The sequence below is a fragment of the Phytophthora parasitica genome (genome assembly GCF_000247585.1).
Source record: "Phytophthora parasitica INRA-310 unplaced genomic scaffold supercont2.10, whole genome shotgun sequence".
In the NCBI taxonomy this organism is placed as follows: Eukaryota; Oomycota; class Peronosporomycetes; order Peronosporales; family Peronosporaceae; genus Phytophthora; species Phytophthora nicotianae.
Genome location: NW_008648996.1, coordinates 394,994 through 453,665, shown reverse-complemented (window position 1 = coordinate 453,665; position 58,672 = coordinate 394,994). Strand labels below are relative to the sequence as shown.

Below are 58,672 nucleotides of genomic sequence, written 5' to 3'. Positions count from 1 at the left end.
CATAGAGGGCTACCAAATCCTTTCGTCTTTTTGCACCATTTTTGAACAAGGTCCAACTTGATTCCCGAGCATGGAAGCACGTACTTGTGAAATTAAAACCATTGCTATTCTGGTTCATACAGAATACATTGTAGATAATAAAAAGGCTAAGAGCCACAGATGGACCTAAAACATGTAGTCAGTTGTTTGACCATCCTGTTAGAATTTATAAATTTCGAATTTACCTTCGTGGAATAACCAACGTCGAATAATTGATGCTAAATCGTGATTCTAAAAGGGTATATTTATAAAATATGGATGAGCTCAACTTAAGTAGCACATACATCAAATAGTTCCTGTGTCAGGCTGTCCGAAGTACTGACCGTGCACTACCACGATCGAGGAGATATACCTCCGCGATTTCTAAAGCTATGAAAAAATAGTGCTAGTAGTTTGATAAAAGAATGCTATTTACACACTGAGTCAGATAGTCAGCTCTTTCTGTACGAAGATTCTGCTTCGTATCAGCGGCACTTTTGTTAGCACCCAATCGAGCGACTATGTTTGGCAAGACCCTGCATTGAGATTTATGGAAGCTTTTCACGTTGATAGACACCGAAGCGATTCGCAATCGTATTGACCACCTCACCCGATATGCCACGTTCTTCAAAGTATTGTCGGACAGAAGCTGGAGACATATTGTCCTCTTTCCACGTCGGGAAGGCGTTCTTGTAGAGATACTCATCGCGTGTATACTTGCTGAACCACGTATCCAACTTAGCCTTTCGTTTCGCTGCGCTGTTAGCTTTCGCCGCTTCCCTCTGAGCCACTTTGAGTGTCTTTGCATTCTTGAAAGCACTTGTTCCCGGCAACATCTTCTTCAAGATGTTTAAATTAAGAGCCCTCTCTTCCTGCTTGTCGCTTTCCGCGTCTTTCAACCGCAAGAAACGGGTTTCCCCCGTTTTGCCTTCTCCAGCACATCGATTGGTGATTCCATTTATGAAGATTGCGCTGCCACTTGCTACGAGCGAGGCTACAGCAAGCACTAATAGAAGCACTGGTGATCGCATACTTGCTGTAGAGTATGGACGTCGTCGTTTGTTGATACAGGCTCGGTGAGTTTTCACTTGCGTATGGTGGGGCGAATTTCCGAATGCGTTACGGGAGCATTGTCGTTTCGTAAAGTGCAGGCAATGCTTTTTGGAAGGAAGTGTTGACCGGCATTTTTTATGCAATCACAAGCTGGATGGAATGCTCAAAACGATTCAACAACACATGAATTAGGAGAAGATGTCCAAAACGCATGAATCCGGTCGGTACAGTAATGCATCCCGTTTTCGCGTGGGTGGACCATATAGGATTTGCAGGTTTCAGCATAGAAATCCGAAGATATTTGGGCAAGTAGCATTATCTCCGGAAGTTTATCAAAGTCCTCCGCCGATTGGACCTATTAAATAACGCGCTTGTCAGTATTGTAGGGGAAGGATTCACAATCTTATGCTTAATTAATACTTCGAAGTATCAAATGTGCCTTTTTATGGATCTAATTCCGCCTGGATTAAAAACTCTACCCGGCAAACCAAGTGAAATGCACAATACTACTATAATATTTATACTATCCACATCTGAAGATATCGACACAGATGACGATTCGAGAATAATACAGTAATTAGTAGTACTGTATTACTGTTGCTGTAGTAATTCAAAACTTAAAGAGGATATTACTGCTACTACAAGTACTTCACGGCAAGGGCGCGAAAAGGGAGTACAGTACTGTATGTGCTGAATATGTAAAGTTCAGTCCGTCCGTTCCCCATTGAAAGTATATACCTACGAAGGTACATGTATTTGTGATGCGATTGATGTTGTGTGTTGAGGTGGCCAGCTTGGCAATGATGAAAATAATCTGAAGTGTAGTTCGACCATCGGGCCACCAGATTAACTATTAATACGCATCTTTTCACTGTGAGCTCTTCTGTTTTGGCAGTGGACCTCGGACTATCCAATCTTTTACTTTCCGTCATAAAAAAAGCTTGCTGTGCAGCTGTACCACTATTTAAGAACCGTGCATGAATGCCGCTGAGTGTGACGATGGCCTTCGCCTTACTTCTCGACTCGGGGAAACATCTACTACACTCCGCAGTCTGCGCAAGAATAACGAGGGTGGAGTATGGAATGCCCGGTCGTTCTGTAATGCTGCTGCATTGGTCATACAAATGCAGTGATAAAACCCAAGCACACACCAGGACAAGACAAACGTCACACCTTCACTGCCTGTCTCTCCCAGCCAATCTATCATTGCCAAAACACAGCAAGTTTGTGAATCTTGCCATTTCTGTATGCAATGTCACCAGCTATGGCTCTGCGTTTGTTGAGGACTCAATTGATAACCATTCCTAAATGCGTCGAAGAGTGGATCCTTAACGTTGGTCCTGTTGGTGGTCGACGAATGTTAAGTATGCTGCCATCTTTAAGAGCTAGTATTCTTCCGCAATACGCTGGGTACTACTTTACTTTAAATTATCAAGTACAATACAGCACAAGTTTTATACATTAATTTCACAGACTGTTTCTTAAGAACAACGCGCACTCGATGGTAACCGACAAACCATCGCCTTATGATGGTGGGGGCGTTAAAGTCGCACTGACGTGGATTTTCATGCTACGACTAGGATTATTATAACAAGACTGCATTAAATGCACGACCGCTCACGGGGCAAAGGCAATTAAAAGCCATACAAGCACATCGGTCTCTAGCCAGGTCACAACAGATAAGTTAAGCTTATCGTAGACGAACTCGCCCAATTTGCTTGTTATTTTTTGTGTCCTTAGGTGTATGCAGGAGATATTGTTAGTGATAGTACGGGGTAGGCTTAGCCAGTTGTTACATATGGCTCATTCAAGCAGAATACCTTTTTTTTTTACATTTCCCATGTGAAGCAGCACCATTATCCAATCAGTAGTGACGCACTTAATTGTAAAGTACATCGCGTGACTGCACTTACTGGACAGAAGTATAGTGGAGTATGTTCAAATTGCACCAATGCAGTATTATTATAATCTGCTTCACGGAAAGATACATGTAAACAGTAAATTGCTATTAACAGCAGTACTGCTGTATTGTGTTGTTGAATCAATACTCTTTTACGTAGACCAACAAACAACGAAAGTCAGCGATAGCTGTGTATTGATTTCACTGCTAGTATTGTAGGAAGGCTTAATAGCATTTCTGAGGAAACAACAAACTGTCCTTATTGATGTACGTACTTTTGTATAGTTTTTCTTTCCCTCGTATTTAATACTCTTTTTTTGAATATCACGTAGGAAGCTGTAATTCTGAAGATACAAATTGAAACGCGTACAGATGAACCTGTCTAAGATGAGCTCTTATATCGTGATATCCTGACGTACTAGATAGGATTTTGATCCCACGAACTGGTAGACTTGCTTTTTGTTAAGTCCCTTGATAACTTGAAACGTGATACAATGTGATGATAGACGAATCAAGACAAATGCAGTCAAACCACAGATTTTACCTACTGGTAGTAGGAATCAGTGATATGTGTCGGCATGGCATCAGGTGCTCGTCCGTTCTAAGCCGAGTTCACCGGAAACCAGCGTCTGAAAGGTCACAACAGAGACCTTGGGGTGTCTGGTGTATCGTCAGATATTTCCACAAGTTTATGGATTTGAAATATTTCATTATAATCCTACTAAATTTCAGGAATATAAACCACACCAACCGTCTAGACATGATCAATCTGCTATACTTGATCAAAAGTTGTTGCACGGGCTGTATAAGCCAAGGGAGGTCTGCATTAATGTTTCATTGCCGAGGACATGTATGTTGGGGCTCTTGATTGTTATCATCTTGTACCTAATCATCAAGAGTAATCGATCATACCCGAAAAGATAAGTAAACAACTGCATCATCTTGACAAACCTTGCCGAGACCATAATCACAGTGTAAACAGCGAGGGCCTCACATAGTCGTAAACAGAGTAAGCTACTGCGTTATACACGGAGGGGCTATTAATAGCGTCGGCACCCCTTCATTTTGAAAATAATTGGAGCCTGAATTCAAGATGAAAGTGAGTTTCGGGCGGAAATGTTGCAGGTATTCTTATTCTAGTGTTCCTAATGGGAGTGGCTTCCCTTTGTAATCGTGACCTCATAGCGAGCATGATTAACACGGCACTTTCTTGGTATTGCCGCCGCAGAAGCTAAACCGTGCTAAAGCAGTGTACCAAACAATGAGCGAGTGAAGTGGAGGAATTTTGAAGAAACTTCCTGGAGATGATCCCCTATAGTGTAGTAGTGCTTGGTTCGCGACATGAGCAGGCACCGCACTAAGGTGTGCGAAGGTGGACTCAAAGAACAAAGCAAACATTCAACAGCCAAAATCGTAATAGTACTATATGTGCCTTTTAATTATCCTGTCGCGATTATTATAGCCTAATTTTATTCCCTTCTCAGCCTTAATTATGCCCTATGGTCAGCTAATTCCATGTTTATTATGGGTTGCTTCATCTCCGCCGGTTTTAGGGTGGGGATGGTGAGCCTACTTTAAGACGGAATAAGCTAATTAAGCCCCAGCAAAGTGGGATATGAAGGCTTTTGGCGGCTTGCTGGCCACCATTCCGGCTGTAACCAGGCGTATCTCCGCCGATTGACCCTATTAAATAACACGCTTGTCAGTATTGTAGGGGAAGGATTCACAATCTTATGCTTAATTAATACTTCGAAGTATCAAATGTGCCTTTTTATGGACTTAATTCCGCCTGGATTAAAATTCTACCCGGCAAAACAAGTGAAATGCATAATACCATATAATATTTATACTATCCACATCTGAAGATATCGACACAGATGAAGATTCGAGAATAATACAGTAATTAATAGTACTGTATTACTGTTGCTGTAGTAATATATAACTTAACGAGGATATTACTGCTACTACAAGTACTTCACGGCGAGGCTCGTTACTGTCAGTAATCACTAAAAATCGCTACTTAAAGTATTACTGGCGATCGATGACCCAGCGTCACAGACATTTAAGAGTAATCATGTGGTACCCGCCGATTGCTGACAGTGAATCGGCGAAGTGGCAAAACTACCTAGCACTATTACATTTAGAGCTCACTCCACAAATTATACAAGCTTCGCACAACACAAGCGATAATCAGCTATGGGTGTTCGTCTTGTTATTTTGGCCGTTTTCGCCAGTATCATTGTGATTAAAGCTGAGGCCAAGTCGACCGAAGGTATCCAGAAGATGAAAACCGAGAAGCGCTACCTGAGAAATTACGGCATGGGCGATGCGGGCATGGTGGACAGCACTAGCGACGAAGAACGGGCGGCGATCATTGACTCGAAAACAATCCCGAGCCTCTTAAAAGTAGACCCAGAGGACATCGTGACTACTCTAAAGAGGTACAACTTGGATAACTTGTTCGAGCAGTTGGCGAAAGAAGAAAATAATGCGAAGGCCATTATCGCGAAGCTATCAGCGAACGGGAAAATTGTCCAGAACATGGAGATTATTGATAAACTCAACAATGCAAGAACAGCCGTACAATTCAACCAAAATCTGACTCCTTGGCTCGACACAAAGCTCTTGGATGATTTAGCATCAGCGATGGAAGTTTCCGGTACAAAACCAATGACGCGTCAATTCACGGAGTGGTATAAAAGCGGAAAAACTCCCGATGAGTTCAGTGCAGCGATTGCGACTATTTCGAATGTAGACAAAAGCAAGAGATATGCTGCGTTCGATGCCCTCTTCAGAAGTTTCGTCCAAAAGGAAGAGAAGAACGCCAAAAAGGCTGCCGAAGCTGCAGCAAAAAGGTGGCAGAAGCTGTTGCAACTGCATAGAGCTGTTCACAGTGCGAGTTAATGAAAAAAAATAGAATCTAACTAGCGAACAACAATAATTCTCTGTTCGGTTCTGGTCCGAAATTGCACTTGAGGCGATACTATGATCTGGGAGGACTTGGACCAGTAACAGTTGCGTGTCCGCTTAGAATTGTTCTATCCGGCGTAAAGAATAGTTTTGGTGAGGGTGACACTGTTATAATAAAACCGAGTCGTGTCGAAAAAATGTGAGATGAGGGGTTATCCTGTTGTCTCCGTTGCATGCATGGGAACTGAGTAACAAGTCATTCATATCTGCGCCCCTATACGTTACCGTTATGTAGTTATGTTGACATTTGTTGAAGGCTTCCAATGTGTTTTCTGTGAGAACACTTTCCAACAGTTCTACTTTACTTTCCCTGAAAGAAGTTGCAGGGGAGTGTTCATTCTTGCATAACCAACCTGAAGTTGTTCTCATCGTTTTCAATCTAATGGTGAGCCACCACTCATAAGTCATGACCAACCATTGACCTGGATATCTAACGTGATTGTTTTTGGTTATCGATGAGCTTACATGGAAGAAAAAATTGTACTGGTTGCATGATACTTCGCTTCGTCAGGCAACTTTGCATAGGCCATCAGTCACTAAATTTATAGTGTTGCGTCAGCTAAAATCAGTGAACTATGGGCTCAGGTGACATTTAATGAATAACAGTGAAACCCTGTTCGACATCTAGAGCTGTAGCTAGCAATAATGTGTTTCCACTGTCTTATACGAAAGAGTATGGAGTGCTGCAGTTAAACCATCACCCTAGCTGAACGCAAACTTGTTTAGTAACTCTAGTCCGCGCTCAGGTGATGGCTCGAAACGCAGCTGGTAGCAGTCTCCAGCGACTAGCGCGTACACAGCCATCCGACTACTCCCATACGCTATCACCTGCTTCCACACACTTGGCAATATCTTTGAGTTCTCCCGAAAGTGCTTCTTTAAGCGGTCGTGCATGACGCGAACTGATTTCTCAAACTAGAGCAACAGCAACACAAATCAGGTTATCAGTTTGTTTCTTACGGTTCGTTCTGAACCAGGACTTACCGCGCTTGATGTAGAGTCAAGAACGCGTCGAACTTCTTGGCGTGGCAAGTGATACTGGATTTCAGCCGCTGGGACCGTCACCATCAAGGATTCTATCGACGCGATCATGGGCTGGATCAGACGAAATATACGAAGCACACGTAAATTATTGGAAAGTTGACAGAGAAAAAAATTCTTTGAACGTACCACAAGTTGCTTGAATGCGTACTCCCAGACTGATGCCACATACCGTTGAAGATTTTCGGTGTATCGCTCTTGGGCTTCGGCCGCATATTGAGCTAGTGGCAAGTCTTTTGAGGCATTGATCGTTTTCAAATTGTCGCTGAGGAAAAGGTAGTTTTCTAAAGCGGAGAAACGACGTCAGCAAGGTGCTAGTAGAACAATATCAACTCGTTATAGCTGTGCTAAAACGTACCTAGGCGGGTGAGAGCTGCATACTTCGCTCTTGTGTCAGCCACTTTATCAATCCAATGCATTGTCGAGGGAATGATCATGTTGTAGATGGACACCAGTGTGCTGTCCGTGCTTTTTCCTGCTACGCTTTCTTCCATTCGGGCGATCATGTTCTGCGTGCATGAACATAATATTTTTAGCCTTCAATAATATAACCCCACGGCGTGCATATCTTGCCACAATTTTCTTCGTCGGACCCAGAACACCCGCCATTTTCGTGTCCACATTTTGAGCATTTATCCATGCCTCCTACTCAATAGAATAGTATAATAATCTCCATTAAAATAACGCTACAACATTATAACCCATTTCAAATAAATTAACGAACCTGGTCTTCAGTGAACTTGATCAACATTCGCTTCATCTGCAGTTGAAAACTCACCATAACGTTATACAGAAACGCGCTCTGCTGTCGAAATTCCTCGAGTTTCCCATTCACGAGAACAACGAGCGAAAGCGCATCCAGAATGTTGCGGCTTGCTGCTGCTTCGCCGAATTCGTTCATCCGTTTCAGCAATTTTTCAAAGACATTCTCCATCATCAACGTCAAATCTTCCAGTTCATGCTTGCCACCGGTGTAACTCGTCTTATCCGATGTAGCAGGAAAGAAAACCCTTGTTACCAGACGTTGTTCTCTCAGAATCAGAGGAGTTAGATGATCAAGTGCTTGCTGCATCAAAGGCGAAGCACACATCGTGTCACCGACGCTGAAGAACGAGGAGGAAAGGTAAATCCCCCGGGATTGTATCGAAGTAGGTTTGTGGAAATGGTGCTTTGATGTTCGAGGCAGTTTGTCCCTCAAGCAGCGGAAGAGCAAGTGGGCGTGGGCGTTGTATATACCAGCGAGTTGTTTGCTATACGTCTGTCTTAAGGCGACCAAAATGCGAGGGTCCAGTGAGTTTACATGTGAGAAAAGTGACTGGTAATCTACGAGGATGTTATGGAGAGGGTCGTTGGTGAAGCTCCAGTTCATCTCATCGCTGGAAGACGCTGAAGAGAGTTCACGTAGATCACGTCCTCGAACACCATCACCAGCTCGAGAGTGCGGCAGCTGCTTTATCTTCCGCTGGAGAAAAGTATCAAAGGAACCACACAGTTTTTCGCCAAAACCTGTAGCCAACTTAGATAATCCCTCTCCACGCGTTCGAAAAGCGACCATCTCGCTGGCTGGGAACTCTTTTGTAGACTTGACGGCTTGATCCATTGCTGCAATTGCGGCTATAGCATTTCTAATCCGCTCCGTCACACCAACGTCCCGATCTACGTCGACTCCTCTGTCTTTCGTGACACCAGCTGTGCTTCCTCCAACTTCACCAGGGAAAATATCCACTGGAGACGTAAAAATCCGCATGTGTTCTTTAGAAACTTCCACTTGGTTCATCATCTTTGTTAGTACTTTTTCTAAGGCCACGCTGTTCTTGAAATGCATCTCCAGCTGGTTATTTAGTGCCTCGAAATGTTTCATACTACTGGAAGTTTGTCCAAGATACTCGTCCGACTCGTTAGTCCATTCCTGAATCAGGGTAATTCGGTTTTGAACGGCGTCGATGGCCTCCAGGATCTTGTCCACTGACGTATTCGATGAGTTCTTACCAGATGGTGAGTCTCCATCCAGTGTGAGTAAGAACGTGATGTTTTCATCCTCCAACGTGCGTAATTTCTTACGTAAATCCTCTTCAACTGTAGACAACTGTACTTCACTCCAGTTGACATCATCCAGAATACTAAGAGCTTCATTGCTCTCAGGGGAAGCGAGTCGCAAGCCAGAAACATCGATCCCTGCGTTGTTATCGATTGCTTTCTTTCCATTGCCAGCCTCCTCACTTGGATCATTCAGCGATCCATTCTTTAATTTAGCCTTCACACAAGCACCAACGTAAAAAAAAAAAGAACCATCTAGATAAAAAAAAATCACAGATTTACCATAGAATGAACCAGGTCGACATCCAGATCATACACTTTCTGCAAGTTTAGTCGATTTGCAGTCTCATGCAGTTCCTCAACGTTAATCCGCACGAGTCTCGGGAGTGTGGTCTAAACCATACAAGAAGAAATGCAAGCACTACTGTTAAAATATCTACAAAATAACATCCCATCATAGCTTTTTTCTCACAGTATTCTGGACCACAAGAGCGCACACGCTCCAGAGAAACTCATGCATTGCTGTCACATTCTCTCTCGTCTCTACGAGCCACTGCCATGACACTTGTTCTCCACTAAAAAATAATGCAAAGGCTCCCTTCGGCTTCTCCGGTCCAATGCCGTTGTGTTCGATGGTGTCCAGTTTTCTCAAATTCCACGAATTCCGCACGTCCACTGACAAGTTGCTCAGGAGTTGCACGTAATGCAACTCCAGATGAGCTCCACCGCCTTTAGCTGCAGTACTTGAGTCCTGTACTGTAACACAGAGGACGAAGTATTTACCAGCGTTGGCTCCGTGACCAAACAGTCGCTTGGTCTCGGCTTCACTCTTGGGTTTCTGCACCTGAACAAAGGAGAAGACGCGCTTGCGAGTTGAGACGGGCGGAGATGCAGCACCGCTAGTGGAAGGGCGAGGAGCAGGCTTTGACGAGTGGAAATGCGTGTGTAGTGTGTGACGAACGTCATCGCGCGAGATGCTGCCAAGAGGCTTCACCTTCGTCGTCTCCATGCTGACAAGGATCTCACAACGGCGTCTTTTCGCGTCTACAGCAACTTTAAAGTGTTGTAATGTTGCACATATGCGCATTTTGTTCAAGAGATTATTCACACAAAAAGAAAATTCGTCCATGAGTCTAGGATGTAGAATTGGGAAGGGTTTTCGTGTGGACAGACTAGGATGCTTCGCTTGAGGCTGAGAGGACTGCGAAATGGCATTGTAGTATTATGCTTAGCTGCCTTATTCGCACACACTGGAGTTGTAGTGTTTTGTTCAGCTCACGCACTAAGGACAACACCATTCGCAATCCCACCCTAAAGCGAAGCACGTGCTTCATACAGGATAGATATCCTAAACTGTCCCAAATATCCTAAAAGTTTAAATTTTGAGTTTTATTCTTGGGAGTACAATGTAGCTCCATTATGGTTGGCCGTTTTCGTTGTCCCTGACTTTAATTGCGTGGCTCTGGCCAACCTATCACTTTTGTTATCCTTTCGCGGTGCGTCATTGACGCGGGTTACTGTAGGACGATTTCCTAAAGTGAGGACCTGGGACCTGCGACTGCGATTGGCTGTTAGCCAGTAACTCTGTTGACTACAATCTCAAACGACCATCTCGGATCTTTTTACCTAATTGGACGCAGGACATACGAGGTATCATGCCAAGCGCCTTTCAATGTTGTACGTATCCAGCACCGGTGGTATCAGTTGAGCAAATGAAGCGTTTGAAACGATCCGGCTTCGATCTCTAAACTTTTCGTAGTGTGCAAGTGAATACAAAGAACGAACAGAACTTAAAGTGGGACAGAACATGCAAAACACATGCATTTACTGTCCAAACACACAGCAAATCATTCGTCTTGGCTAAAGTATACTTTTGACATCCAATGCGTCGCAATAAGGCATAATTGAGTCTCACAAGTAGTCGCTACGCTCCACAGTGGCGCGGCGTTTGCACCGCCAACTTCGCTCGTGACGGGCAAGGATCCCGCGCGGATTAGATTGTAAATTCTTGTATCGGAACCTACTCTGGCCTACGCGCCGTTCCCTGACAGACCTCCGCTGCGCTCCGGTTGTCATGGCGCCTCTCTAAGGCCTCATAGCGCGGCTATGGTCATCAACGTCGCCCATCCTTCTGTGTGAAACAGCTAGTTTGTTTGTGTGTCAGTACTATTTCTCTCGTTTCGTGGTCGCTGTTTCCACACCGTCGGCTCTCTAGCAAAAACTATACAGTAGGCATACAGCTGTATCCTTAGTTTTGCCAACGACGATACAATGTTGACGGAAATCTAAGCCTACAGTAACAGATTGTTGCAGTTAATTACCGTCAACAATTGGCCTGGTTGTTAGCATTCATTTGTATAGTCATAACACTGGTGAAGGCTGCCTTCTTTTGTGGATAACGTTTGATCTGTAAGCACAGTTTCCTATTTGCTTCCAAGTGATCAAGAGTGCCTCGAAAGTAACAACTTTCTTATCAACAATCATGCGTAGCATTTACTCCGCATTGGTTGTCGGTGTTGTATTGCTGATACATAGAGATTGTATCTTCGCTGCTCAAACGATGCCCACGACAATGCAGTTAGCTGGTACTAATTACATCGATAAAACCGATCACATGGTTCAAAGAAACAGCGAAGACAAGGCCGGCGAATTATCAACTATCAACGAGGAGCGGCAGTGGTACGAAATATCGATGCGCCGCGTTAAAGAGAATATAAAATTCCGCTATTGGTTCAAGACAGGGAAGCGTCCACAAGATATTTACAGCATGTATTTCAATAGTTCGATGGACACAAGAACTGTAGCGACGGACCCCAACTTTGGGACATTCAGCCGCTACACGAAGTACTACGAAGACAACAAGGAATCAAAATCTTGGTTCTGGTCATGATTTTTTAGAAGCCGTTGGTAGCACCGTGCGAGCTTTAAAACTCGTTTCAAACGTAAGAGGATAGCAAGCAGGGCTGCAATAACAAGTTGAGTGGATGCCTTCAGGAGTGGCAATAAGTAATTGGGTTGTTTATTTTCCAGTAAGAAAGTTGATAAGGCTATCTAGAGAGTTTGGGAACATTAATTACCAATGTTGTGCCACTACGAAACCGATGTGTCCGCCATTCTCAAGTTAACTTATGTTTGGATTCATTGCGCCGAATTGGCCAATAATGTTGTACATACAGCCGGACACTTAGTCATAGTCTCTGACAACCATAACCACTATATATACGATTGTCAGAGGGAACACAAGTAGCGACTCCAAGAAGGCTTTATATTAACGTATGGGGCTTTTCACTGGGTAAGAGTAGGCCAGTTTTAGTGTCAATACTGCGAGCTAACATAACTACTCTGCCAGACAAAATGAAATCCAAGCTTGCCCATAATCTCCATAAAAAAGGAAAAGAAGCGTGTTGTTGTTCGCACATTTCTTTTTTTTCGCTTGGGGGTATCGACGATGCCTGGGCGCGGATTGCTACATCGTTTTTACAATTACATCACGGAGAAATGCTGGCGACGTAAAACACTAGTTCGTGAAGAAAGATACGAAATCGAAATTACACTGTAGAGCGGCAGTGCTTCTGCTCATAATTTGCTCATTCAGTTGTTGACGAGCAACTCAAGCCGACCAGTATGAATGAAAGCCCAAAAATTCTTATTTTTAACAACATTTATGCCGTCGTATCAATTCAAATACACGAGGTCTGCGAAGCAAGAACTGGCACTCCATGATCAACCAGCCATCACAAGGCTTCCCTAAGGATACATTTCACTCGCTGTGGGCTCACTCCTTGAGTAAAAAAAAAGGTGGAAACGGCTAAGTTCTGGAGCTTAAAACAAGCTTGATGTTGAGAGTATTATGAATGGAGCTCCAGCATTAAACCATGCCTACAAGGCAGCAATCAACACCAAGCCAGACTTCAGTCGAACTCGTGGTCTTCTGCTTTGCTTGACCACTCTTGCATTTGTTCCTGATCAGCAAATTTCTTTAGTAGATGGATTGCATCTGGCATCTTGAGGCGCTTCGATGGATCAGGTGCACATAATGCTTGCACAAACTGCCACTGTTCGTTGTCCACGAACGCTTTTGGTCTTGGAAACACCAGTCCACGCTTCATTTGGAAGACCACGGCAGGATCTGGACAATTTCCCCACGGATACTCGCCCGTCACCGCCTCGACCACACACATACCAAACGAGTACACGTCCGACTCCTTCGTAGGCACGTGGTTCGAGTTGTTTAAACACTCGGGCGCTTTCCAGCGAACTGCCCCGCCGGGAGGGGTCAGTGGACGCGAGTCAACAGACATGAAGCTTAGACCGAAGTCCGTCAGCATCGCGACACCCTCTGCACTCACTAATATCTGGTTGCACTTTAAATCGCAGTGAATAATTTGACGCTGGTGCAGGAAGTGGAGCCCTAAAGCAGCTTCGTACAGCTTACGCCACGCAAGTGATCGCCCCTTGTTCTTCTGGTGATACAGATAGTTTTTAAGGTTCCCATTAGCTGCTTCTTCACACACAAAGAACCACGGACTGCCTTGATCGCAAGCTCCGAAAAAAGTGATCACATGACGATGACGCGCTCGTTGCCAAATCCTGGCTTCGCGTCGAAAGGTGCGTTTATCTTCTTCTGTTTTCGGATCGACACACTTGACAACAACTTGAGATCCCAACCAAGTACCTTTGAAAACGTTTCCGAAAGAACCGTGTGCGAACGGCGTGGGATGACGTTGCACTTCGTATTCAGGCAAAAACCAATTGGGCACTTCAGGAACAGCCAGACCAGAAAAACGGACCAACTTCAGCTGGGCAGACTTAAAAATATTCATCATTGTCGTGTCATAGTAATTTCCGTGCTCTTCCGATTCGTACCTCAACAGTTTGAGGACATTCTCTTGTCGAGTGGTGCTGTTTAGTTCTCGTGGGACGCCTTCTGCGTCTTTTTCTAGAATTGCTACGATGTGTTTGTATGCATCTCCTTCATCTTTATCCCACTGTCCCTGCCAGTCTCGGTGTTGTAATGGAGAATGAAGCTCCAATCCGTGTTGATCCAGCAGCGCGTCGAGGTTCGAATGTAGTTGACGTACACCGTCAGCAACGATGCGAGCACTAACCAGACGCTCCAGCGCCAACTTCTTCGAGTGCTGCAGTAGCAGCGAGTGGAATGTTTTGATGATACTGTAGAAGCCCATACTGGAAGCCTGTGTGGTATCTTTCGTTTGCTGTAGTTGAATTCGGGCTGCTTGAAGCCTTATCAAAAGATGCTCACTCATCTGTCGTAACTCCATCATACTTCCACATAGCTCGGGGATGCTATTCATCAAATGTTCTATGTGCTCTTGTAAATGGTTTTGTAGGATAGCAAGGATCTCTTTGTCGCATCCAGCGAGGTCGAACATGTCCTGGTCAAAAACGCCCAGCGTAGCATTAGCATCGCTCTTGTCGAAAAGTAGGGTGACAGCTTCTGTTTGTCTGTTCTTGACAGCCCACATGAGCGCAGTGTACCCCGTCTCGTCGATCATGTTCACGTCGGCATTGTGGCTTAGCTCCTTCTCAATGCCTCGCAAGTCGCGGGTCCGAGCAGCTTTCAACAGCTCCATGGCAACTGCTTCAAGGCGAATTCCAGAATGATGCTATAAAATATGCCTGACTCATGGATGTACCTAGGTGACGACTCAAGTGTCGTGCGTGACTCTCTGAGGTTACCTAACATATTGCCAGTGTCAACTTGCCACTAAGTGGTCGGATACCTTAGATAATTTACATGGTAGCCATTGAATGCCCACCCAAATGAGTCACAATTTAGTGAACATGCAATGGTTAAGATCTAAATTATCTAATCAGGTATCCGACCACTTAGTGGCATTCTACGTTATGTTTTATAGCAACTACTATTATGAGGCTGCTTTGCAGTAGTAATGTGGCCTTTTATTTGATTTTGATGTTTTTCCTATAGAAGCGCAATGAGGCTTCTTTGGAAAACTTCGGTTCTGCCCTAAGTTCTGCTGTCTCGTTGACTTCTTACACCTAATATTATTAGGCTAATAATAAACGTTTTGACGCAAGTGTGTTGATACTGGCGATTAGTTAATGCACAACAGAAAAATAAGGACAAAAAAAGCAAAAGTTATAGTCTTTTCTGTGCGTTTTTTTTTTTCAAGTCCTTTACAACCTCTACTCATGGTTTGTCATATCATGATATACTATGTCCATCAGTGCAGTAACATTTTGCGAGCCTCTTTAGCCTTACTATGACGTAGAACATATATTTACATATATGTGGTTAAAACTTCGATTATTTAGGTAATTTTTCACCATGGTTGTACCCATACCCACCCGTTCGGATCGGTGGGCAGTTCGGGTAACCTCTGCTGCACAACGAATTCCATTTGTCTTTTCGGCTTATGGACACTAGGCTCAGATTGACTTGTTGATGGGGCATCTAATAGAAGCAGTGCGAGAAGGAAGCTCGGAGGCTGTTCAAATCGCTCTAACGGCCAGAGCGGACGTGAACCTAAGGGACGAAGAGGGTTGGACGGCGTTGACATTGGCGGCCGCAGACGGCAGCGTGGATCTTCTTGAACAGCTACTTGTAGAACCAAATGTAGACATTGACTACCCGAACCACTGGGGAGAAACAGCTCTAAGTCGTGCTGTGTTCATCGGCAACGAACGGATCGCAAAGTTGTTGCTGGACGAAGGAGCCAAAGTTGATTTAGCCGATGAAGACGGAGATACGCCACTTCACGTCTCGGTGATTTCTGGGCGATTAGATTTGGCGTATTTGCTGCTGGAGAATGGTGCTGATGTGATGGTGAAGAACAAGAGTGGGAATACGGTGCAGGACTTGGCTCATAAATATGGAAGGAAAGATTTTGTGGCGATACTGGGAGATTATCGTAGAGATAGTATGTGGACTACTGTTCTGGAAGCTGGGATCAGGGTATCATCGTACTTTGGTGGAATGATCAATGCAGGGATAATTGAAGGTAAGAAAGGCGTTGAATGCACCGTCCAAGTGTGTGTAGAACAAAACAACCAACATGATGAGGACAAGTCGAAACAGTCCGAACTGAGCTTTACGACTTTGCTACCTGAACTGCTGGTGCTGTGTGCTGGGATGGTGGAGACTCAGGATATGTGTGAAGACATTCTCGAACGCCTTCAGAGAGTGCAGAATTATTTTGCGGAGAACGAAGAAATTGCGGCTATTCCAGCTAAAGATTCCTTTCCACTTGTCACCGCTCGCTTTCACGCGTTTTTGGAGCAGCACAGCAACCACAGCGCGGTTGAGAGATTGGCTAGCACTCGTACGATCCTCGGTCTCTTACGAGGCTTTCATGATGATATTGATGGAATAGTTACCCAATCCGATCTTGCTGATTCTACCTCCATCGCTTTTAATTGGAAGGAAAAGTGGGAGAAGGATGTGTTAGCAGTGGAGAATCGCCTGATAAATTCGTGGAAAGCGAACTCGTCCGAATTATCCCGTGAGCTTCCTGATGCAGCCTCGCAAACTGGGGCGCTCCTGCTACTTAATAGTGAAGCTATGCGTCACAAAAACGGATACAGTGCTCGCTCACAACACTTACTGGAATCCGCGTCGAAGAAGATTGCTCGAATGTCTGGGGCTCCCATTCCAGAGATACCGGAATGGTTTATCCCTTGTCACGAAGTCCAGCGACACTCGAAGCCGTTTGCCTCCGGGTCGTACGGCAGCATCTATCGGGGTATATGGAGAGGTTCGAAAGTGGTGATCAAGTGCATGACTGTGAATACACCATTCGAGAAGAGAGCTTTTCTGCGTGAAGCAAAGATCTGGCATAAGGCGCGTCACCCGCATATTATTAACTTCTTTGGCGCCTGTTGCAGCAGTCATCCGTGCTTTTTCGTTTGCGAAGAGGCTGTAAATGGAAATTTGGCCGAGTATCTTGACAAGAAAAAGTCACGTGGGCGAGAATTAGTGTGGAGTAAGCTCCATGAAGCTGCCTTGGGACTTGAATATCTCCACCAAAATGGCATTGTTCATGGTGATTTGAAATGTAACCAGATTCTAATCAATGGTGAAGGTACAGCAAAGCTGACGGACTTTGGATTTAGCTTTGTGTTGTCAGAATCAAAGCCTAAAGGAGCCGGTGGAGCTACACGGTGGAGAGCACCGGAATGTCTGGGCTATAAGGAGCAGATGCCTACATTTGAGTCGGATGTGTACTCTTTTGGAATGTGTGTAGTGGAAGCTATGACCTATGATGTGCCCTGGGGAGTCTACCTGCCAGATGTTGCTGTAGTGGACCATCTTCGGCATCGTCAATTTATCCCTCGACCAAGCGTTTTTAGCGATGCTGAATGGGATTTTGTGCTAGCATTGTGCGCTTTTGAACCTTCAAAGCGTATCAAACTGAGAGATGCTATTGAACAACTGGCGAGCTTTGCTAGTGAAGAGACAGAGTGTTGCATTTCTTTACGAGCTGGAAACCACAACAACCAAAGCATGATAAGATTCTCGAAGAAATCGTCACAGCAACTCTTGGAAGACAAGAATATGGAGCAGGAGCGTGAAGCCAAGAGTAAAGTGTACTGTGCAATGATTTCGTTGCGTTGTCGAAGGAATTATCTGCGCTTTCGATATGCAGTACAGACAATCCAGATAGCATTTCGCTACAAAAAGAGTGTGCACCTGAAACGAGAATCCATGATGCGCAATGTCTCCGCAGATATTATCGTTGGGTTATTCCGGATGATCAACGAGAGGAGAAAATATTTGCGCTTTGTGTGCGCTTTGCGTGTTCTGCAGTGTTGTTATCGCTACCGCGAAAAACTCCGAGTAAAAGCTGCAGAGCCTACCACGGCAACATTGCTATCGACAGAGAGCCCGTCGTCTCCGGGGCATACTATCGACCTTCCTCAGCAATTACAGGCCGATCACTCGTTTACACCGCAGTGGGTGAATGATGAAGAGCGCCTCAGTTGCGTTGTATGTTATAAAGATTTCACGGTGTTTCGACGGAAGCATCATTGTCGTGTATGCTTGGAAATCATCTGCGGTAATTGTTCGCTAACACGGAAGAGAATGCGAGTATGCGTTATGTGCGCTGGACTTCGTCCTCCAAGATACCCAACTGCAACGCAACCTCAAACAGATCGTCGGGGTCGAATTTTAAGCAATGCTGGAGGCTTTCTTACTGGCCTTGGAACACTTTTTCAAAGTAGGAGAAATGAACTTGAGCCTCACAGTGTAGTTAGTTATGGACCTATCGTTTTGGCCTCAACAGAGCTCAATGGACAAGATGGCCTGTGGCAGGACGACGACATCACGGCTGTGCGAATCCCTCGAGACGAAGTCACGATATTGGAAACTCTTAGCCGGGGGGCATATGGCTCGGTTCATCTGGGTACTTGGAACGACAAACAGGTCGCCATCAAAACTCTTCTTCCAGAATCACGCAAGAATCTTTTCGATATCAATCAGTTCCTAATGGAAGTCAAACTAATTGCGGCGATGGAGCATCCATGCATCGTGAATCTCTTTGGTGTTGCGTGGAGCTCACTAGCAGACATGTGCATGATACTTGAATATATGGATGGTGGAGACTTACGGTCATTGCTCGACAAGTATAAGGAGGACCAGCACCCGCTGGGCTTTGATGCTAACAAACTATCCATTGCGTTAAACGTGGTTAGCGCTCTAACGTACCTACACTCGTTGTCACCGCGTGTGATCCATCGTGACTTAAAATCGCTTAACATACTTCTGAATAGCGCATTAGAGGCAAAAGTGACCGACTTTGGTGTATCGAGATCATATGAGGATCGTACAATGACTGCTGGTGTGGGGACAGGTCTTTGGATGGCTCCCGAAGTGATGTCAGGAGAAGCATACAACGAGAAGGCGGACATGTTCTCTTTTGGAATTGTGTTGTCTGAGTTGGACACGCACAATGTGCCACACGCTGAAAACAGCAATGTACCCCCTGTGAGATTAATGCAAAGCATACTAATGGGTGAGATCCGCGCCCAGTTCTCGCAGGCTGGACCACAGGCTGTTGTAGAATTGGGAAACGCTTGTCTCTCACTCGACCCAGCAGACAGACCAACGGCGGCTGAAGCAATGTACAAACTCCACTGTATTTTGCGTGATCTGAGTTGATAACGTTGAAGCAACGTGGTCGATGAATAAAATTCACATTAACTATTGATCCGACGGGGCGGGAGGGTGCTGAAGCTAAATTATTCTTCCACTATCGCCTCCAAGCCCAATTCAGATCATGCAATGAACGGTTCCGAGCTGCATGTTGAAACCTCACGCTTAAATTATTTGTCGCGGTAACGGGGGTATCTTATCGGCACATGGAACATGAATATCTGAAAATCTCAATTACAGCATTTTCGCGAAATTGGCACAATGTTCGGTGTTGTGGGGCAATCCGTTGCTCTATCACGTCGGTGCTTCGCTTTTGCTTGTAGACTAAGCATTCGGCCATTGAATTTGATTAAAGGGATGCAAAGAATTATCAAAACGATGAGAGAGCTATTCAAACACGAATTTCAGAACAGTAGTGAACTCCACAGGCCATAAACCGTGAGTTCAGGGCTGCTTCTCGTTGGACCGGAATGGATCTAACGCAATAAGAGTCTTGTTACAAGACGCTTTGATGCTTAGCTGCGGAGCTTACGGTAGTGCTGCGTATCTGTCACCATCCTTGCTCGCGACGAGTGCAAGCCGGAGCTACAGGCTTTACTACGCTGAGTATACTGGGAAGTCTTCTATCACCAAATGTCGATGATCTCCAGCTTCAGCTGGCAACAAGTCAAGAGTTTCGTCGCCGATATACGCGACCGAGAACTATCGTTGCATGGTCGTCGCTTCGAAAACGACTTTGCCGTGCCGAGTCGAAAACGGACTACCGCATCTGCACAGGTCGATGTTGAGATTGCTACACCATTAAGGCTCCGGTGACACCTGGTCCGTCCAATGCTCTCGTCCATAAGCTTGTTTGACGTCGAACGACATTGGTTTGTACCAATCTACAAGTATGATCTAAGAGGAAGACCAGTTTGCCAGAGCGGAAGCAAAATAACAAATGATACCAAGTGGTGCAATCAATACTGATATCTATGCCACACCTTGACCCCGACCCTGCACTGAAGGCTGCCGCAGCTAATGACCATGCGAACGTGGTGGATAACTTGCTGACGGAAACGCACCCTACGGGCAGAGAAGCTTTCGTCGAGGCAGTGGCACGTAACAACATGGAAGTGGTGAAACTGTTCCTTCGAAAAGGTTACCCGGCAGATTCATGGTGCATTGGTGAGGCGTTGAATAAAGCTGCGGCAGCTGGTCATAAGCGTATTGTAGAACTACTACTTGAAAAGACCGACGACTGGTTTGTTGGAAAGGCACTGTGCACTGCGACGGAAGCGGGATGCACAGATTTCGTGGCACTTTTACTGAGTCGATATGAACACGAGTTCATGTCACTGGGTGATAGTGTGAAGACAGCAGCGTCAAACAACCACTACGAGGTCGTAGAACTCCTACTCCAGCCCAAATTGTCTATAATGGGTACAAGAGTACATTTAAACGCACACCGTGGCGAGATTGTTGCTCTGTCCGAGAAAGTGTTTTGATAGTAGCAAAAAATGGTTGCATCCCCATACCAGAACTGCTACTGGATAAGTATCCCCGCCATATTGGTGAAGCATTTGACAAAGCTGTAGAAGGCAGTAAAGTGAAGACGGTCAGCTTCCTGTTGGATGGTGGGCAGGAGAAGTACACGGCTTATCTCGGCTTTAAAATCCGCAGAGCAATACAAGCGATCGCGCCATTCCGCAGGCTCGAGATGGCCAAACTACTTACCACCAACTGCAGCTAGCTTGACGTTGGTCGCGTATTGGTGATAGCGGTGAAAAATCAGCAACTCGAGATGGCCCGGATTTTCGCTGTCAAGAGTGACGACATTATGCTAGTGGAGGCGATGGTCTGCGCTTCGATGAGCAGTGATGTCGATATCTTAGAAGTCCTTCTTGGGAATAGCAGTCATGATTTGATCGAGCAAGCAATACTCAAGGCTGCGTCGGGTCAAGAGCTTGCCGCAGCAGAATATTTGGTGCAAAGCGTAAGTCAGGACTCGCTTTCGAACATTCTTGATCGGGTTGTGAAGAATGGTCTCGTGGAACTGATAAAGCTGCTGGTAAACAAGGTGGATGTACAAACGTTGGACTGCGCTGCAACTAGCCACCATACATATATAGTGATATGGAGATTGTTAAGGTATTGCAGAATGGGAGCGACTCGTCCATGATCGAGTATGCTGAAAACCTAGTCGAGGCGGTGAAGGTGCTGCAAAAGCGAGCAAGTGCCACGCAGGCTGCACCACAAATCGAAACGGTTGCTGTGACGAGTCCGATCGCCTGCAAACGTGCTCGGCTGAAATAAACGCAGCTATAGTGGATTGATGCTTACGGGGAGTTCTCATTTCATGGTTTTTAGATAAGGTAAGTCTTTGTTTGCAGTTATTATTTTAGTAGTAGTAATACCAAAGGAGGAGTAACAAAGCCCATTTCTTATTTTGTGAGGAGACCTCGATTTTGGTATGTATATAGCTGCTCCTCTAGAGCCCTACTGGTCTCCATCTACAATCGAGAATTTCCCTCTTAGATCATACCAATGCTATTCGACGCCGGGGACTGAAACAAGCTGAGTTGGAACTTGGACGAGAGCTGACTAGCATAAGACGGACCTGGTGTCACCGGAGTTTTACCATTGCTATTACACGGCGTAGCAATCTCGACGTCCACCTCCGAGATGCGGTAGTCCGGCTTCGAAGCTGCTCTTTTGCCCACTCGACGTGTAGCAAGTCGCTTACAAAGCGAAGACCACGCAGCGAGACCTCGGTCGCGTATATCAGCGACAAGATTCTTGACTTGTTGCCAGCGACTGCTGCCGAAGCTGGAGATTACCGACATCCTGCTGGTAGGAGGTGGTTCGCTCGGATAATCCGGCAGCGGGCTGCCTAGCGCACTCAGCGTAGTCGCAATCAACGCGTTGTTATTCGAGTCTGCGTTCGCGTCGTAGCTAGCGCTCATAGTGACAGTCGACAGTCGGTGGCGATACGCGTACACGCGCAGCATTGTGAAGGCTACAGCAAGCACTACCAGGCCCGCAAGTACTCCAACGTAGATCGCGAGCGTGAAAGTTGGCAACTGCGTCTGGGAGTTCATGTTGCGCACTGCCGAAAGCTCCTCAGCAAAGCATCGAAGCGTCTTGTTGCGCTACGAGCAGCCCATCCGGTCGCAGCGAACAGAAGCCCTGAATTCCTGGCCTGACAGACTACGGCCGCTGAGCATCGGACACTGACGCCCTAGTAGCTCATCGCCGTACCACCCATCTAAAGTCTGTGGTGATGGAATCACGACCTCTGATTGGCCCAGCACATGGAAGTTAGAATGTAGGTCACTTATTGGACCTCAAGAACGGCATTATCTCGTAGCACAGGTTATTGTTGTGTGACACTCCATTCCGTGGGTCCTGCTTGCGTCAAACAAAAAACCCACGTTGAACCTCATACTATCGAGCCACAGTATCTCGTCAGATCCTGAGCGCGCATTCTTCAATCTACCGGACACCTCGCAAGTCTCCCGTCCACTCGCCATGGCCCCGAAGAGTAAGACCGCGACCACCAGCACCGGTGCGCCCATCCCACCCAACGGCCTCACGGCGTCGGCCACCGCCGGCCCGCGTGGCCCCATGGTGCTCGAGGACTTTGCATTTATCGACCACATGGCCCATTTTGACCGCGAACGGATCCCGGAGCGTGTGGTGCACGCCAAGGGCGGCGGCGCCTTTGGATACTTCGAAGTGATGCACGCTGATATCACTCAGTACTGCAGCGCTAAGCTCTTCAACCGCGTGGGCAAGCGCACGCCCGTTGCCATCCGCTTCTCGACCGTAGGAGGCGAACTGGGCAGCGCCGACACGGTGCGCGACCCACGCGGCTTTGCCATCAAGTTCTACACGGAAGAAGGCAACTGGGACCTTGTGGGCAACAACACGCCCATCTTCTTCATCCGTGACGCCATTCTCTTCCCGAGCTTCATCCACACGCAGAAGCGTCTGCCCAACACGCACCTCAAAGACGACGACATGATGTGGGACTTCTTCTCACTGCGTCCTGAGACGCTGCACCAGCAGAGCTTCTTGTTCTCCGACCGCGGTATCCCCGACGGCTTCCGCTTCATGAACGGATACGGCAGCCACACGTTCGCCAATGTGAACGACAAGGGCGAGACCGTGTACGTTAAATACCACTTCAAGACAGACCAGGGCATCCGCAACTTGCCTGTAGACAAGGCAGCGGAGCTGGCCAGCTCCGACCCGGACTATTCTATCCGCGATTTGTACGAGGCTATCGCCAACAAGCAGTATCCGTCTTGGACATTGTACATCCAGGTCATGACCACCGAGCAGGCGGCTAATGAGTCCGTAAACCCATTCGATGTGACCAAAATCTGGCCTCACAAGAAATACCCACTCATTGAAGTGGGCCGCCTGGTGCTCAACCGTAACCCGACCAATTATTTCGCTGAGATCGAGCAGATCGCGTTCTCACCGTCGCACATGGTGCCGGGCATCGAGCCGTCGCCTGATAAAATGCTACAGGGCCGTCTGTTCTCCTATCCGGACACACAGCGCCACCGTCTGGGTGCCAACTACAACCAGATTCCAGTGAATCGCCCACTTAAGGAGCCACAGACGTACCAGCGCGATGGCTTCATGGCTGTCAATGGCAATATGCACGACACGCCCAATTACTTCCCGAACAGTAAGAATGTACCCCCTGAGGACACGACACTGCGCTACAGAGCCTACCAGGGAAACCACGGGGTGGTGAACAAGTACTCGACCCACGATGATGATAACTACTCGCAGGTGGGAGAGTTCTACCGCAAAACGCTAGACGTCGCGGCGCGCGAACGTCTCACGGATAATATCGCGGGCTCGCTGGCGAACGCGTCCAAGCCTGTTCAGGCACGCGCCATTGCCAACTTCAGTAAGTGCGATCCGCACTACGGCCGTCGTGTGCAGGAGAAGGTGGACGCTCTGGCGTTGCAGAAGCAACGTGCCGTGCCCGAGTCGTTCCCAGCTCCATCCCAGCTGAGCCCGCCGCGTAAGCCGTTCGTGCCGGCGCCGCCGTCGGATGACGTCGCCCCGCGACTGTAAGAGTTGAGCCGTTTGCCGTGCAGGTCTGGTTGAAGTTAGTGTAGCCATTTCGATGATTGCAAAGAAACGGTTGGCAGAAAAATGCAAAGTGAATGGACATGCAAAGTTTGTGTTCGTTGTTCAAGCTTGTTGAAGGATGCGGCTTGCGTTTCACCCACCAAGAGCGAAGCCATCTCGTTTGTATGGCCACGCTAGCGAAATGGAAAAGCGAATGAAACAAGGAAGCAGTGGACGCTCATGGTTGGTTGCCATGGCTCAACCACGTTCAGAGAAGAAAAGTTCTCGTGGCAAGTCGATAACGGTGGCGATGATGCGAGCCGGATGCCGCCCGCAATCCTTCATCGTGCATTTGTGCAGTTGTATTCCGATTGGTGTTGTCGTGTTGGGCTTTCGGCCAATGTGAAGCCTTTATTGCGGCTTTTCATTAGGGTTGCAGTGGTTTCTGACATAAAAAGGCCGGTTCAATCCTTTCCATATATAGTACCCTCTTGAAAACGATATGCGCAAAGTAGAATAGTATTCAATGAACCAGCGTTTTCTTTCATTTGAAAAGCGATATCTTGTTCTTCCCGAAGTGATCAATTGTTGCAGTCAAATCCACGCTTACATCCAGGTTCTTTTGAGAAGGTTTGCTCCAAGCAACAGCCTAAGCGCATATTTCCTCTCGCCACCTCGCACTTCCTTCTCCTCCCATTCAACCCCCATGCCAGAGCCCACGCATCGTCGCACAGCCTCGGAGCTGGACATGAGCTCCATGCGCCGCATCAGCGACGCGCTACTGCTGGCCCAGAACCGCGCACGGCGCGCCACGGACCGCGCAAATCAGGCCGAACAGTGCGTCCTTTCACGGCTTTCTGATAATCGATGGCATCGTCTCATCCCTTGTGCTGTTGCAGCGTGTTGGGCCTTGTGCTAAACCAAGTGGACGTCCCCCGACTCCGCGTAGACTCGCTGGCCGACTGGGAGATGCTACGCGCTGCCGTGGCCTCCAACCCGCTGCCACGACGAAGAACCGGCGATGTGTTGGAACTCAATAATTCAGACGACGCGTCATCTGTGTCTTCGTCTTCCTGCGTTGAAGACGCTGCCAAGGATGTGGTGACCAACTTGAGCGCTTCCATGAGCTGTCACAAGCGCTATGTAGAGCAGTTGACGCTACCCACAGTCCATTTTTCGCTCTGGAGTTACAAGGACGGAGGTTTCTTTAGTTCCCTGCACTTCATGGCTGGTCTTCTGGTTGGAGTCGTAGTAGGCGTCGCGGTGACTAAGCAATGGCAGCTTCAGTTTGTGCACACACGAGAGGAGAGTCCATCGCTCTTCTCCAAGTTGGCAAAGTGGTGCAGTCGACGAGCTCCAGCACCCGGTACGCCATGGCATCTCATCCCGCTGCCGATGGACGAGTACAGCTACCTCATGCATCCCGCGACAGTTGAGGTAGCTTGAGGCATGAGGTTCAACACAATAGGACAGAAAATGTATGCAAGAAGGCACAGTGACTCGACTCTGGATAAACTGCAGTACTCTTTGATACCGATTTATACCGAATACATGTAGATTATAAAAACCCAGTTATGTTTTTCTTTTATATTTTTCTGTTTAATGCTGCTAGGTGTCTATCGCCGCTCTTCGATAATGAACCCGCGGCTTGCACCTGGGAGTGCAGTGCGTCTGAGCGGCTGGCTGGGCGAGTCCGAGACTCGCTGGCTTTGGCTGCGTTTGCTGCTCGAGAGTGAGCAACGGAGGCTGCTGTGACGAGCGACTTCCTACCTCCACCCTGTTGCATCCACGGCCACAACCAACCGTCATGACGCTGCGATCTCCGTCTACCTAGATGGAGAACTCGTTGAAGCTGCTCTTGTCCTTCTTGCCCTTAGATTTGGCCTTGGCCTTCTCCTCACGGGCGATTCGCACCGCAGCAGGCTCGGCTGCTTTCTTCTTCTTTCCCTTGGCCTTCATGACAGCCTTAATGTCCACCACTTCGGTGGTTGAAGCCTCAGACTCGGCCTTGGCAGGCTTTTTGCCCTTCTTTTTCTTCTTCTTCTTGTCCGACGAGCCAGCGGCCGATGGCGCTTCGGCCTTAGCCTCCTCTTTCTTGTCTTCCTTCTTAGGCTTGGAGGCATCCTCCGTCTTGATGCCAAGATCGGCCAGTGCAGCCTCGAATTCCTTCATCTCCAGCTCCTTCTTCTCCTTTTTGGAGAGCGTACGGGCAGGTGCTGCCTCCTTCTTGGGGGCGGCTGCAGCGGCAGGCTTCTGGGGCTCTTCGTCCTCTTCCTCCTCCTCCTCCTCGCTCTCGCTTTCGCTGTCCTCCTCATATTCCTCTTCCTCGACGGCCTCCTCAGCGACGGGAGCGGCTGGCGCGTGCATCTCGTCGTCGCTGTCGTCTCCCCAAGCGGACGTCGACGGGTTGTTTACGAAACTAGCGAACATCTTGTTCTGCGGCGCCTCAGCCGTCTTTTTCTTACGCTTCTCCGGCTGCAGCGCCGAAAACACGTTGCTCTGCGTACTCATGATGAACTGATTGGTGGTGTATATGCACAGAGGAAGCTCTAGAGGCGAGCGGGATCCCGGATCGGTCTGTGCAATGAAAGTGGACGAGTGGAAGGGGGGACCGGTGGATACCGATCAAAGATAACGGAAAAATTGGAGTGTAAGATGATATTTACGTTAGGGTTTGAAAATGTACGGATATCCATTCGTAAAAAACTATTTACATTGTTGGCGCGATATGATTGGCAGAAAGCTTTTGTGTAGCTGCACGATCGTCTGTTTGTAGCCAGCTCAAAACACGCGTGACGTCGGCAGAGTAACCTGAGCCCACTTTTCGCTGGTGTCACCGCTGCTGTGATCTATTCCTATAGCTGCTCGCCGACTTTAGTGCTTGGCTGTAGCGCGCACGCCGTCCCAGCTCCCACCACACGCGAATCGAGAGAAGGAGGGAAAAATAGCCGTCAATCAGCCGCCCCGTCGCTCGGGGTCAGTCGTAAGAAGCCTCCGTTTTTTTCCGCTCCTATTTTAGCGTTGGCCGGCGCGGTGGCGTTCACAATCGAAAACGCAGCACGGCCAGTTGAGCCCTCGTTCTGACCTCTGCTTGAGTGCTGTGTGTCATGTCGCGCTTGAAGGATGTCTACGGAGACCTGCGCAAGGAGATGACTGCGACGTTTGACCGCACGGACATCGTGTCCGTCGTAAGTGGCGGCAAGGCCGGCTACGCGAATCTCAAACACCTCAACGTAGGCTCGCCGGGAAGTGACGTGAGCGATCTAGGAGACACGGCAGATCTGGAGGAGCTACTGGCACAGGGATCCAGTCAAGGGCCGCAGACGCATCCGGGTACGTTACGTATTTTGACTTGCTATGGGCTCAATTTGGTTGAAAAGTAATTATTGTTCTTGTATTAAACAGGTATTATTTGCTGCGCCATCTTCTCGTTCTCAGGCTTCTTCTTGCTGGTAAGGCTTTACTGAATGATCTACGAATTTTTGGCTAAAACTAACATACTTAACTTTCTGGTAGCTCATCGTGGGCTGCATCGTGAGCAGCAACTCGCTATACATTAAGGTTAAACCGCCTCATGGTCAGCCCAAGTCATCGCTGGCAACGAGCATTTTCCTGGCCGCGTTCCTGTATCTGTGTGTCTTCGGCACCAGCATCATGTATTTCCTGCGTGCGCGACGTGCACAGAAGGTGTATCAGCTCTCACTCGACGTGCACGCCGACTAAAGCTGTCAACATCTAGTTAGGGTGCGAGCGAGACAAGCGCTCGCCCAGGTGCACCGAATCTGTAGATTAGCAACGGAGAAACGAGAAACAACCGATAACCACGAGCACAATACAAGCAGCAGCAATATATAGAGCGAGACACGGAGGTTTCGTTCAAACACACGTGACCGAGACACACAGCACCAAAACAGCCACGGGCCATACAGGAGCAATATACACACCCAGACCACGACACGGCGTTGTCCTTCGCAGCGAATACATTACACTTCATTCTCCATGCGCTGGCGTCTGGTCAGTTCCCTCTTCATCTTCTGTAGGTCCATCATAAACGAGTAGCAGGTTCTTCTCATACGCAGCGGCAAGCACTTGCTTGGCGACTTCCACTTTGGCTTTCTTTTTGCTGATGGCGTTGCCAGTAGCGATCTGCTCGCCGTTTAGAAAGCCCGTGCACTTGAACTCGGTGACTTCTTTGTTGGGCGACACGTCTTCAATATCAAAACGGGCTTGGAGACTTCCACGTTGGGTAAGTTGGTTCAGCAAGGGCAACGGTTGGAGCTGTCGCTCCAGCCAACTCACTCGTACAGGATACTGCGGTCCATTGTCGTCTGTCTGATGAGCTTTTGGAGCTTCAGCTTCACTCTTCAACGGCTGGCCACTGGCCTTCGCGCGCTCGAATCTCTCCAAGTATGCCTGATCTTCGGGAGTCAATTTGCCAGCAGCTTCCTTGTCGTGCCAGAGCTTTTCGATTACGATTTTACACGCTTCGTTCTTCACAATTTTCTTAGAAGCACCTAGAACACCAGTCGCGAGCACTTGACCCGTAGCGCCGTTCACAATAGTACACTCGAATTTTGGCTCTTCACCCATGTCAGCGTTGTAGCGAGAGTGAATGTCTACAATAATTCTTTGCTTGATCTTCATGAAGTAGACGTTCAGTCTCGCAGCAGCAAACATGTCGTTTTCTCTTGTAGGTAGCGGAGTAGTGTCAATTCTCTTTTGCACTTCCTCTTTAAGTTGCTCCTCACGTTGTTCCTGCGTCAAGGCCGGTGGTTCTGCCACTGTACTCGCAGTCATGACAGCTTGCAGTTGTTTCGCTCTGATCTCAGATAGCTCCGCTTGTTCTATCGCTTGTTTGCGTTCTGCTGCTTCAATCTCCTTGCGGAGGTTAAGGAATTGCGCCTTATCAGGGTAAAACGTCAACGCCCTGTCAACAACCTCGTTCGCCTCGTTATAGCGATGCTCCATGAGGCGCAACTTGGCCATAGCATACAACGCTTTCGTGGACGTCTCCTCTACGGCCAAAGCCTTGGCTGCATACTCGTTGATAAGCGATAGATCCTTCATCTTGATGCCACAGATCGCGACGTTATTACACAGCGTCACATATCGTTCTTGCATGTCCAGATCGTCCCATTCGGCAGCAGGGACAGTCTTGCCGTAGTACTCACTCTGTTGGTGCTTCAACACGGCCTGGATACTCTTTAAGAAGGCGTTCTTCGCCGCATAATAGTTCTTTTCCTTAAACTTCACCTTCCCGTAGCATTGCGCCGTGTCCGCCTCCTCTAGAAACTCTGGAGGCGTCACGTCGTCCGGGTTCTGTAGCGTCATGGCTGCGAGACGCTCCTGTGCTGCTCGGGAATACCATTCGTCCAGGTCTCGGCCCTGCGCGTGCGAATGCGGCTCAGCGTCCCGCATCTGCAAGAGTGTTTGTCGCACTTGTGGGTCCCAAACCCAGTCCTCGAACGACCGAGACGAGTCCCGCACAAACGTCATAAGCAGCTCCTGGACGCCGCGTAGAGGAAGGAGCGGCTGCAGGAAGTTCTGTGTCTGCTTGTCGCTCGCGCCTAGCACAGTGCGCAACCGCACCATGTCTTCAGATGTCATGATCGCGTATTGTATAAAGTGAAAAAAAAAAAAAATAAAGATCAATGATCCTTTACAAATTAACCTCCCTTATCTAATGCAACCGGAGGAACAACTTTGAATCAGGTATAAAAGGTTGATATGAGGTTGGTGTGGTTCATATTCCTGAAATTTCAGAAATATCTGACGATACACCAGACATTCCAAGGCCTCTACTGTGGCCCTTTCAGAAGCTAATTTCCGGTGAAATAGGCTTAGAATGGACGAGCACGTGATTTCATGTCGATACGTACCATAAATTCCTACCGTAAAAGGCGGCTCCAGTGCGACACCGTTTAGCGGTAATAATCAAGTCATTTAAAAAAAACCTTACGAAGGCTTTTTAAATGACCCGCTTGAGCGACATCCGTCCTCACAACCAGTGGCACGCAATTGTGCAAAGCTCCCGCCTTCCACCACATATCGCACGAGCACACAATGAAGCCCCGCCCTAAAAGCAAGAACAAGGCCAAGCTGAAGGTATATAAACCCGTATCACAAATTGTGGTTTGCAGACTTTTTGGCACTTTCGATTGTAATTCGTACGACTTTTCAAATACTAAATATCAACAAATCGTACTCGAGTACGATTTAGTACAAATCATGCATCATCTTTCCGGCAGCTAGTAGTGCGGTCAAGCATTTAATACACGGCTTAGCACATCGAATACGAATAAGGATCAGTTCAGACAGTGTCATTTTCTGCTAAACCGTGCTGAAAACACGATTTGAGCAACTCCGATTCATGATTTAACACTAAGTACGAACACTAATTAGTGCACTAATTAGCAGAGCAAACTGAATGCAAAGCACAATACCCATTACTTACAGACAACGATGATAAAAGCCGCGTATACTTGCTGGCATCCCACAACAAAGACAGGTGCAGCAACCGATTTCCATTGGCTAAAGTCAACTCAGTGTAATGTATTTTGTTAATAATTTGCTAAAGAGAAAAGCTTTAATATGAAAAAATGCAGTTTTATTGAAGTTAAACTACTGGGTATCTTGGGATGACTTTTACAAAGCTGCGAACAACGCACTCTGAGTCATTCAAAGCCCACTCCCGAATGGCTCGCTTAATTGAAATTAGACGTTTGTCACTGGCTGCGATATAACCTTTACGAAAGCCGGCTAGCCACAAAGCTCGCAGTGTGTTTTTTAAAGGTCCTAGGACTCACGTCTAGAGGCTTGTAAACCGCCGTGCAATTCGCAGATAATGGGCACACGGTTGCATTAGCCTACCGGCTAATAACCTTCTTCCCTTCTTCCGACACGTGACAAACAAAAATTGTCGGCAAGGAGGATAGAAGGTATCAATACGGGGGCCTCAGTGAAGGATATATGAAATTGTGAGGTTTGAGCTTGCGATTAATTCTAGATCGCCAGCAGCGAGCCTGTCAAGTTTTCGGTTGGAAAACCTGCTAGACTATTTCTTTTTTTACGGACCTTTAAATGGCAACAGTGGCAAGAGTTGGATCAAATATCGAGCTCTTTCGCCCATATTTTTGTCAAGGTGGGAAACGTCTTTTCTGTCAGTAGCGCTTGCCTTGTCAATCCTTCTCGGAGATGCCGTTTTCAACACCCATTGCGATCTTCCACTCATGCATATGAAATAAGAGCTAAGTCTGACCGTCTCAGCTTGCGATGACTTTGCGATGATGTAAGACCTACGTTAATAAGACCGGATCCATTAAAATTGCTCACCGTACAAAATCCGTCAAAGTGGCGGGTTCTTACAGACATTGCGGGTTAATAGCTTGTATTCCATAGTACCAGAGCGTGTTGTTGTCTATTGGCCCGCTAGTATCGTGGTGGAGCCTACAGAATAAGGGCTCTACTAACAAATATTTATGTTGTACTATCATTTTCAACTACGTAAGGCCCTCTTCATGAATACATGCAACAGCATGCGCAGCAAGACCAGATTCGACCGCAAGCGATAGGTAACGACATCAAGTCGCGTATTGTCTGTTACTTGTTGCGAAGTACAAGGCTTCTAAAACACATAAAAAATCAAATAGAAGGCCAATTTATCATCATTCAACTACGCACGTGACCGAATCTCTGATATCTATTTCTAATATCTTGAAACGAAGTGTATTCCCAGATAAGTCGAAGACGAACTAGTTTGTCATTTGTGATTTTTTCTGTGATTGCCGGAAAAAAATTTTTGAGTGAAAATCTAAATAGAGGTCTAAAAGCAACTAAATTACCAATAGTGACGTGTTCTCTCCACTCAAATCCAGTGAGCGAACGCGCCAAGTTGCCTCACTGTTGGTAATTTCCATTTTTTTTTATAATGATCCAGGCAAAAAATTATAAATTCCTACGTATGGGAAAAAAGGGGTTCATATTTTATCCACTTTAAGGGTGAATCCCGCTTTGCTCCGCCTGAAGCACGCTGAAGCATTGGTCTGCCCATCCGTGCACTTCACTTATTGGCACGATGAAGTACTCCGCCAAAATGCGGTCAATCTGCCTGTGCAGAGAGAATCCTCGAAACACCGCCTTCACGAAATCCACAGTCGACATTTGGCTTCCTAATTGCTCGACCCACGGTTCGGCGGAGACCAGGACTAAGTTCAAACTAACCTTGGTGTCGACGTTACTGCACGTTTTATCAATGTGCATCATGCGCTCGATCAAAAGCTGATAGATGAAGCATGGCACACGGTAGTCCGCGCTGCCAGCGCGGTGCAGCAGTACTTCCTTTAAATGCTGTACTATATCACAGTCAAGTTCCTTGGATACGTGTTCAGTGATAACCCCATCGGGAAACTCTGCGAGTCGTCTCAATCTCTGCACAACGACAAGCAAGCGCATTCTTTCATTGGGATCAAACTTGCACATGTTCTCCACTAATTGCCATTGATCATCAGAAAATTGAGGCGGACGCTGCGGTAACTCGCCATTTCTCACACGATATTTCACAACCGCGTTGTCAAGTTGGTTACCCCAAGGCAATTTTCCCGTCACCGCTTGAATGATGCACATACCCAAAGAAAATACGTCCGAGGCGTATGACGCTTGTTTTCCTGTCAAACACTCCGGTGCTACCCAACGAACAGCGCCCGAGCGCTCGCCTTGATCCCCAGCACTTTCAAGCGCACTCAATCCAAAATCAGTCAGCTTTGCATCTCCATCGATATTTACAAGGATGTTGTCACACTTCAGGTCTCGGTGCACAATGCCACGCGCGTGTAAATACTCCAGACCAAGGGCTGCTTCGTACAACTTTTGCCATACCTCGGTGGGATGTGCTCGTAAATATTTGTCAAGTGAACCGTTCTTCGCTTCCTCGCAAACAAAGAACGGTGTGCCGATGTGGCAACCACCGAAGAGCTTCACTACATGGGGATGATTTAGACCAAACCACAGCTCAATTTCACGCTGGAACATTTCTTTTTGGTCATGTCTGCCATGCGTAATTATTCGCTTCACGATAACATCCGAGTTGAGCCATTTGGCTCTCGAAACCTCACCAAATCCTCCACGCGCGAAAACAACTTCATCCTCCAGTTCATACCAGCCAATAAACCACTCCGGAAGTGATTCAATAATGGACCCGTCATGTGTTGAGCAGGCCTCGTCGTATGCCTTTTGAATTATTTGGTGCTGGGCCTCTGAGTAGCGTGTATTCTGCAGCTCTCGACGTAGTAATGTTAGCAAACCCTCGGTGTCGGTTGGACGAAGTGTAAGCGTGTTATCAATCTCTGATACGAACACGTTGATCCTTTGTTTGCGAAGGTCCGACCATCGCTTCTCCATTTCGCTGTACATGTGTGCAGGAGCCTCGACCAAGCTCAGTAAGTATTGCATCTGCTTTCGCAAGAAATCTACCGAAAGATCGCTTGCGCAACTTGATGAAAGGCGTTGAATGGGGTTCTTGTACGAGTTCTGCTGCTCAATCGCTCCCTGAATGGTTTCAAGTACAAATAGGACTTCTTCGTAAGTGTGAAATGTGATCGGGTTGCTCCAGCTGAAAAAACGTTGGCATACAGCTTCGAGGTCAGCATACAGTTCTCGGTAGAGATCACTCGTAGATTCGTTAACAGATATTTGCATATCTTGTAGCTTCGAAAGAATTCCGCTGGCAGAAACAAATCTTTCTTGAGGGGCTTGGTCTTGGCTTGCTAGCTCTAGCAGATTTTTCATCCGCAGAACGACAGCGGAAATGTTGCATCGCAGGAGAGATTCATCACACCGCATGTCTTGTACCAGAATATCACATTTTACGCGCAATTCCTCCAATTCTGTGTGGTCTCTGAGTTTCAAGGCAACTGCATGCAAGCAATTCCCAAGAAATAGTACATCTGAAGCAAATGCCTTTGATTCTGACACCGATGGTTCAGAAGAATCCCCTCCGCTCCAATTAAAAGCTCTACTTGACGAGAAGTTTGCAAGCTTCGCATTGCCATCCTTACCTATTAGAATATTTCCCAGTCGAATATCAGTGTGCACAATTCGACGCTCATGCAAGTATTGCAGACCCAGAGCTGCTCCGTATACGTACCGGAAAGCTGTAGCTACGTTCACAAGATTCCATTCCGACCGAGAAGTGATCGTATCCACATACTCTTCTAATGATCCATTAGTCATGTGCTCACAAACAAAGAGATTGTAGCCTTCACGTACCACACCATACAACTTCTGAACGTTTGGATGTCGAAGGCCATACCAACGAGTAGCTTGTTCGTCAAACGACTCGTCTGAACCAGGGACGGACAAGTACAGCTTAATTGCCACTTGTGAATCCAGCCACGTTCCGAGAAAATCACCTCCAATGTTCTTAGTCGATACAAAGTCACCGAATTCAATTTCTGTAGGTGGAATCGACCACTTTGTCGATGTTGCAGTAGCACGGGAGTCAAATGAGCGGAGTTGAGTGTGACTAAGTTTAGAAACAAGAAGTTCCTGGACTTGTCGGTGGCCATGCGTCTTGGCATAATCCAGTGCAGTGTGCTTGAAGTTGTCGACAAGGCTGGAGTCAGCACCGAGAGTCAACAGCTGCTTCACTGTTTTTAAGTCGCCATTAGATGCTGCTAACATGAGTGACGTCTTGCCGCGACCATCTTGTGCGTTTATGTCCGCTCCATGATCTGCCAGCAGTTGAACAACACTCGAGTCAGCGTCTCCCGCTAGGCAAACATGCATGAGTGGCGTCGATCCTTCATTGTCTCGTGCGTTTACGTCGGCGCCGTGATCAAGAAGCACTTCCATGATTCCTGGATCAGGGTCACCTGATTCGCAGGCATGAATTAGTGGGGTCCATCCTTGGTAATCACTTACATTCACGTCCGCCCCGTGATCAAGAAACTGCTCCACAATATCGTCGTCGGCGTTATCAGAACGGCAAATACGCATCAGCGGTGTACTCCCTTGATCCGTCCTGATATTGGGAGCGGCCCCTATTTGCAGCAGCCACGTCGCCAATCGCATGTGGTTATTCGTTACAGCAAACCATAGCGGAGTCCGTCCGTGTACCTCCGGCTCATTAACGCACATACTTCCATGTTGCACTAGCAGCTTCGCGATCCTCATTCGCCCTTCAGATGCAGCGAACCTCAAAGCGGTCGAGCCCCCCATATCCTTTGCATCTATCTGTGCCCCATGCTCCAACAAAAATTTAACCACGCTGTAATGGCCGTGCCAACTTGCTAGTATAAGCGGTGTCCAGCCGTCGATCTCTGTTTGGTTCGCCCTCGCGCCACCGAACTCAACGAGGAGCTTGACGACTTCAAGGCGCCCATCACTAGCGGCGAATCTCAGCGCGGACGAGCCACCTGAGTCTCGAGCGTCCACGTCTGCGCCATGCTCCAGCAAATATCTGACAATGTCGACGTGGCCTCCCTGACTTGCGAAGAGCAGAGGAGTCCATCCACTCCCCTCTGCCACATTGAGATCGGCCCCACCTTGTTCCGTAAGCTCTCGCAGGATATCCAGACACCCTTCACTAGCTGCAAAGCGCACTGCGGGCGAGCCGCCATAGTCTACCGCGTCCACTGCAGCTCCGCGTTCGAGCAGATACCGGACCACGTGCAAGTGTCCGTTCCAACTCGCGAGGATCAGTGGCGTCCACCCGGTGGCGGCATCGCCAGCGTCTACATCGGCGCACTCGCTGCCTTCAACCAATTGTTGCACTGCTGCCAGGTCGCCGCATTCACATGCCGCACGAAGTCGTTCCTCAGCCATAGTCCATAGGTTGTCGAATGCGGACTTGAAGTGATTGACTGTGAAGTGAATGCAGTCAGTTGAAGTGGCTTCCGTAATTACGTCGTAAAAATTTCACGAGTGATGGTCGTTATGTACGCTACACCACTTTAGTCTTGACCGCCAAAAATTGAAAGAACGCTTGGCCAGCGACTCAAGGCTCGGGATCATGGAGGCCTCTGGCGCGGACAACATGCAGACGGAGCTGTCGGCGGATGATTCGGCATCGCAACTGCCTTATCAAGGGCACGCAAGTGCTTCAGCTAACGCGCAGGAGGCAGAGCTCAACGTTATGGACGAAAGGAAGAGACAAGCCTCTCGGCACCCGACGGCGCAGCGAGTGCGCACTGTCCGTTTAACAACGCAGGTGCATCCGGATATGCTGATACCGTATCTGTACGGTGAGCGTGGTGGCCGCAGCATCAACGCGATAGTAAGCGCTACAGGCTGCACCGTCGACTACTGCGCATTGTCGCCCGATGAGCCTGAGCGGTCGCCACAGAGTCACAGCTATGTTATGAACTTCCTGGTGTCGGCTGGATCCAGTGAGATGCTGGAAGATGCCACGAGACAACTAAGGAAGCTGGTGAACAGAGTGCAGGTTCATCTACAGACGAAGGCGAGAAGCATGCCAAAAGAACAAGAGGAGATGGACTTCTACGAGGTGGACACTACTAGAGGACGGCGTGGAATGATATCGCCCAGACTGTCAGGAACTGAAGCTACTGTGGCTGCGATGGAATCGAAGAGAGAGGCCATACTAGACGAGAGGTGGATTAATGGAGAGCCTGATGATGACTGGGACGTGGCTCCGATGCAGAGAGTGTATTATGCCCCGAGAGTTCGTCGAGAGCAGCCGAGATATATGGAAGTTGCTGACTTGGAAGCGGATGAGAAGACTGAGTTTGTGATGACAGGGAGGCGCACTGCTGAAAACTCCGCTGGATCTGAGGCTCCGTATTTGCAGAGAGGACAGTCTCCTCACCACTTTGTTACTCGTCGCAGGATGCGTCGCTATCCTGATCAGTCGCGATGGATGCGAAGAAGTTACCATGCTCAAATGCAGGAAGCAGGGTATGCGATGTATGCAGTTGCACCCCCACAGGGAGGAAATGAACAGACTCAGCGGATTCGACAGCCGCGGCATATTTATCAAGGAGCTGCGAATCGTTTGGCGCATCCAGAGTACAGTCAGTCTTACAATGGCCCAGACTCTGAAAATAATGCCGCGTTTCCTGACGAGACAGCTGATCTCACAAATGAGAACGCAGGCGCAAATGAATCACTGGAATTTGTTGACGTTCCGGAGCTGCACCAACCCGTGCATCGTACGCATCCTCGTCGAAGCCTTAAGCGCCCGATTAGCAAAATGCGGAGCGAGGGGCCACCTCCACCACCTATTTACCGGCAACGAATGCCATATATTTATGACTACGAGTATGATGAAGATGATGAATGGATGACTGAAGACGAGGAAATGGCTGTTGCGTATGGCTATCCTCAACAGTTTCGCCCTGTGGAGATACCTGTTGTACATCGACGACGACGATTTGATAGTGTAAGTTCCCAACAATGGAGTAGTTCTGCTTGTCGCGGACACCCTCAGATGTACAAACGGCGCCGAGTTCAACGAGGTGGCCCCTCGCTTGAGAATGATACAAAGGTTGACCCAGACTTTGAAGCACCAGGTCGCGAGCATGTAATTCCTCCGGGTTCTCGTACAAGAACGTCGCTTATGGGTCAGCTTGACGAAGTTGCACAAAACCCAAGTATGGAGGCGGATACTGGACAAGCAACTAGTGTACAAATTCCCACTGAAGACGGATCGCCGGTGTCGAGTGCGAGTGATGCTAATGCTGACAGCGCTGTAGTGGATGGCGAGAACCACGATGCTCCTGATAATGAGAATGTTGCAATGGAAAAACCTAGTGAAGCACAGATTGACGCCACCCACCAGAAACCAGATAGCCTGGTACAAGACCCTGCGTTAGAACAGAACAACATGAGCTCTACCGGTGGCGTGGCTCAGTCTGCCAATGACAAGACATGGGACGATGAACATCACATAACTGTCGGATCTAACACACAGAGTGAAGTGATGCCGTTGACTCCGATCGAAGAGACGGCTACCGCTGTGTCGCCGCAGAGATCTGTCGCCGGTTCGAGTTCCTTTACAAGGTATTGTGTACACTGGAATTTTCTTACTATCGCTATTGGGTTCTGACACTTTTTGTTTCGCTGATGCAACTAGGAAATCCCCAGAAAGCCGTGTTGCGAGCCCTCCATCTTCTACTACAAACGGAGCCGACAGCAGCGTTCTACTAGAGGTGGAGAGTGCGCATGTCAGAAGGAGTGAGTCAGCTGAAGTAGCCTCCAACGGTCGTGAATGTTCGCCAGAGTATCTGCTACCTGTTGAGACGGCCATAGCTCCTGGGGCTGGCTCTGATGAATTGCAGCATACTCAAGCCACGATTGAGATTTCTCCTCCTGTTGAACATGTCGTGACTGATACCATTCGGATTAATAATCATGTTATTGCATCGTTGGAGCGCGCAAATAAGGTGGAATTGGATTTCACGGTGGCCAAAACGTCATTGTCAGTACAAGAAGACAAGTTTCGTCGACTAGAAAACAGCAGTAAATGCCACCGCAGACTGGAAGTTCTGTGCGGCATCGTGTACGATCTTCAATGTCAACTCAGCTCTCGCTCGTGTGGTATGAAGGAATCTCGCAAGCATGAACTGCTAGAAAAGCTTGATAGCTTCGTGGACACTCTGTTCACAGAAAGCGAGCAGACGCTGGAAGAACGAGTTATTGCGCTACAGACCGGATTGGAGCATGTTCTTGCTGCAAACGCACTCTCATTCTCTAACCCGATTGCTAAAAGCAAGCCAGTAGCATCTAGCGCTCCAAACACCGAGTCTCACGCGACAACCCAGAAGCCCATTGAACAGAATCACGGTAAGAACGATGACACAGTTGGTATGGACTGGGAGGAAGATGGTTGGTTCGAAGAGAGTGCACCTGTTGACCCGGCTAGCGATGATCAAGAAAGTTTTGTGGCACATATCTCTCCAAAGAAAAGCAACTTGAAATTCGAAGGTGATTTTCTGGCGGTCAAGCTGGAAGAAGGAGCTTCTCCGCGCTGGCCTCGAGAACTACCACCATTTGTTTGGTCTCTTTTGGCTCGCGTGATCTCTTCTGACCCGCAATCGTACGTTATGAGAGCGACGCATAAGCGACTTATGGACGAAATTGCAAAGGGCGATCCGTACTACTATCTGCACCCGACGATCATAGCCAAGGAAACCGATACGTCTTCGCCATTGCCGTCATCGCCCTCTCCGCCGTGTGAATTCGGATGTCGAGGCGCCTCAGCGCTGAAATGGGAACGCAAACTGGTGTCGCAGATCAGTTCGCGCATGAAATCCTTTGACAACGTGGCGTACTCTTTGGCCCGTAGCAGTGGAGGCAAGGAGGTCCTGAATCGCAAGAAGATGAACTCGATTATCCGAAAGTTGCATCTTGTAGCGATGCAATTGCACTCTTTGGTGTCGCATTTGTATTGTGTTAAGGGTCAAGCGACGTGTAAAGAGGTTGACTCGCTACCGGTTGCGTTGAACAATTCTCACTTCGAGAGGAAGATGGGCGTGTACAAGTCAAGACTCAAGCTGGTGGTGCCGCACAAGTACCAGCAACAGACTCAGCAGCAGACCGGCGCAAGTGAACCGGCCGAAGAGCTACTGCGAGACACATACGAGTTCTTCCCCGAGCTGCTTCTTTGCGTTGATATCTGGGGATACAATTATCGTGAGAGTCAGGCCAAGCGTCACAACAGTAAGAGCTTACTGGGTGACCAACTTACTGGTTCTGGGGCACTCTTCCCGCTCGGTTTCTTCCGTCGAGTGGAGAGTCTAGCGTTTGACTTTGAGCACGATAGCAACGGTCTGCTGCGTTGTATTTGTGACGAACTGCTAAACATCGTGTGTCTGTGGAACGATTTCAAGTGGACAGACAATCTGGAGACTGTGGCATTGGATCGAGTGATATCTTTCGAGACAGATGTGACGGGTAGTATTGTTAAGATTCTGGAGCTTTATGCGCACCACCTTCAAGCGCTCTGGGCAGTACGCTTGTTGGATGAACCTGAGCAGCTCCGAAGCGTCCACTTAACGCAGTTCAACGCGTACTACAGTGACGGAAGTCAAGGTAGTTTGAACACGACTGTCGATGCTCGGTCACAAGCAGCGAAGAATCCGGGCGATGGGGTTAATCCTGATAGGAATACTATTGATCGGTTGGTGGCAGACGAAATCGTTGAACAGCGCCTTGCCGAGGAGTATTGGAACCGCAAGGTCACAGCGCTGTCTGTTCACAATCCAGACAATGACGCTATGGACGTGGACGACACCGACGCTCAGGTTTTGAGTGCCGAGACGATTTCTTCATGGGACCAGCAAACAATGGTGTCTTATTTATTGCGCTGGAGCGATGTGTATGCGATTCGTAGCGACGTGAACGCGCTCTCTGCTGTCACTAACCACATGCTGAAGCACGAAGTGCAGAAGCACAGGTTTATGAGTGGCGATGGGAGTAGCGAACCAATTGGAAGTAAGGCAGCGGTGGATTCGGCCACGAGGCATCTTCTTGCAGCTGTGAGTCGCGCGCAAATGTTGATCCGGGACGCTTTGATTGGGTCTGAAAAGCTCGCGCTCCACTCTGCATCCAACCAGCTTCCGGATGAGCGAAAACACTCGAATAGTGCTGAAACAAGCGAGGCAAGCGGGGCAGCTCAGGACACATGCTCTGTCAGCAATAAGGCTTCCGAAGATACGTCGTCTGCCGCACACACCGACGCTGTCGCGGATGCTGAATCGTCTTTGAATGTCGAGGAATCGTGCGTAGACAGCAACACCAAGGAAGATGCAAACTTAGAAGCGAGTAGACCCCAAGAACAGCCTGAGCTGAAGGACCTGATTCAGTTGCTGGCGGTCACGAAGCAGGACATGCAGGAGCTTTGTGGCCACCGACCGCGGTCTGCTCGCATGCGCGAAAAGGTGCAGACGCAATCAGTGCAACTAGCGCGACAAACGGTCGAGATTTTTCGCAATATCCGGAACATGTACGAGTCACAGCGTCGATGATGACGCTAGATCTATCATCTTCGCATGCCGCTATAACTACTACGCATCCAGCGATCGAAACAGTATCATGAGCTTTGTCGTGTAGCGCTCGTCTCCCAGCGGGTCCCAAGTGTTCTCGTCTCTTCCATACAAAACATTCTCTGCAAGCACAACAGTGTTGTTACTCTGAAACAGCGGAGAGCCACTCAAAGTTACTGCATCCCAAACGTCTGTGGCAATCCAAGCCGGTACCTCAGTCAGCAAAGTGAACTCCAGCGCCAAGTACGAGACGTGGAAGTGTGTGCAATGGATTTTTCGAAAATGCTAAGTATGTCGGACCTACTTCACGGTTAAAATAAAACGTCATCTTCGCTACTATTCTAGGAATTAACTCGGCAGGATAGACACGGGGGTTGAAGGGGGTAGTTATCCTTCTGCATCTTCAATAGCGTTGCCTTATAGTACGCTTGGACCATGTATCGTGTGGCTCCCAGCTCTGTGCCAAGTCCCCAAGCCCACGTTATCCATCGCAGCTACGAAAGCGACAGTCGTGACTCGCTTACTCGCCGTCAATACGCGTTCCTATGGATGTTCATGGTGCTCCTTCACGCGCTGTGCTCGACCTTCTTGATCTGTTCCGCTAAACTATACTGGCTTATGGAAAATGAATACCTCGACTATTTTGCTGGTCTGCTTGCTTCAGAACGAGATCGACATTTTCGCGTTGTAGGCACTACATTAGGTATTCTCGGGGCAATTCATGGGCTGCAGATGCTTTGTCACCTCAAAGCTGCAACATTTGCTCGAAGATTACGCGTCAGGCCATTGAATGTAGGATCAGCCATGGAAACACTCTTGAAACTCGTTGTAAAATCCTTTACTCGACTTGGATATCGTTGGGGATTGTTACGAAATGCTGGGAGGCGAACTGGATGTTCGCATAGTTTACGCGAATGTGACCAAAGTAACGAGCATTTCACTCGAATGTTTGCTCTTCGTAAGACTTTGGAGATCGCAACGCAAGTCCCGAACGGATATCTGTACAGCACGCTAGTGGCTCGATCTTGGATCAATCACGCGAAAGTGGCGCTGATAGTGACAAACTGCTGGTCTGCTTTCATAATCCACCAAATGCTGCTTAAAAGTGATCCTGATGGTCGGCAGGTTGCTCCTCCATTGACAAAATCCCGTACATCGATACGCTTGTTGGCAGTCACAGTGGATGCAGCACTAGCGACAGCAACGGCTATCATTCTACCAACCGCTATCTTTATGCCGTATGCCTTACAGTTCGATGTTAAGAACCTCAGTTTTCCCTATACAATGCTCTATGGAGACACAGCATTCCCTAACCTAGTGTTAGAGAATCGAGCGTTTTTCTTCATGTCCTGGGCGAACTCAACGATGAAGTTTGTACCTCATCTAAGTGTGTTTATGTGTCTGGAAGCAATAGCTGCCATGCTTCATTCCTCAGACTTACCTGACACAACCACGACAACAAAACGATCTCTTCCAGAACCACGAGTTGTCAGATCGAGTATCAGGCGATCTATCATCGCGCTAGCATCATACCGTGCGTTTTTGCGGGCTTCTGGGCGCGTTCAGAACTCAGCAAGAATTTTATTTCGAGTGCATCGCGTCACGATCCCAATGCTCTTACTGATTACTGGAGGTATCGTACTTGGCCTGCATCTTTCGTCACAGTATGGAGCTGTAGCTGGAGACGTAGCAAAAATGGAGAGCCTGTGTATGCAGCGTATGCATCCATGGCTTGCGTCAAATTTTAGCTGCGCAGTGGTAAGGTACAATTGCTACAAGGAAGGAGTAACGAGTCCGTCTGTAGAGGTGTTAGGCTGGTTGGAACGTGAAGCAGTGCGCAAGATCATATTCATGCATTGTTCAGCGTTTACTATGCCACCGATCATTCGCGAATTTTCCTCTCTTATGGGCGTCGAGCTCTGGAACGCAACACTTGTGGATTGGGCTGAAGAAGCTGCTGTATCGGCTGAGTTGCATCCTATGATGCTCTTTGCGCTCTTCATATACGTTAATATGACGGGTATCCCACCTGGAATTCTACAAACTCCGCTACCCATACAACTGACGGATCTGGAATTTAGTCATACAAATCTCACGACAATTCCAGAATCCGTTGTAGAACCCTGGAACGGTATGGAAATCATGTTCATTGAGCACTCACAAATAAACCCATTTCCGAGTGTACTCATGCAACTTCCGGTTCTGAGCGATATCTCGCTTATCGACAACGAGATAGAAACAATACCCGACGATGTGTTCCTGAATGGAGCCTCAAGTTATTTCTACAGCGTCGCGCTGTCTAAGAATCCACTACGAAAACTACCTCAAGGTCAAAACTTAAATTTTGATATATCGTACTTAGGACTGGAGTTCACTCTGCTGACAGAGGTGCCTGACTGGATTACCACGAATGTTTGGGATGCTGTGTCTTTGGGTGGTTCTCCACTGTGTCAAATGAAAAGAAATGTCGAGCTCGCTGATAACGTTTTGTGTGGAGAAGATGAGAACGCTTGGGACCCGCTTGGAGGCGAACGCTATCCCATAAAGCTTGTTGAACCCTTTCGATCACTCGATGCGTAGTACATTTGGACATATTATCATGCAGGATAACCCGTACCGTACCATCTTGAAAAAAAAAACAAACAGAAAAAACACTTTTCCTTGATAAAAAAAGTTCCATTTATCGTGTACGTAGCACAGGCTCTTTTTCTTGTATGGTCTCGCGAATAGTTCCTTGTGTCCGACCCCAGCCAAACTGCATAATTCAGTCACCTCTACTTTTCAGATCCCGCGAGAACTTCAGGAGTGATACGCAGTAGCTCCAAAGTGTCGAGTCCTGTGGACAAGATTGTATGGAACCACTTGTTTGAGTGCTGACCTTCATACGGAGACAGCATTTTTGCGACGTTACGATTAGCATTCTGCAGACTCGCACGCAGTTCCTTCATGGTCGGGTCCTCTGAAGCTGTTTCGCCATTATTCTCCGGTACGAATGCCGAATTCTCTTCAATTACGCTTGGCTTCTTGAAAGTTGCTGTATCTTCCTCGACAAATACCAGCGCCTCGTTGGTTAGTCTGCACAAACGACTCGCTAGGCATGTCACCCGCCAGTCATCATGCAAATTTTCTCCAAACTCTGGTCTCGTCTCGGTCGCTCTTTCAACAGCAGACTTCGATAACTCTAACCGATCATACAGACCCACCATCGCTGCATCCATCTCTGCTATGCGCTCAGCTTTATCCTTATCAGACTGCTCGCGAAGCTGAGCTTTCTGTTCCAGTGAAGTAGAATCTTCAGCGTCCGTCGTCTTAACAACATCTCTCAAGGTTACAGTAGTCGGGCGTCTGAAGCCTCTTTGAGCAGGTAATCTCATCGTAGTCCTTCCAACCTCTTTAGGTTCTACAGACTCCGCGTCCGTAGAATCCTGTACGTCTTCATTCGGCGCAGCTATCGTAGTTGTAACCTCAGAAACCTCGCCTTGTGAGTCTTCAGCATAATCAGCAAGGAATTCGTCGGGAAGATCAACCCCATCTGACTCAGAGTCTAACTCCTGTCCTTTACAAAGTTCCAGCGACGCCCACCACTCCGTGGGGCGCTTTCTTCGATCCATCCAGCGAGCCAACATCATTTTGTAGACTATATCCACCACTGCTCCTAAACAGCCTTTAATCTTCTTCTCTAAAGCGCCAATATCCTCAATTCTCATGCATTCAAACCCAGAAGTGCCTAGTCGAGACGCTCGCCACACGCGATCTACGTCACGTAACTTGTACCCAATCTCCGCTAACACATCGCGACGTGGTATTCGTCTATTGTGTCTTTTTGCCTGATCATCAAACGAAAACTGCGGTAAGAAATCCTGGTACTGTTCTCGACGGTCGAAACCGAACACTTCTCGTCCACTTTCTCTCCATTTATCCAGATGAACCAGCAATTCGGGCGTCCACTCGTAACTTTCCTTCAGTAAATAGTCCTCTGACGTAGCAGAATTGCGATCTAGTCCCAATCGAGCTCTCAATTCCACATCATCGTTAAGAATCCCACTCGTTGCCTTCTCCGAAATGATTGCAGCATTCACATTCGACACGTTACAGTGCATCGCCACCGAGTATAAATGTAATATCAACAAGTGGAAATGTCTAGCAGCTCGACGTGCAAATGACAGCGTCACACGCAGCTGGTTCCATCCGTATCGTGTCCTTACAAACGCGTCCCGGTTGTTCCGTAACGCGGCCGATCTCTTGTTTAACGCTCGGAAATGCGGCGTCATACTCGCTGTAATGGTCGTTAATTGCTGCGACGCCGTAATTTGCCAACATGTATCTAAATAATCCGGTGGAGGCTGATACAATACTTGCAAATAAAAGAACGGGTTGGTCTCCTTCAACGTCTTCATGACGTGGTGCATCGCTGTTTTTAGCGGCTTCTTCTCTTCTTCTATGGCAGCCACGTCCGCCACAGAATCGTACAGTGCCCATAGGATCATTGGTATCCATTGGTGTCTAGCTGGGAGCTCTTGTTGCTCTTTGAGAACCCGTCGACGCTCGGCTATGATGGAAGTTGCCCTTTTCATGAGGTTTGGGAGTCTTTTGACCACTTTTTGGGTACGTCGAGCCAATGGTTTCCTGCGGTTTGAGAGTTTGGTCAACAGCTTGTCGGTTCGTTTGCCTAGACTTGTAACGTTAGATAATTCCACGCTTTCTCCGTCCATTTCGGCGCCGAAAAGGGTCTGGAAATGGGTCATTTGCTCCACTGCGACGCAGATCCGGCTAAGTTCATCAGATCTAGATTTGTGTGTCTTATAGCGCTTTAACTGGAGTTTTAGTGAGCGTTGGAGTGAGCTGAAAGAGTCGTTTACATCCGCGTATTGGTGGAGATGTTGAGCAACGATTCGTTGAGTGGATGCGTCGTTCTCGCGCTTCCTGGAGGGAATAGAAGGCATGTTAGGGTATCAGAGCGTAGAGGAGCGTATTGTGGGTGTAGTGAAGGGCAATGTACCGCTTCTTGTGGCGTATGGACGGCTCTCGACGATGCCTTATTGAGCTCATTCGGTCCTAAATGGTTTTTGCTTAAATGGCGTTGCTAATTTCATACTTTAGGCAGTTCTTTTAATTTCGACACCTCACCTTTTTTTCGGACTTACTTTCGGCTGAACTGTTAATTTCGTCACATCTCATTCGAAATTAACCAGGCTGGATATTTTTCAGCGGGAAAAAGCATTAATTTTTTTTCCCTATGAAATACAGTAGTAATCCCTAGAAATAGATAACTAACTCCCTCATCAGCAATAAATATGCGGTTCCCTTTAACCAGTCACTTACAAACCCATGATATTATTCCCTCTCACCCCTAAATGGAATACATTTGACGTCAAATATTTCTATTCTGGGGCGCGAAACAGTCATAACTGCACAAGAGCATTATTGCTGTCACGTCCGATCCAAATGTTAAACCGATGAAGCCTATTCTTTTGACTATTTTGGACGTGATTCGAGTTTTAGGGTCACGGAGAAGTGCTCAACCTTCACTCTAATTGCACACCTGTGACGACAACACCCTCGCCACTCCTCGAAACCCGACTGGCAAGTACCTGGTCTCGTGCCGCGATTTTGTGGCCAACTGCGAGACCGGAAGTGGCTCCAGTGCTTTCGTGCGCATCAATAGCTTCCAGATCGTTGTATGAGGAAGACCGTAGATTCTGTGAACCCATGAACCTAGCTCTGTATTGTACAAACTAGGGATGTGAACATGGTGCTAGTTTTTTTTTATTTTTTACAGCAGTCGTTGGGTATTGGTGAGTGTGATGTGGACTGGCTGGGCTAGAGAGGAGGGTATCTAGGTGTGGTGCGGCAAAACTGGCAATAGGAGAGCAAAACAGGGTGAATCGCCGGTAACGAGCTACATTAATCGTATATTTTGTGTCCTGTTCCAAGCTGAAGGTACTCGGATCCATTTTTGTGGTACATTTGCGGATAGAAATACCCTTAGACAGAAATAAATTTGCGGCTCCAACGCTATAACTACCGAGGGGACTGTCTGTAATCCTTCCAGCCGCCGTTGTTCCCTTCGCCTCATCACCCCGAGTATCATCCTTTGGAACTGTCGGAGGTGCAAACGTGACGCGAGCATTCGCTTACTAGCGCAGTACATAAGAAACGTATTGCACTATCAGCAAAACTTCGACAGATCCTGGCGTGACGCAGATCATAGGATTCATGCATTGAAGTTCGAGGAGTAGTGTGGCAAATTATCAGCTCAAAACTTCTTTGCACCTCCACGGATGATACTCGACTCGATTCTCAAGTGATGGAGCGACGAGAACTGATGTTCTCCTTCTCCAATCCGTCTCGGTGGCTCAGTCAGCAAAGTCATATCTTCCCTCTAGCCGCACTTCCATCGAATCCCCTGTAACGCAAACTCCGATGTAGAGAGCATCGAATGTGGGTGCGAGGAATGCTTTTGCACCTTCGATCGGCGCGAAATAATACTCCCTTCTGCGAAGTGCAGCAAAGCACGGCGCGAAAGAAATTACCCTCTCCTGCCTCATGGATCAAGTCGGGTGGTCACTTTTGTCGATGGCTCGCCTCCCCGTTGACTTCGATATGCTCATTCTCACTTTGGAATTTCCTCCGACCAGCACACAAGCCTCACCATGGACGCCTGCAGCCAACCTCTCACCATCCTCACCGACAAGTCTGCGCTCTCCGTCCAGAAGACAACCACCTCCAACGCGAAAAGCACGAATGCCAAGCTCCACCAGAAAGTGCACGCCGCGACGCCCCTTTCCAACCAAGAGAGCGAAGGATCAACGACCGTGAAAAAGGAAGCGTTGGCGAAGCAGTTCATTGCGTCGCAAGCTACGATCGTCATGGCCCAGCCACGTCGTTGAGGTCCAACTGCTGGAAATTCGGCATGGAAGCTAAGCGCGAACCAGCACCAGTACATTTCTTCTAAGCAGCAAATAAAAGTTGTTTGATGCGCCTGTGAGAGTCTAACTAATGCAGTTCGCGTTATGATGAGGATCCAAGAACTTGCAATACTAACATAATATTCACCAGTATGCAGATGCGCCCCTGAATCATACTTCGGTAGGGTACTCCCGCTACATGTATGATACCTAAAGACTGGTGTAATAAACTATAATATATTTTCTGTCGTGAGACCCCTGTCATCTATTCGAGTTGAGCGTCAAGTAGCTACATAAACATTGTAATTGCGAAGAGCTCATTACATTAACCAAGGTTTTTCTATTCGATTTACAACAACACAGTAACGTTCAGTTGCCACATGTCAGACCACGTAAAAGTTTCCGGGCACACAAGTCTTGCTGTATCCTTGACCGTGTTACCTTCCACCTCATACACGTACACATTCGTGAAGCGAGCGCGGACGAGTTTAATCATCGCAACGGCTACAAGATCCTTCGACTTCGCCAGAAATTTACCATTGACAATAACATACCCGGAGCAGTACACTCCGTCCGCAGACGCGAACTTCATCCCTTTGAAGTACACATAATTCTTATAGTCGGAAATAACACCAAAGCGCGTCTGAAGCTCAGCGCCGGTCGAGATCTCGAAGTTAGTCAAAGTGCCTTTAAGCGTCAGTGCTGTCTTCTCATTCGCTGACTGGCTCTTGCTTTGACTCGATCTTTGATGAACAGGCTCAGGGTAGAAATACCGATAGATTTTACGTAGTATGGCATAGCAAATAATTAGTCCCAGCAAGCTGATCTTCGGGAAAAAAGAAGCAGCGAGGAAAGTACCATCCTTTTTAGGAATCTGGAACGTGGACCAAAAATCTAGTGGAGACATGTCGTTGACACTCGAGGATACGTCAGCCTTACCGAGATGGAAAACACTGTCAGAGTACGTTATAATCTTGTTGAGAATAGGCGGTGATATCTTTATGAAGCTTAGTCTGTGCTTGTGGATGATTTCAAACAGAAATATCGCAATAGCGGGATCGATCCGTTCACGAATGACCCAACTTAGAAATGCCACAATACCCAGATAAACAACGAGAACGTCGGCATGAACGAGCTCTTTATGGACGTGAACAATCTCGTTTCCGGATAATTTTGCAGCGTTTGATAGCGCAAATTCGTACAGAGTCCAGAATGAATTTACGTACCACGAGATCATCACTAAAAATCCACGGGAGACGAGAGTTGTAGTCGATACCGCTGCAAATGGAGCTCCAATCCAAATTTTCCCAACGCGAATATTCTGATAAGTCACGAGTAGAAGGATAATGAGGGAATACACCGTCTGCATCCCGAAAACAAGGTGAATCCCGTGTACCCAGGCCCAGGAATCGGCGATAATAGTCTCTCCATACCATTCCCACCGCGTCAACATACTCTTTGTATCTGCGGCATCCAGTAACGAGTACATGGAGTGAGTGTTCGACTGGACTTCACCGTCATAAAAGCCTCGATTTCGAGCCGTAAACAGACTTGTTACAGGCTGGGTGAGCGGGTCTGGTGGTATAGTTCGGAGCTCAAGATGACTGTCATTGGTTATTCCTATGAAGTCGAAGATCTCGAATTCTAGAGATCGCTGGAAAGGATACGTTGGTGCTACCATGTAAAACTGCTCTACACTGGCTGCATTCATGGCGTTGATGACCGAAAGCATGCCTAGCAGAGCTGGGCCGTTCTTATTCAAGTCTGGTACATCGTAGTCTTGCACCGACAACGATACCGTGACTAAATACAAATCGCTGGAATTATCATGTGATCGAACTAAGTCAAAAATGCGCACAACCGAGGGATCTCCCGACACAAGAGCTGTGAAACTGCAGTCTACCACCACGACAACGAGCTCCAGATCTGCAAGAACGCTGGTGTTGTAGCTGGTATCGAGCACCATCTCCAAGTAACTGTGGGTCAAGAAATTGAAATTGTAAATTTCAGAATTGAAGAGAGGAACCTCGGAGCAGTTTTCAATAGAAGTCTTGGTCTCCGACTCGAGAAATATTGTGTAATTTCGAGGTGTGGTATCACCATCTAAAAGGCTCTGAACTAGCCGACTGTCTCGGATATGACCGCCTCCAAGATAGTCAGCAATGAGAGATGCAGTAAGACTCCCAAAGGACTCGGTGGGGCTTGCTGTAGAACGTAAGACTTCGATCGTACGCCAGGTCGCTAACATAGAAATCTCTATATACTGACATGCGGCAGCAACCACCACAAGGCGACGGATGAGGTGGAATAGCTGCCATTTCGTAAACCTTCCCTTTGATTTAGTTTTTCTGAGATTAAAACTCCACGGCGTACGCTGTCGATTTGGTTGAGACTCGTCTGGTACGACATACTGCTTTCCACGACTGAATAGTGCCGAGCGAAGCGATCGGTGAGGAGGAGAATTCACCTCTGGCTTCATTTGCATCTTTGTCGTTGACGATCCCCAGAAGTTTAGCTGGCTATCCGCTCGCTTCATTTCGACTCCTGAGTACGGAACGGGGTGACAGGAAGAACGCTCCAAATGAGAGTATTATGTCGTTGTAGACTGAGAATTGCTCGGTGACAATCTATTATTGCTTCTGTCGGCGTTGACGAAACGGAAAACTACTAAAACTCTACGTGAAGTGATTCATGGTTACTGTCAATTCCTGGCCAAAATCTTGTGGCCATGATCTGAAACCAGTTGTTCCGAAATGTTTGAACCAGCTAGATGGCTATCTTTTTTGGTTGTTGGTTCAGGGAAATCATGAAGGAAACGTAAGGTTCGAGTTACTGTAGGTGATCATACAACAAGATGCCGGAGCGCGTGCTACATGTATCATGCATGGCATACGGTCAAACGACCAAACGCCCAATCGACGATGATTCTTGTTCCTAATGCTTTGGTGATCGTAAACAGAAGAAGAACTGTTCAGGCTTTTTTATTCTGCATTGTTACTGTTTTTCTGTAGTTTAGTGAGGAGTCTATACATGCAGGTGTATATATTTGTGTTTTGTAGGCAGTGTGGAATACAACATGACAATCCAGCAAAGCTCCTTTGTGTAATGGCTCTGCGCGAAATCGGAGTCCGGATGCATTACAGTATCGCCTCACCCTGACTCCATTTTCATTTCGTGTCATGGGGTCACACCGAGCTTCGCGGTTTTTCACAATGCAGATATTAACCGCCGCGGTTGTTGCGCTAGCTGCTTATATCTCCGTTACGTCGGCAGCGAAATGCTACCCTAAACAGGCAGCTCCTGCCGCTACGACATCACCGGCCGTCGACTTCCCTGCTAACGAAAATACAATCGTGACGGATTCCTCGAACCAACAAACACCCACGCGATTGGCGACGGTGGCACCGGAATCTGGTGACAAAGGAGCCACTGAATCACCTCCAACTCAAGGCTCAACTGATGGAACTAGCAGTACAACAACGGACTCTCTTCCGTCACAAGGTACAATGGAACAATTGACTGGATCGCTTCCTTCAACGGAGGGATCAACTGACGAGACCCCAGCGACGTCTGGAAATTCGACAAAAGAGCATGCTAGCTTTGGCGACATTACCTCAGGAAATGACAAGTGCGTCGTTGGCGACCCGAACGCATACATCACCAAGTCTGATGTCGATTGGGTCTGGACGGAGAGGATGTCCAAGAACGTCCCCGACTTCAAGAACAACATCTTTGATCAGCTTGTAAATAACAAGGGGAAACTCAGGTACTGCGTGCGTTGGGACAGCACCAACAAGCTCTCGAAAACGGTGGCAGCCAAGTTTGAAGCAATGCTGAATCGCCAATTCAAGGCTTGGAACGAGTGGGTTATCGGGTACGGCTGCTGGCCCTTTGAAACGATCGAGGTGAAGATTGTCGGCTGGGCGACGCGCGATACTTCTCTGTTCGACTGGAGTGATGACTCTCTCGGTACGATATATACGACGGAAAAAGACCCCGATGGTGTTCCGCAATGCCCAGACGCTTGTTACAAGCACAAGGGCTTCGCTGCGAATGCCGACACTAGCGCATGCGAAGGAGAACCATTCGATATGTCGCTATGGCCTACCTTGGGTCAAGGTGGTGGAGCCGGTGGTGACTGGGGTCAACGTGTCGATGAAGAATCTATGATTTCAACCATTGATCAGGAACAGTCGATAATTGTGGCTCACGAAATCGGTCACGGCTTCGGACTCCCCGATTTCTATGAACATACTGATCAGCCAAACGAGGATTTTCCTGCATGCATTATGAAGGCAGGCTCTTCACCAACGGTAACCCCCGGTGACGGCTGGATGCTGCGTCGCGTCTTCGAACACATCAGGACCCGTTACAATTTTTAGTTGCGATACCGATGATTATATGTAGGTGTGTTAGTTTAGTGTATCCCACAGACATGATTTTTCATTCTTAATACACTCTAACAGCGAGCGATGTTTACAAACATGTTGGGTCAGTTCGTGCTACGCTTGCCGTTTAATTTCGTCTACGCCGAATGCCCAGGCGAGTTTTTTTTTCTTCCAGAAAATGGTGTTTTCCGGCGGAAGGATAAAACCACGTTGAATTAGCGGGCCCAAGGACGGCAGTCTGAATCAAGCAAGTTCAAGAAGACACTTTTAAAGTTATCAAAACTAGAAGGAGCTAATCTAAAAATGGACGTTCTCTTGTATTGACAGAATTTATTGGTCGAAACTTAAAGTTTGTAAAACGACTAATAAATTCAAGACAAGAAAGCGTCCAATCTGATAAAGAATTTTGACAGAATTTATTAATCGTAATACAAATTTTGTACTAAGACTTTAAATTACGACAATAAATTCTGTCAAGAGAATTTATTTAAAAAAGAACGTCTAATTTTAGATTTAGAAACGAATTCATTTTATAGCTTGTCTAGAACTTAGAAGTTTAGAACTTGCTAGTCGATCACTCAAATCACTACCAGTATTAAACCTGTATCTACCCCCGACTATACCGAGAATGTACCGTTTCATCGCTCATACTAAAGCACGTTGGGGGTATGCAGTTCGTTCTTAATTTTTAAGGCGAGCCTCACCGAGACTCACGGAGTGAGTTATGGTGGGGCTGGGCCCCAAAATGAATACGGCGAGAGAATCGTGAGCGAGCTACATACCCTACAGTTCCACCTGATAAAGCACAAAAACTTAGAAAGATATCATACAGGATACGCACGGAAAACCTTTGTTGCAGTCGTGGTGGCTGTGCGACGAGTGCTACAGCTGTATGGCCGAGCAGGCTGTATAGTCGTAGGTGGTTGAGTGCCGCAGCTGCAAGGTCGAACTGGTTGTGGGGCAGGACACCACGGCTGCGTTGCCGCAGGTGGTGGAACATGTCTGGGCTAACTGTTCGTTGTCACCAAGCGATCTTGCGTCGTGCGGTGGGTGGCGACGCGAGCTACCCCTCATGATAGGAAGTAGTTTGAGGAGCGGCGCTTGTCGCTGTGCGGTGGAAGCGCGTAGATGTTGGGATTCGGATTCGGACCACTTCTGGACTAGAAGGTAAAATGAAGACTGCATTTGTTAGAGCACTAGTAGAGCTCTCGAGCTCTCCCTAGCACTACGGGTTTCAAACGACCTACGATCTGGTTTACCTCGTCCCAGCTCCCTTTTCATCCGGGCTAGGTCTTGAACTTCACTATGGGCTAGAAGCTTGAACCTTGTACATGTATTCCAACACTTCCTCCTCGAAGATCGCTTCGACCTTGACGCCTGACCTTCGGCTACTTTGCATCCGTGACGCCTTCAAGTAGCATCAATCTTTTGAGTCGCTTCTTGTCCAGTGACGTCTGCAGGCTTCTTGTCGCCCTGTACTTTATGTAGCTTGATTACGCCCCTTCTGCACCTGCTCACGCACAAAGTGCCATCGTAGCTCGATGTGTCGGGTACGTCGACTGTAAGTCGGGTTGGTAGCCATGACATATGCCGCTTGATTGTCGATACCGATCATCGATTCGATCGGATGATTTGGCAATATCTCCTGCAGGATATTGCTTTCCGACATGGCCTCCATGCTGGCCTCGCATGCAGCTACGTACTCAGCTTCGGCTGTAGATAACGCAATTATCGTCTTCCGGCGAGTCATCCACGCTATAGCACTTCCTGCCAGTAAGAAGACAAACCCTGTCGTGCTCTTCCGCTGCTCAGGATCATTTGCCCAGTCGCTGTCACAGTAACCTTCCAACACAATATCACCCGCTGCATGCTTTTTAGTATAGGTGATCCCGTAGTCTAATGTACCAGCAAGATACCGGAGCACTCTTTTTACAGCGCCTACATGCTTCGCCGACGCGTTTGCCACAAATCGGCTTAATTGACCCAGCGTAAAAGCCAGATCCGGTCGCGTACTGGTGGCCAGATACATTAGCATACCTATGGCTCACGGTACGGGAAACTAGTATCAGACTGCGTATCCTTCTCCAGTGGTGCAAATCTCACATTTGTCTCCATGGGGTTCCCGACAGCATGTGCATTTTGGTATCCAAACTTCTCCAGTATTTCTCGCGAGTACTTCTCTTGGCTGATCTAGATGCTTTCACGGGTCTGTTGCACCTCAACCCCAAGATACTGCGTCAACCTCCCTTGGTCTTTCAGGCCATACGCTTCGTTCAAGTCCTTGAACAACTTTTCCTTGTATGACTCTTCATTTGTTGCAACTAAAGTGTCGTCTACGTAGACCAACACGTATACGATAGTCTCTCCTTCAAACTTGAAGTACAAACAGGGCTCAGTAAGTGAGCGTTGGTATCCTCGATCCAGGAACCACTGGTTCAGCTCCAAATTCCACTCACGCCCTGACTGATGCAATCCATACAAGGCTTTGAGTACTACATACTGTGTCCACTCACTCGGCATGGGTACCCGTTTATCGAACGCAGGTACTGCCGGATAGCCAACCACGCATTTAAATATGCTGTGTTGATGTCCCCACTGTACACATCTAGCTCCAGCTCAGCTGCTATAGCCATCAGCAATCGAAAGGACGATAACCTCGCCACTGGTGCAAATGTCTCGCGGAAGTCAATACCCGGATGCTGGTAATTACCTAGAGCCACAAGTCTCGCCTTGAATCTAACCACATATCCATATTAATCAGACTTCAGAGCGTATACCCACATGGTGTTCACAGGCTTTGCGTCCTCGGGGACCTCGTCTTCAGGAATCTCCTCAATTACACCCTTGGCTTTCAGAGCTGCCATCTCATCCATCTCCGCCATCAGGAAAAACTCTAGCCACTTGGAGCGCAGCATCTCTCGTCGGTTCTGCGGGATCCTGACTTCACTCGCCCGGATAGGACGACCATTCTTGTCTAGCACCCGTGAATTGTTCAGCGTGAGATTCACGACGTAGTCGTCCAGGTAGCGTGGTCGCTGACCCTCGTGGCCCTCGCGTAGCCCGGGGCGTATCCGCTTGGGTTCCGGTTTGTCCGCTCTTTTCTCGACTCTCTCCTCCTCCGATGGAGTCTCATCTCTGTGCTTGCGTTTCCCAGCCTGGCGCGGGAACTGAGAGAACATTTCATTTGCATCAATGACTTCCATTAGATGAATTTTCTCCTCATCAGAATCATCGACTTCTTTAGTGTCCTCTTCCAGTCCTGATGCACTATCGATGCATGTGACCATATGATCATCCACGCTGTTCTAGTTTCCAGCAAAGTCGCTTGCCACTGTGCGTCCTCGTCACTAGCAGTTCCATATTCTTCTGCATCCTCTGGGTCTTCGTCCGCTACGGACGATCCGCACGTGCCAACCACTGACTCGTTTTCTTCACCGTCTGCTACCTCAATATCCAATCCTTGTGCTTCAGTTTCTTCAGCCTGACTTGTGTATAATCCTTCGGTCACTTGATCGTCTTCAGAAGGTCTTACACCCTTGTTCGCTGGGTGAGCATCTTGTAATCCACTCATTTCTTCGTTGCAAAACTGTTCACCTCCAGCAACAACCTGATTTTCAGGCACTGGATCTTCTCCCTCCTGCAGCATATCACCGGCTTCGTCTTCCTCTCGAGCGTCTTTATCCCCTCCTCGAGTTCAAGAGATTCATCTCTGTTAATCTCGTTCGCCGCCATTGACTCTGCAACCGTAATCATTTCGGTATCCACATTCTCAACGCCACAGTTTTCATCCTGCTCTTTCGTCGAGAAATTAAGTGATGACCAGTCAACAGTTTCTTCGTCAACTTCATGCCGGTCTCGGAAAACCACCTTCTCGGCCACTCGAAGGTCAGACACGAACTTCGCAGTATGTTCAGAAGGAAGTAGACCTTACAGCCCACCACGTTCTCTGCGTAGCCCAGCCCGTAGCCTAGCTTGGCATTACTGTCGCGTTTGCGCCGGCACGGCGTCACAGGAACGTGTGCATACGCTACCGACCCAAATATCCGGATAGGTGCACGTCTGGTTTGGCTCCGAAGAACATCTCGTACGGGACTCTCTGCGTTCCCCTATTGTAGGACCTGTACTTGATATACACAGCGTTCCTCATTGCATCTGGCCATAGACTACGAGGAAGACCAGACTGCTCGATCATGGCCTTAGTCATCTCCACCAGCGACTGGTGCGTCCGCTCACACAGGTTCAACTGCGAGCTTTTTGGCCCCACTTGGATGTGCTCGATGCCCCGCGAGCTGTACCACGTCTCCATGGCCTCGTTCACAAACTCACCACCCTTGTCTGTGAGTACTTGCTTCACCGTGAACGTGATCACCTTCTGGATCATTCTACCAGCTTGACGTTCAGCCCAGAGAACATTTTCCTTCAAGTAGTTATTTACGACCTCACTCGACTTGTTCTTTAGCATGTGAACCGTGACAAATCGGGAGTATCCGTCCATGGCCACCAAGACAGCCTCAAACCTGCTGCCATTCCCTTTACTTGGGAAAAGTAAATCCGCGTAAACCACTTGATTCGGCTCCTTGGTAGCTCTATCCAGTTTCTTACGATGCATTTTCTTCTTCTGTTTGCCCAATTGACATGCGTCACACGTGTCTTGCTGGCGCTGGGTCAACATCGTGCCCTGCACGAGTCCCCTATCCACCATAGTCTTAAGATACTGCGGACAGATGTGCCCCATGCGTTCGTGCCAGCGTTGCAGAGTTTCAACTCCTTCTGCCATCGTGTAATTTGCCAAAGACCGGTCCTCTGGCCCCACAACACCTCCATTAGAAGGATGAATTGCTTGAAAACCTCACGTTGCTTCCTGCAGGTTGGCCACAACGACTCGTCGCCCTTCCCAAGATATTGTGAAGCTTCGAGTGTCTTGGTCGTAGTCCATCTCGAACCCTTGCTCATACGCCAATCCTGAGGGAAACAGTCTAAACTCTGCATCTGGTACGTAGAATACATCATCAATGAGCATGACGACTTCCTGTCCATCAATTTCGTTCACTAATGCCATCGTGCCCATACCAGCGATCTGTGAAATGATGTGTGGTGACAATCCTCGAACTATCCTCGCAACTTCTGTGCCTTCGGTAAAGGGCACAAAGCGAGATCGAAGCCCAGTCACATGTGAGTTAGCCTCTGTGTCTAAGTACCACCATGAGCCACGTGTATGAGCTCCTTCTTGACCACCAAGCTTTCGGTGTTCTTCTTCAACCTCATTTTCTCGACCATCCCCAGATTCATCTCCATGAGGCTCCTCCTGTTGTCTGGGCATCGCCATGCTCGTCACCACGCCTTCTGTGGTGAGTTGCTCGCCATTTAGCGCCACAACTGGTGACGTATTGCCATTGCGTCGAAGTGTGCAGTTGCCCTGTGGTGTCCTTCTCAGCTCATTGTCATCGGCCCCACTCTGCTTCTTCGCACGCTCCGGACCGTTTACTTTCAGGTGGTCGGTACTACCGCGCACGAAACACGACCGAGACTTTCCTTGTCCCTGTCCCTTTGAACTTGTTTTCTCGTGTCCACCTTTTCCATGACCTTCTCCTCCTCCTTTGTTCTGCTGACCAGAAGACTGCTTGGCACCAAACGATCGATGCAATTGCTCGTCGATCTGGTTGGCTTTGTCAAAAGTCACCGCCATAGATACCATGTGGCTACGCAGTCCATCCCGGCGTCCACAAAACCTCCCAAACGGTCGAACCGCTCGTTGGAGGGTAGCGACGCCACCAGCATTCCGCTGAACACGGCGTCGTCCACACTCATACCGACTGTCTTGTGTTTCCCCTTGAGTATGCACATGTAGTTCAGATGCGCCTCGATCTTACCGTTCTGCTTGCACTTGGCAGACTCCAGCTGCGCGTACAGCTGCTTTTCGTCATAGCCTTGGTCTGGTCGTTCGCCGAGCCCTCGTACCGGTTATAGAGGTACTTCCACATGGCAGACCTATCCTTCATGTCCATGAGCTGCTGGCCCATGTCCGTACACACGGACGAGAAGATCAACTCCTGGAGATCCAACTGCCATCCTTCCCACGCGCTCATCTGCAGCGACGTGAAGTTCTCGTCGTACTTGATCTGCTCACGCATCACCTTGTACAAGTC

The 58,672-nt window shown here is 48.0% G+C and overlaps 19 protein-coding genes across 24 annotated transcripts; 10 read left to right on the top strand and 9 right to left on the bottom strand.

Moving 5' to 3' along the window:
• Positions 1 to 455: 455 nt before the first annotated feature.
• PPTG_06721 (hypothetical protein) lies at positions 456 to 1,049 on the bottom strand (the record flags this gene model as incomplete). The annotated part of the gene is made up of 1 exon (XM_008900763.1): positions 456 to 1,049. One exon carries the CDS (start codon positions 1,047 to 1,049, stop codon positions 567 to 569), a length of 483 nt encoding a protein of 160 aa, XP_008899011.1. The 3' UTR covers positions 456 to 566.
• A 4,118-nt stretch (positions 1,050 to 5,167) lies between these two features.
• On the top strand, positions 5,168 to 5,875 carry PPTG_06720 (hypothetical protein; the record flags this gene model as incomplete). The annotated part of the gene is made up of 1 exon (XM_008900762.1): positions 5,168 to 5,875. The coding sequence occupies one exon, from the start codon at positions 5,168 to 5,170 to the stop codon at positions 5,873 to 5,875; it is 708 nt and encodes a 235-aa protein (XP_008899010.1).
• A 634-nt stretch (positions 5,876 to 6,509) lies between these two features.
• On the bottom strand, positions 6,510 to 10,062 carry PPTG_06719 (hypothetical protein). Its single transcript, XM_008900761.1, has 8 exons — positions 9,492 to 10,062; positions 9,302 to 9,412; positions 7,707 to 9,236; positions 7,556 to 7,627; positions 7,341 to 7,491; positions 7,112 to 7,266; positions 6,926 to 7,036; positions 6,510 to 6,856 (listed from the first exon to the last, which is right to left on the bottom strand). Exons 1-8 carry the CDS (start codon positions 10,026 to 10,028, stop codon positions 6,644 to 6,646), a joined length of 2,880 nt encoding a protein of 959 aa, XP_008899009.1. The 5' UTR covers positions 10,029 to 10,062; the 3' UTR covers positions 6,510 to 6,643.
• Positions 10,063 to 12,628: 2,566 nt separating this feature from the next.
• On the bottom strand, positions 12,629 to 14,629 carry PPTG_06718 (TKL protein kinase). The gene is made up of 2 exons (XM_008900760.1): positions 14,519 to 14,629; positions 12,629 to 14,415 (listed from the first exon to the last, which is right to left on the bottom strand). The coding sequence occupies exon 2, from the start codon at positions 14,410 to 14,412 to the stop codon at positions 12,931 to 12,933; it is 1,482 nt and encodes a 493-aa protein (XP_008899008.1). The 5' UTR covers positions 14,413 to 14,415; positions 14,519 to 14,629; the 3' UTR covers positions 12,629 to 12,930.
• Positions 14,630 to 15,411: 782 nt separating this feature from the next.
• On the top strand, positions 15,412 to 19,160 carry PPTG_06717 (TKL protein kinase; the record flags this gene model as incomplete). Its single annotated transcript, XM_008900759.1, has 1 exon — positions 15,412 to 19,160. The coding sequence occupies exon 1, from the start codon at positions 15,447 to 15,449 to the stop codon at positions 19,158 to 19,160; it is 3,714 nt and encodes a 1,237-aa protein (XP_008899007.1). The 5' UTR covers positions 15,412 to 15,446.
• Positions 19,161 to 20,128: 968 nt separating this feature from the next.
• PPTG_06716 (hypothetical protein) lies at positions 20,129 to 20,886 on the top strand (the record flags this gene model as incomplete). The annotated part of the gene is made up of 2 exons (XM_008900758.1): positions 20,129 to 20,576; positions 20,675 to 20,886. 2 exons carry the CDS (start codon positions 20,129 to 20,131, stop codon positions 20,884 to 20,886), a joined length of 660 nt encoding a protein of 219 aa, XP_008899006.1.
• Positions 20,887 to 20,937: 51 nt separating this feature from the next.
• Positions 20,938 to 21,449, top strand: PPTG_06715 (hypothetical protein; the record flags this gene model as incomplete). Its single annotated transcript, XM_008900757.1, has 2 exons — positions 20,938 to 21,219; positions 21,294 to 21,449. The coding sequence occupies 2 exons, from the start codon at positions 20,938 to 20,940 to the stop codon at positions 21,447 to 21,449; spliced, it is 438 nt and encodes a 145-aa protein (XP_008899005.1).
• Positions 21,450 to 21,555: 106 nt separating this feature from the next.
• On the bottom strand, positions 21,556 to 22,470 carry PPTG_06714 (hypothetical protein). The gene has a single exon (XM_008900756.1). The coding sequence runs from the start codon at positions 22,232 to 22,234 to the stop codon at positions 21,668 to 21,670; it is 567 nt and encodes a 188-aa protein (XP_008899004.1). The 5' UTR covers positions 22,235 to 22,470; the 3' UTR covers positions 21,556 to 21,667.
• Positions 22,471 to 22,563: 93 nt separating this feature from the next.
• On the top strand, positions 22,564 to 24,400 carry PPTG_06713 (hypothetical protein). Its single transcript, XM_008900755.1, has one exon. It carries the CDS (start codon positions 22,665 to 22,667, stop codon positions 24,231 to 24,233), a length of 1,569 nt encoding a protein of 522 aa, XP_008899003.1. The 5' UTR covers positions 22,564 to 22,664; the 3' UTR covers positions 24,234 to 24,400.
• A 395-nt stretch (positions 24,401 to 24,795) lies between these two features.
• PPTG_06712 lies at positions 24,796 to 25,801 on the top strand. Of its 2 annotated transcripts, XM_008900753.1 has the most exons (2): positions 24,796 to 25,067; positions 25,130 to 25,801. In XM_008900753.1, exons 1-2 carry the CDS (start codon positions 24,937 to 24,939, stop codon positions 25,674 to 25,676), a joined length of 678 nt encoding a protein of 225 aa, XP_008899001.1. In that variant the 5' UTR covers positions 24,796 to 24,936; the 3' UTR covers positions 25,677 to 25,801. The 2 variants fall into 2 exon arrangements, with proteins under 2 accessions (XP_008899001.1, XP_008899002.1); XM_008900754.1 differs by having other exon boundaries at positions 24,796 to 25,801.
• On the bottom strand, positions 25,700 to 26,868 carry PPTG_06711 (hypothetical protein). The gene has a single exon (XM_008900752.1). The coding sequence runs from the start codon at positions 26,739 to 26,741 to the stop codon at positions 26,061 to 26,063; it is 681 nt and encodes a 226-aa protein (XP_008899000.1). The 5' UTR covers positions 26,742 to 26,868; the 3' UTR covers positions 25,700 to 26,060.
• A 114-nt stretch (positions 26,869 to 26,982) lies between these two features.
• On the top strand, positions 26,983 to 28,837 carry PPTG_06710 (hypothetical protein). Of its 3 annotated transcripts, none has more exons than XM_008900750.1 (4): positions 26,983 to 27,213; positions 27,353 to 27,563; positions 27,636 to 27,682; positions 27,747 to 28,693. In XM_008900750.1, the coding sequence occupies exons 2-4, from the start codon at positions 27,380 to 27,382 to the stop codon at positions 27,951 to 27,953; spliced, it is 438 nt and encodes a 145-aa protein (XP_008898998.1). In that variant the 5' UTR covers positions 26,983 to 27,213; positions 27,353 to 27,379; the 3' UTR covers positions 27,954 to 28,693. The 3 variants fall into 3 exon arrangements, with proteins under 3 accessions (XP_008898998.1, XP_008898999.1, XP_008898997.1); XM_008900751.1 differs by having other exon boundaries at positions 27,327 to 27,563; XM_008900749.1 differs by having other exon boundaries at positions 26,983 to 27,563; positions 27,747 to 28,837.
• On the bottom strand, positions 27,600 to 29,856 carry PPTG_06709. Of its 2 annotated transcripts, XM_008900748.1 has the most exons (2): positions 29,259 to 29,856; positions 27,600 to 29,207 (listed from the first exon to the last, which is right to left on the bottom strand). In XM_008900748.1, exons 1-2 carry the CDS (start codon positions 29,835 to 29,837, stop codon positions 28,221 to 28,223), a joined length of 1,566 nt encoding a protein of 521 aa, XP_008898996.1. In that variant the 5' UTR covers positions 29,838 to 29,856; the 3' UTR covers positions 27,600 to 28,220. The 2 variants fall into 2 exon arrangements, with proteins under 2 accessions (XP_008898996.1, XP_008898995.1); XM_008900747.1 differs by having other exon boundaries at positions 27,600 to 29,856.
• A 2,196-nt stretch (positions 29,857 to 32,052) lies between these two features.
• Positions 32,053 to 36,103, bottom strand: PPTG_06708. 2 transcript variants are annotated; one of them, XM_008900746.1, is made up of 3 exons: positions 34,494 to 36,103; positions 34,372 to 34,438; positions 32,053 to 34,282 (listed from the first exon to the last, which is right to left on the bottom strand). In XM_008900746.1, exon 3 carries the CDS (start codon positions 34,065 to 34,067, stop codon positions 32,223 to 32,225), a length of 1,845 nt encoding a protein of 614 aa, XP_008898994.1. In that variant the 5' UTR covers positions 34,068 to 34,282; positions 34,372 to 34,438; positions 34,494 to 36,103; the 3' UTR covers positions 32,053 to 32,222. The 2 variants fall into 2 exon arrangements, with proteins under 2 accessions (XP_008898994.1, XP_008898993.1); XM_008900745.1 differs by having other exon boundaries at positions 34,372 to 36,103.
• Positions 36,104 to 36,189: 86 nt separating this feature from the next.
• On the top strand, positions 36,190 to 43,881 carry PPTG_06707 (hypothetical protein). The gene is made up of 2 exons (XM_008900744.1): positions 36,190 to 38,246; positions 38,320 to 43,881. The coding sequence occupies exons 1-2, from the start codon at positions 36,238 to 36,240 to the stop codon at positions 41,210 to 41,212; spliced, it is 4,902 nt and encodes a 1,633-aa protein (XP_008898992.1). The 5' UTR covers positions 36,190 to 36,237; the 3' UTR covers positions 41,213 to 43,881.
• Positions 43,442 to 46,311, bottom strand: PPTG_06705 (hypothetical protein). The gene is made up of 2 exons (XM_008900743.1): positions 46,230 to 46,311; positions 43,442 to 46,153 (listed from the first exon to the last, which is right to left on the bottom strand). Exons 1-2 carry the CDS (start codon positions 46,277 to 46,279, stop codon positions 44,005 to 44,007), a joined length of 2,199 nt encoding a protein of 732 aa, XP_008898991.1. The 5' UTR covers positions 46,280 to 46,311; the 3' UTR covers positions 43,442 to 44,004.
• A 1,305-nt stretch (positions 46,312 to 47,616) lies between these two features.
• PPTG_21940 (hypothetical protein) lies at positions 47,617 to 48,214 on the top strand. Its single transcript, XM_008901108.1, has one exon. It carries the CDS (start codon positions 47,670 to 47,672, stop codon positions 48,183 to 48,185), a length of 516 nt encoding a protein of 171 aa, XP_008899356.1. The 5' UTR covers positions 47,617 to 47,669; the 3' UTR covers positions 48,186 to 48,214.
• A 253-nt stretch (positions 48,215 to 48,467) lies between these two features.
• Positions 48,468 to 50,674, bottom strand: PPTG_06704 (hypothetical protein; the record flags this gene model as incomplete). The annotated part of the gene is made up of 1 exon (XM_008900742.1): positions 48,468 to 50,674. The coding sequence occupies one exon, from the start codon at positions 50,672 to 50,674 to the stop codon at positions 48,488 to 48,490; it is 2,187 nt and encodes a 728-aa protein (XP_008898990.1). The 3' UTR covers positions 48,468 to 48,487.
• A 676-nt stretch (positions 50,675 to 51,350) lies between these two features.
• Positions 51,351 to 52,520, top strand: PPTG_06703 (hypothetical protein; the record flags this gene model as incomplete). The annotated part of the gene is made up of 1 exon (XM_008900741.1): positions 51,351 to 52,520. One exon carries the CDS (start codon positions 51,351 to 51,353, stop codon positions 52,518 to 52,520), a length of 1,170 nt encoding a protein of 389 aa, XP_008898989.1.
• Between the last annotated feature and the right edge of the window lie 6,152 nt (positions 52,521 to 58,672).

What these genes read in the sequence shown, in the direction of transcription:
- PPTG_06719 (XM_008900761.1), bottom strand. Translation starts at nt 10,028, where the DNA reads ATGGAGACGACGAAGGTGAAGCCTCTTGGCAGCATCTCGCGCGATGAC. An exon ending in CTCTTGTGGTCCAGAATACT is followed by an intron (nt 9,413 to 9,491) that starts GTGAGAAAAAAG and finishes TGTATGGTTTAG; the next exon opens with ACCACACTCCCGAGACTCGT. An exon ending in TGCAGCTCTCACCCGCCTAG is followed by an intron (nt 7,267 to 7,340) that starts GTACGTTTTAGC and finishes TCTCCGCTTTAG; the next exon opens with AAAACTACCTTTTCCTCAGC.
- PPTG_06718 (XM_008900760.1), bottom strand. Translation starts at nt 14,412, where the DNA reads ATGTTCGACCTCGCTGGATGCGACAAAGAGATCCTTGCTATCCTACAA.
- PPTG_06714 (XM_008900756.1), bottom strand. Translation starts at nt 22,234, where the DNA reads ATGAACTCCCAGACGCAGTTGCCAACTTTCACGCTCGCGATCTACGTT.
- PPTG_06713 (XM_008900755.1), top strand. Translation starts at nt 22,665, where the DNA reads ATGGCCCCGAAGAGTAAGACCGCGACCACCAGCACCGGTGCGCCCATC.
- PPTG_06712 (XM_008900753.1), top strand. Translation starts at nt 24,937, where the DNA reads ATGCCAGAGCCCACGCATCGTCGCACAGCCTCGGAGCTGGACATGAGC. An exon ending in CGCGCAAATCAGGCCGAACA is followed by an intron (nt 25,068 to 25,129) that starts GTGCGTCCTTTC and finishes GTGCTGTTGCAG; the next exon opens with CGTGTTGGGCCTTGTGCTAA.
- PPTG_06711 (XM_008900752.1), bottom strand. Translation starts at nt 26,741, where the DNA reads ATGAGTACGCAGAGCAACGTGTTTTCGGCGCTGCAGCCGGAGAAGCGT.
- PPTG_06710 (XM_008900749.1), top strand. Translation starts at nt 27,338, where the DNA reads ATGTCGCGCTTGAAGGATGTCTACGGAGACCTGCGCAAGGAGATGACT. An exon ending in AGGGCCGCAGACGCATCCGG is followed by an intron (nt 27,564 to 27,635) that starts GTACGTTACGTA and finishes TGTATTAAACAG; the next exon opens with GTATTATTTGCTGCGCCATC. An exon ending in TCTCAGGCTTCTTCTTGCTG is followed by an intron (nt 27,683 to 27,746) that starts GTAAGGCTTTAC and finishes ACTTTCTGGTAG; the next exon opens with CTCATCGTGGGCTGCATCGT.
- PPTG_06709 (XM_008900747.1), bottom strand. Translation starts at nt 29,837, where the DNA reads ATGACATCTGAAGACATGGTGCGGTTGCGCACTGTGCTAGGCGCGAGC.
- PPTG_06708 (XM_008900745.1), bottom strand. Translation starts at nt 34,067, where the DNA reads ATGCGGTGTGATGAATCTCTCCTGCGATGCAACATTTCCGCTGTCGTT.
- PPTG_06707 (XM_008900744.1), top strand. Translation starts at nt 36,238, where the DNA reads ATGGAGGCCTCTGGCGCGGACAACATGCAGACGGAGCTGTCGGCGGAT. An exon ending in GGTTCGAGTTCCTTTACAAG is followed by an intron (nt 38,247 to 38,319) that starts GTATTGTGTACA and finishes TGATGCAACTAG; the next exon opens with GAAATCCCCAGAAAGCCGTG.
- PPTG_06705 (XM_008900743.1), bottom strand. Translation starts at nt 46,279, where the DNA reads ATGAGCTCAATAAGGCATCGTCGAGAGCCGTCCATACGCCACAAGAAG. An exon ending in TCCATACGCCACAAGAAGCG is followed by an intron (nt 46,154 to 46,229) that starts GTACATTGCCCT and finishes TATTCCCTCCAG; the next exon opens with GAAGCGCGAGAACGACGCAT.
- PPTG_21940 (XM_008901108.1), top strand. Translation starts at nt 47,670, where the DNA reads ATGTGGGTGCGAGGAATGCTTTTGCACCTTCGATCGGCGCGAAATAAT.